Genomic DNA, 72,089 nt, shown 5'->3' with positions numbered 1-72,089 from the left:
CTAAGCCGCCACATGGGACTCCTACAAACGCTCCTAAGTTACCACATGGCACTATCTAATCTCACCGTTGATTTTTACTTAAATTGGTGGACCCATTATTTTGCACCATTAGATTAGATCTACTATTAAAAATAATAATTTCCTCACGTTTATAACATACAGGTACTACAATCGTTCTGCCGTAGGTACGAGTTGATAAGATAAAATGCTAAAGCTATTCTTCCATATATACATGATTGAAAACAAAACAATAAAGCTTTACTAATGTTCACCGAAAGGAAAAAACTATACGCATGTACATAAAAAAGACGAAAAAACATACATCTATAAAAATCGATGGACTTTAAAATATGAGTTTCTACTATATAAATACATAATATATTACTTCAAAAATATAAATATATTTAGTTAAATTAAGATCCATAATAAATATCCGATCAATGTTGTTTAAACCATCTTCTATATCTATCTACTGTATACTAAAAAGTATATTAAACTTTCTGTAAACGCTCTTATACAGCTATGTGGCTCTCATAGAGAAACCCTATAAATCTATTATATACTAAAAATTTGTTAAAGGTCCTATAAACGCTCTTACGTTGTCATGTGGTGCTCTAATAAATTATAGAAATCCTAGAAATTCAGAGGGAAAAAAAGAAAAGCATCCGACCGTCAATTTTCACTTAAAATGGTTGACCCGATCCATTATTTTAAACATTGGATTAGATCTATTAAAAATCCCATGCAGCTAATCTCTATCCCGGAAAAACATAACGTGCATATATATACGATCGAAAATATATAAAGAAAAAAAATAAAAGAAATATGCACAGTACATAGTAGAATCGGAAAGAAATACTAATCGGGAAAATCATTAGTGCCGACAATGATGTGTTGTCAACAGCCTTTAAATTATGATTTTCTGAAAAATAATATTACACAGATCTGCACAGCTAAACTTAATCTCTGATAGAAAAAAATATCAAAGCATTTATTAAATTACATAGTAGAATCGGAAAGAATTACTAACCGGGAAAATCATTAGTGCTGACAGAGATGTGTTGTCAACAGCCTTTAAATTATGATTTTCTAAAAGATAAGTTAAACTTAATCTCTGATAGATAAAATATCAAAGCATTTATTAAATTAAATAAACCATTGATGACTTATGATGGTTATATTGTAGTGCTAAATATATCATGACAAATGACGCCAACATGTAAGAGTTAATGTGATAGTAGTGTTTCAAATAATTTCATATCATATTTTATGGTGTTAAATATCACTTGAAAAATACACAACATTATTTTGAATCATATATGTAAAAATTAAAATAAAAAACTAGCATTGTTTTTAAGTGCATCTGTTTAGGTTTATTTAATTTTGGGAGACATTGAGATTCTCAAAGTATTTGGAATTTTTCAAAACTTTTTTTTTTCTTATTTGAGGGGTGAGAAGCACAAATAATATATATATATATATGAGAAAAAATAAATTAAATTTTAGCAAATGGTTTTGCTATAATAAAACAACAGAATTTAGCTTTGGTTTTTGAGTGAATCTTTTTAGGTATATTTTGGGTGCGATTGGGATTCCAAAAGTATCTGGAAATTTTCAAAACTTTTTGATTGCTATTTGAGGAGTTAGACGCATACATGATTGATGATGTTAAAAAAATATAAATAAGATTCTAAACAGCTTTTTTTTATACGATACATCCCCTTATTTTCTTTGCTAAGTTGTATTGGCAAAACATGAACAATCCAGTAAAATACGCATAAAACTACTTATATTATATTTTTTATAGTTGATATAAATTCAAATGTAGTGGGTATAATTGATGGACGAATGTTATACACCACTGAACCCAACTGTAAATGCATTCTAGCGAATTAGTTAGTGTAAATAAGTTTGTGAAAATAAGTACATTCTTAGAATTAGTAAATGTGTCTTCTATAGCTATAAACAACATATGGTGGAAACAAATCTGGCGCTAAATTATAAATCTTTATCAAAATGTAAATAATTATATGGTCTTTTGCATATTATTTCCATGGTGATACATCTCTTTAACTATTTTTTTTAAAGTAGTGTCGAATGATTAACCCCACTCATTTGAAAAACAACATAATATTGTATGTAGTCCATTAAAATTTGAGATGAACTTATTACTAACTTCATATACAAATCGTCTATTCTCTACCACAAATTGACCAGGACAAAGGGATTTTTATTTAAATTTGAGGGACATTCCTATCACATTAGTAGTATATTAAAATCTACCGTCTATTTTATGAAAAAAATATATATTTTATTGTAGGATAATTTACATTCCTTTACAGTGTATATAGTGATGTATGATTTCTTTTAGCATTTCTTTTACTTAATAAAAATTAAGATGCCATACATCTGTGCGGGCTTCCTTTCCGATTTATATTCTGGAAATATTCTCCTTTTTATATTCTGTCGTTATAACGTTTCAAACACAACCTATGATACATGCCCGTGCGAATGGACTACCTTCCTTGTTATTATATATAAAAGTCCATTAAACTTCCTACAAACACTCTCAAGCCGCCACATGGCACCCTATAAATACTCTCAAGTCGCCACGTGGCACTCTAATAAAATAGATAAATCTAAACATTGATTTTCATTTAAATTGGTGGACCCATTATTTAAAACCGTTAGATCTATCTTAGAAAACCAAAACCTCCCACTGTCCCCGCACGTAGTGATTTTTATGCCGTTTCTCTGTTTTCATATCAAGATGTGCTTCGCTCTCCCATTAAAAAAACTGCACGAATTTTAAAGATGAGAGTCTAAGATTAGAAGGTGCTTAACAGTCTGAAAATCAATTAGAAAGGGTATGTTCGTCCTTGGAGAGAATTAAATAATCTCGCATCTGATATCGGTTCCTTCGGCACCAGCGGCCAATACGCTACTACCGTTACTTGATCATAGCCCAGACCAAGAATGCAAATCAGAATATAACTGGAAGAAAAATTAAAAATGAATAGGATCATCAATGGTCACTTGATGGAGCATTCAACCTGATATATATATCTCCATCCTGCGGTTCCTGCTCTTCATCTTAAATAATGAATTTAAGGCTATTAACTACCCAGGCCAAGATTAAAACTACCATTTCTAAATGAATTTAATCTGATCCTTTCATCTTCTTTATAATACATACAGTTTTCCATGTGAAAGCATATCACAATTAAAATTAAAATTATCTTCATGGGAAAAAACCCACAAATAGACATCATACGCATTAAAATCCATTAAACATTCTATAAATATTTCTAAACCGTTGTGTGGCACTCTTAAATTAGAGAAACATTCAATCACTGGTATCCACTTAAATCAATATTGGACACATTATTTTACGTCGTTATTAGAATTTTTTCCTTTTAAAAAAAACATCCCAAACCTTCTTCCCTTCCACTCCATCCCTATAGGCATTAAAGCACATAAATGCTATGCTAAGTTGCTATTTGTCCCACTTGAATTATAGAAAATCCTAATAAATCCGAGAAAAAATAAAACATTCAACCATCGGTTATGACTTAAACATGAACACATTATTTTAGGTCGTTAGATCAATCTTTTTTTAAGAAAAAAAACATCCCAACCCTCCCTCCATTCCCATCCCCCGTGCGCGGTGTGTTACTTTTCTATTTTTTTTATTTCTTGACAATTAAAATTAAAATTATCTTAGTGGGCAAAGAGAAGACCACAAACGAACCTCCACCTATTAGGTATAGCCACCATACGTCTCATATGATCTGTTTGAACTATCACATTATTTTTGAAGTGAAATCAATAATTTAATAACCATATTGACTATATTTAAATGCTAACAAAAAAGTTACATTCTGCAACCCGCATCCATATTGAGGCCTCCACTAAATATAAGAAAATACTAAAATTTCTCACTAAAAATAAAAAATATCGCACCTTAATTTTTCACAAAACTGGTAGACCCATTACTTATATCCCGTTAGACATCTAACGACTTTCTATCGACTTAATTATTTTTTCTCTCAACATGTATACAGGAGCTATTCATCCATACAATTTGATGTTGATGCTTTTATCAATAAATGGTCTTTTTAGAGATAAATAAATAATCTTAAAATGATCATAGCATCTAAATTATATATGTGCTCTATGAAGTCACGTGGTCAGTTGAACATACCGATCGTACTAAGAGCGTCGATGGAATCTTAATAGTGAAACAACCATGATGTTGCCTTAGGAATATATAGGGCAATTTTAGATAGTAATTAAAAGATCATGTATATTTATTTCTTTTTGGTAAAACTTACTCCGATACATCTTGAATTCCTGACGTCTAGCATAGAACAATAAACATGTTTTTGTTACATGACACTTCAGTTTAGTGCTAATTTTCCAAAAAAAAAAATACTACGACCTCTATTTTAAATTTTCTTACTTAATTAGAGAGATGTAATTTAGAACAGATACCTTTACCCCATGCCAGGTTGCAGGATCAACCCACTTATATTTTCATCCCGAATTGTAGATAACAAAGCATTTCAAGGATACCTCATAGAGTGGAATTCTCCCCCCAAAAAATAAAAGATGAAGATGAAAAGAAATAAAATGAAAATTGAACAAAATTTATCTAATTCTAATTTTTTTTTGCTGGGCTTAAAACCCATCTTAAATAGAAATATTCAAACATTTTGATAGGACTAATAAAATGAATATATCTAAAACTTCAAACAGAATCTAACAAAAAAAATGGACATTCATAGTAAACACATCTATTGTTTCGACACAAAATATTATCATAAATTAAAAACTACACGGTTTAAAGTAGTTTTAGTTCATAATTTATATGTTGCAAGGGTAATTAGAAGAAAAATCATAACCAACATTCAAAGTACATTAAATAAGTTCAATTTTAGTTTAGGATAAAGTAAAGGAATATTTTTGATAGAAAGCCACCCACACCCATGGACATTCGTAATAAAGTTTCATGCACATTAAATAAGATGCCCGCGTATATGCGTGTGCCCTTTCTAGTTGTAAGAATAACCATTTGGATGAAATGTATAAGAAACACAGGACCAGAATAGAGAGATGGACACAAAAGAATTTTTCCAAGAGACTTGACACAAAAGAATATATAAACTCAGCATGGATGCACAGGCATGTGACAGGGCCAGAAAAACCCTGTATGCCTCTCTGCTCTCACATACACTTGCTGGATGCAATGCTCTCATCCTCTCTCAACACAATGCCTGCATCAACCAGAAGCTGCTGTGACCAGGGCCAATATATAGGGTCAGTTTCCAAAACATGGATACACACATTCCTGTGTACAACATGTTGATCAGCTACAGTGCATGGTCAAGCTAGCAAACACTTGTCGGCTTGCATTGCTCCCTGTTACATGCATGCATGCTCTGGCAGTCATCACACACATAAACACATCCTATATATGTATATTCAAGTATAAGATATATAGTACTTCCTCCGTTTCACAATATAAATCATTCTAGCATTTCACACATTTATGTTGATGTTAATGAATCTAAATAGATATATATGTCTAGATTCATTAACATCAATATGAATGTGGGAAATGCTATAATGACTTACATTGTGAAACAAACGGAGGAAGTAGCTAGGTATGTGTTTTGGTGTACTGGTCAGCGAACTTCAAACTTATTGTAGCTTAGCTATACTGAATCGATGATCAGAAACCGAAGAAAAACTACAGTTTGTCATATCTGGACAAAACGCTATGGTACAGAACCCCACACACACACACATATACATGTAATAATGTATCAGTGTAAAGTATGTATATGTATCTCGATCAGAGATTCAGATCGATCAGATAGCTTCTTTCTTTTGATGAATTGAAGCTGCATATAAACACAGATGCAGATATATATGTCTGGTAGCGCATGCACAAGCTGACATTGGCAGAGAGCCGGCCGGTGTCTCTTCTTCACAAATCACAATACGATAGCACCCTTGCGTTCGAAAGGCAGACATGAATAATGCAGGTATCTGTACATGTTTCTTTCTCGATCATATATATCGGATTCGTATACGCGGTCAATGTATGTACAGTACAGTAGTATGTACGGTGTTAGGACCAGCTAGCAGTACTTCATGTCTCAAATTAAATACCGGTATGTTTCTGCTGCATGCGCACACTGTTAATTAGGACTTAGAAATTAATATACTACTATACTCAAATAACACGAATCCTATATATCTATAAAGTTCATCCACACTAAATATTGTTAATGCTAATTCTCTCTTCTCTCATGAAACCACATCACTTCGATTGTTTTTAGCCTTTGGATGATTCATCCCTCCCAAAAAGGCACACTATACAACCCAATCATTTATAACCTATGGATAATTGATAAAGGTAAAAAAATATATAAACACATGAAAGAAACGTATAGTAGGTAAGAAAGAAAAATTTAGAACACATATCTACTATATTATCACATATTTCTTCCGCAGTAACGTGTGGGGTACCCATCTAGTGATAATAAACAGTGTGTCTAAAAGTCACAACGATATCTCTACTATTATAAAAATTAAATTCGGTCTTTTTTTATGTCATCCGTATTTAAGTTGGTTTTTAAATTCGTTCGCTTTTGGAAATACATATCCATGTTAGAGTCGAACTTTAAGTTTGTTTGCTTTGAAAATATAAAAAGAGTCGTATAAGAAATCTGTTTAAAAAAGTCGCATGCTAACTTGAGATAAAAGTCAGACTCCTAATTACAGCTCATGATTTTCTAAAAAAATATCCAAGCGAATTCCCACAGTAAATTTTATCCTAGCTAAATCGTATAACAATAATAAGATTAAAATAATATTCACCCATTGCAACGCACGGGTATTTTTCTAGTCAAATATAAAAGAACGGAGGGAGTAGTATATGAAAAATAAACTAGATCTTTTTATAGCATTTAGGAACCCGGCCCAGAAAGGATAAAATTATTGTTTTTTTTCCCTTCAAGCTGACCCGATCTCTTATTTGTCCTCTCATTCTCTTAATGGCATTTCGGTCAAGAATCAATATGTCAGTTAGGCAAATAAGGACCGCATAAGGCGAATAAAAGATTATCGCCCTAGGAAGGAAAAATCACTGGTGGCTTTGTTATATAGTTTACTCCTAAATATGATTGATGATTAAAAAAGGTTTGCTGGTAGATATCGTAAAAACATGTCACGGCTGAAAGACACTCTAAAAAAGCTGGTAATTTGCTGGAGGACACTTTCGACTCAATTGGAGATAGAAACCATTCAAAAAGGTGAGAACGCCCCTAGGATCAAAAACTTTTAAGCTCATGTTGAAGTGATGATGGAATATGATGTATGCTAGTGATGTACTTAGGTGATGGCAAATTTAGAGTTGTATAATTTCTCAATTTTTACTCTAATGCCATGTTTGAAGCATGTGGTCTTTGATGCATTCTCGTCTTGCTTAAGAATTTATCTCTCCAACTGAGCCAAAAGTATCCACTGGTGGAGAAACCATCTTTGCTCGGTTGGCCAAAATCCACAATAGTCCCGGTTGCAATAAAAACCGGGATTAAAAATTATCTTTAGTCCTGGTTCAAAAGTTTAGAGCTGCTTTTTAATCTAAAGATCTATTTTAACAAAAGATCGTGGCGGAGAGTACGGGGCATCTGCCATCTGCGAGATCGAGGAGGAGGAGGAGACAGGCAGCCTTATCTCTTCACATCTTCCTCCACTGACCTTATCTCTTCATCCTATCTCTTCCTCTTCCTCCTCCTCTCCTCTAACTCCTCTCCTTCCCTCCCCCATCATCCCTTCCTCTTCCTCCTCTCTAACTTCTCTCCTCTAACTCCTCTCCTTCCCTCCCCGTCATCCCACTGATAGATCGGGCGGCCGGCGGCCTCGCGGCGCGACGGGGCGGAGGCCCGGGCGGCGCCTCGCGGCGGAGGGGGGAGGCCCGAGCGGCCTCGCGGTGGCGCGACGCGGCGGGGCGGAGGCCCGGGCGGTGGACCGCGGGGCCTCGCGGCGGCCAGCGCGCCAGTGGCCGGCAGCCTGTGTTATTTTTCTTTTTTTTTTGAAGAATTTGTGATTCGGATCTGTGTATTTGATTTGTGTGTGATGTCCGTGAATATGTGATGTATTTGTGTTGAATTTTGTAGAAGTTGTGATGTAATTTTGTTTTAAGATTTTGTGATCTATTTGAATATGGCCGATTTGGGGATTTGAGGATTTGGAGATAATTTATTTGGGATTTTGGGATGGGGATGGAGTGAAATCAATATATTAAAAACACAATGAAGAAAAAATAATAATAATAAAGCAACCGATCTAGCTAGGCTAGCTCTATCTTTAGTCCCGGTTGGTAACACCAACCAGGACTAAAAAGGCTCTATCTTTAGTCCTGGTTGGTAAGATGGATTTTTTACTCCCGGTTTTTTCACCTCTATCTTTAGTCCCAGATTGGTAGTACCGGTTTAAAAACCGGGACTACAGGGGGGTTATGAACCGGGAGTAAAGCCCCTTTCTCCACCAGTGATCCTCTAGCAAATTACCAGTTTTTCAGGATATCTTTCAGCCGTGATATTTTTTTTTCGATGCCTATCAGCAAATTACACAAATTTTGGATGTCCTGTAGCAAAATTTTCCTTTATATATATAACTATTGACATTATATATATATATATATATATATATATATATATATATGATGTTTATATTCGTATGAGTATGACTAAATATAGCTAAAACTTTTAAAATACTTATAGTTCAGTATTCAGCTGGAGGAGAATGACGAAATTTTTGAAGGAAAAACTTGTAGGTCACACAGCAACGCAAGTCACTGAAAGGGGTAGCCAGTAGAGTCTCCAAAAGTGACAGAAACACTGGACTTTCTTTTACCTTGCCGAATTAAAGCTTTCCGCATGCACCAAGTGAAGTTTTGAACTGTATTGACCGACACTTATCATTAGTTCACTTAATTAATTGCTAATTTCTTAACTGTTACCATTTTTAAGTTAATCTTCCAATTAATTTGAAATATGGGCAGCCTAGATTCTTCATTTATTTTTTTTTCTTAAAATTAAATTTTCTCATACTTTATTTTAGAAATAGTCATTTAATCTAGCCTCGCCACAAAAGTTAGTGGGGTTGTTACTCACCATGCTAACACTGGTGTGACAACATTTGGTTGCCATGCCGAACACGGCGTGTGGGCATGACTTTTTCCTAGTGTAAAAGTGTAATAGTAGTATTGATCCGTCAGGTATGTACTGTATATGACCCGCACGATGATAGCATATTCGGAAACAAGATGTAATTTTACATAGGGAAAAAAATATAATCTTTGGACCACACTTGACATATGTGGCCATCTATTATAAGAGGTTTCCCTTACCATTTGGAGAGGATAATATTATCCTCTCCCATGATAAGCTCAATTGGTTACCGACCAAAACTTTAAAACTCTCTTGAACTTGGTCAAATTACTATACCCTCATCATGAACCATACGATCTAGCGGTAACCGCACGGTAAGAAGGAAACCCTAGACGCGGCAAAAGTGATCGTCCTCCCTATCTCTCTACATGCTGCATGCATGTAAGATAATGCACCGGAAAAAAGCTTGCAAAGTTATTATGGCTAGCTGCATGTCCATGCTCAGTCTCTCTCTCCCTCTGTCTAATTGTAACCCTGTCCATAGAGCTTCATGTGTAGAGGTAAGAAGAGTCTAGGATGGATGATGGAAGAGAGAAAGAAGATGAAACTCTGAAAGGGAAAGATAGCTAGGCAGCATGTATACAGTAGTGAGATCATTTGCATGCTGCAGAGAGATGGATGCATGGAGAAGATGAACTCAACATCACTGTTACTATGTGTGCCCCCCGTACCAAGCTTCTTGCAGCATGCAGCCATGCCGATGCTGCAGGCACCTTTACCTCCTCTCACACGCATCTCGCAAAAAAACACGCGCCCACACACATATCTCGAATTCATTCTTGATTTTTTTTTTCTTGCAAGAGCTGGCTGTGTACGTCTGGATGTTGCAAAGCTAGCTATAGCACATGTCCTCCTGATCGACCTCCGGCCTCTGCCCATGGACACACAGCCAACAAGTCATCTAGCTAGCACATGTAGTGCTTCGAAATCAACGTTTGTGCGCACAACTTGAAATGTGCTAATATTTGGCCCTTTTTCAAAACTCGATCTAGCTAGGTTATTTTGATCGGATATGATCATGAAAATATGTATGTATGATTCATGCATACTTGCACTTTAATTTAATTTTCTTGTTGCACATTTAGTGTTAAATTTCACTCAATCTATATTCCGTATATATCTAAGAAAAACTCGATCATGTGTTACCGATCGAGACAGCACATACATATGTAGACCTAAATATACATATGTCAATAGAGTAATAATATGTTGTTTATGAAAACATCTTGGGCCATACATGGGCCATGATTAATAGGACGATTAATTGGTTAGACACTTATTAGCCCATCAGATAATATATATACTAATATACATGATCATCCTTCATGCGTTGATATCGTTTATACCTAAATCCATCAAATAATTTACCTAGAGCATATGCCTACGTTGAAATATAACTTAATTTGACTGATATATTTTATTAGAATATATTCATAATAAATTAAACACCGTAATAAACCATTATACTATAAACGTACTTTTCAAATAAATCTATAAAATAACTCTTATCGTCATATCTAAATATTTAAAAGAGCATACATGCATATAGTTTGACGTCTGATACATCGATCGAACAGCATGTTAATTCTTGACCGATCAATGAAAGCGAAAATGAGTACTGGATAAACATAGGAAAATGCTATAGAAAAGTATCCCGTTCAGACGAAATAATACGTTTAAGATATATATTGCATGATACCTGATATAGGTATGGACTGAGATACCCCGTTCGGATGGGATATATGATATCTAAGAGATATCACCTGATATTAAGATATCTCCCACTCGAACGGGATACCAATTAGCATTCCCCTACACATATATATGGATAAACTGCCATCTATATACTTAATTTAACCGTACTAATAATTAAATTAAATATAACGTATATGTACAAGAGCAACCTGTTTTTGACTTGTGCATGCGCGTGCGTGCATGATGCATGATGGCTACTTACATGTTAAGCTTGTTGGTAACTAAGATAGCTAGAGTGTATATATATTTGGAGTTAATTAATTAATTTCGCTGTCATTGTCACCATGTCTCAACCGCTGCGTACATTTGGAATAACAAGCTTTTAACCTGATAGCGACGTGGCACGCCTACCTAATAATAGTCCATCCATCCAAGCTAGCCTACCCCTTTACATCAAATATATTTGGCACTAACACATCACACATACAGAGATATAATATATTCCATCCAGGTTGCTATATCTGCCTTGCAATGTTTGATTTATGGTTTTTCCATTTTCTCTATATCACTTTTGAGTGGAGAGATTGATCAATTGAATTTCAGATGGAAGGTGTCAAGTTGAAAGTCCCTGATTTCGAATTTGACGTGTTGTCATTCATATATTTCAAAGAACAAGAAGAAGAAAGATTAGTGGTAGTAGTAGTAGGATTGACACTAGTAAATTCTAATATTTCAAGTGAGACCTGATCATTAAAATGTTGAATTTGAGGTGAAATTACCACCTTTTAAAGTGAAATTTGGATCGAACATGAAGGTCAAGGGCACAGAGAGATGCAGGACGATCAATATAATAAAGGATAGAAAGAGGACGAGGGCAACCATGAATCTTGAAGCAAAAGCCAAACGATGAGGCTGTAGCATGACAATGGTGATCGTGTCTTCGTCCCCAGCGTGTCGTGCTACAAATAAACCTTCATCATTCCGGTCACCCCCAACGCGCGTTTTCGATTCAGATCTAAGCTAGGGTTCATAGGCTTTCCTCCATGAGAGCGACCTGCATGCATGTGTGTCTGCAAACAGTGGCATGCATAGCTAGAGCTTAGAGAACATAGATTTACATATATCGATGTGAACAAGGCAGGCATGCATTTGCACTCAGCTTGCATGATTCTTTCCTGGAGCAAAACAACATGTACTCATGGTACTATATGTGTCACAATGCAAAGCTTTATTATCATTGTTACCACCAGATCAGGGACATATACATGGATGACGCACATATATCTCTCCTAGTCTTCAGTGAAGAAAGGGGAAAAAAGAGAGAGAACAAAAAGCAAAGGCAACAAAGAAGTGAAAGCGAAAGGAAAAAATAAAAAGGATTTACATATGTGGAGCCATTTCGTTCTCTATGCTACTATACCTACGTGAAGATTCGTGCAGAAAGGCAAAAGAAATTAAAAACAACGGTTTTGGTACATGTGAGACAAACGACACTGTACTTAATAGAGATGGATTAACTGATGAACACGACCGGCAAAAAATAGTTTGTTCATGGAGAGGGTGATGGTATATATGTGCAATAATTCCCCTCTATTAGTGTGTATTAATATTATTTGATGGCCTTGGCATTGTAGCAAAAATGGCGATGAAACTCTCCTCCAATGCAGCATTTCAGCCTCAGGAAGCTGGGCTCCTTTGGAACGGTCAGGGGCCTCGTCGACCTGTCAATATCACATAATTAATTTGTTATACAAATGGATATAATTATTAATTGGTGTTATAATTATTTTTTAGAATCATATATGATTGAAGTTACAGTATGTTCTAAGTTTTTATTAGGTTGTTGGATTATGCTTTATTAGCATGCACATGCATGGGTTCCAATTTAGTTTTAAACGGCCAGCTTGTTTAATTAGCAAATGCTTTTGTAATTTAAGGATGGCTTTAGCTAGACTTAATAAACAACCTACTAGTTCATTAAAACCAACCATCCTCACTGTTTATTAGTATTAATTTAATTCATGTCCATATTCCTTTCCTTAAATATCATTAAATAATTTGTTAGGCTGTACCTAATTATTGATATATGAATCTGTACTACCTAAATCTATATATCAACTACGGGTACAATGCATCCCAAAAAAGGCATTCATGCACAGTTTATTCATCATTCCAAGTTTTGTAATGCATCTTCCAAAAGTCCAGCTAGCAACTCATCATCAAGTTTTGTTTCATCCTTCTCCAATCCTTTTACTGCGTACTTTTTTAAAAGAGTTTTTACTACGCTTATCACCCGGCTGTATATATATATATATATATGTTGTCAGTAATAATAATTAATATTTGCATTATATATTCTGTTATACACACAGGAGTGAGGCCTACACTTCTGTACTAAGATTTGGTGAACCAATTGATATCTTAAATAATCACTTCAATGATATCTGGATTAATGATAAGTTGATGTAATAATTTGCCTTTGTGGGTGAAATGGCTTGTCAAACGCTGGCATGAGTTGGGCCTTGTGAACCATCTCCTTCCTCATCATCTTGATCTCGCGCTCCTCTATCACCTATATATGAGCAGTAATTTTGGCATCCAGAAAAAAAATTAATTATATTAATAATTAACCCCTCTTTGTTAAGGATAATCTAAAAGTTTAATTAATAAACAAACAATTAATGTTTGAAGGAATAATAATCTTTCACTGTACCTTTGATAACTTCTCCTCGAATCTGCGAATAATTTCATTGGTATTTATCTTGCTTGCAACCTGCCAAAACACACACATGTATATTCTCAAAATTAATTTTGTTATCTAAGGACATAATGTGTATGTTTGGACACTAAAAATGTGGTATTAATCAATTTGGTTATCTTTATAATTAACCTGATAGTTGAAACCAGCTCGCTTTATTGCTCTCTCCTCAGTGTGAAGCCTGAAGTAGCTCAGTGGTTGCTCGTGTTTTGGTGATGATCTCTGAAGATCAAAATTAATATATATTGTAATTAAGTTGATCAATCGTGGATATTTAATTTGATCATGATATTAAATTATATATTGGAGTAAATGTCAAATAAATTTGTAATGAACCTTGGGCGATGTTTGTGAAGTTGGAGAACGGCGTTTGCTTTCATCCAGAGTTATCGAGTCTTGACCACCCTTTCGCAAGATTTGTGATTCATTTTTCCGTCCTCGGAACTACAAAATTTTACCATTTTTTAGGTAAATTATTTTTTTAATGTTTTGAGACAAAATTTCAAGCATCGTTCAGAGAGGAAATTAAGAATCGTTTAGATATTCTTTTTGTAGTTATATGTATATATCTCACGTGTGAGCATCAAAGGAAATCCGCCTGTACTCTTCGTTTTTAATTAATTAAAGGATTAGTTGCATATAAAATAAAATTAGACGGTAATAGCAACTAGACGATCATGATTGGGCCGATATCTGAGAAGGAAGTGACTAATGTCGACGATGATGATTATGAATTGCTTGAGAAACATCCATGCACGGAAAAGGACAATAACAGAATTAGATATGATGTTGCAACCTTATTTGACCTGCTACCTCTTTTGGTTTTTCATGGAAATATAATCATGTTGATGATAAGTTCCACCTTAAAAATTAAGTAATTATTTTTCTTTTCAACTAATGCATATTAAGAAAAGGACCATAACTAACTCGATATACATATCTTTTCATATATATCATTGACATATATAATACTAATTTGACTATTTTTGATACATGCATGTTCGTTTGCTCTTGAAAAGGACAAGTACCCATGACGTGTGTGTATAACAATTAACTGAAAACTCTGACATTTACAGCATCTCGACAAGTACTCATTTTTATACTGTAACAGGTGAAGAATCTCCCGCTGTATATATATAAATATATTAAAAAACAAAATGGAGGGTCATTGTCTTAAAAATTGTTTATGGTTTTTAAACACGTAGAAACCATAATGTGAGAATTGTTTGTAGAAATATCAATATATCGATCGATCGAAGTGTAGGGCAATATATTGTGCACATGGTAGAAATTAATTTAATTACCTCCGAAGTGCTCTTCTTATGAGGAGGAGAACCTCCATTCCTTACTGGGCTCTTGGGCCCTGTGCTACTAGTCATTGAGCTCTGAAGAAAAAAAAGACTGTATTAACTAGTGAAAACACCAAATGAACAGTCCAAGTTAAAAACAACTTTGCGAATTATAAAAATAATTAAAACCACACTACTATACAAAAGGTTTTTATAGACGACCAAATTTGCTTTTTGCATGCGGGTGGAGCACCCTACTAGACTCATGTGCTTGTAAAAATCGGTATTTTTGCAGACGCCAGCTCGAGAAAGGAAGGAGAAATTTTTTATAATATAAGCTTCTAATAAAGTCAGGTGCGAAAGAGCTAGTAGCAAGGAAGAGTTAAGATTGCTTTGACCACTTGGAAATTTGTACAAAAGGTAAAGAAAATGATGCCTAAGCTAACACAGAAATATATATACATAGGGCTTGTTTAGAAAGCCTTTAACTAACTTGAAAGTAACTGCCATACAAAATAACAACTAGGCATATGTAACTAAAATGAACAGCAGACGCAGGGTCACATACATCCACTTGTGAACAGCAACGCAACACACACCAAAAGATCATATATATGTTTAATTTGCTTGCCTTTTTCATCAACAATTAATCTTGCTGAGAAATCTTAATTAACCATATGAACCTCAAGCATGCACACCATGCATTCATGCACTTGATGATCGAGTCCCTAGAACGGGTTATTAGCTGGCTGAGTTCTTGAACACACATGCATAATTAACCTCCCAGACAACTAGTTCTGATCAGATGAACTATAAGCTCTAATGCTCTATGAAGTAAGCTAGCTGACATGCATGCACAGGATGATTGATAAGCATAATGCATGTTAAATTGCTTCCAATTTTCCTACCTTAGGGGAGGTGGCCTTCCTTGTCTTTTCCATAACTCTCTCTAGCTAGCTACCTGTATTCAGATTCCAACAGTCTTCAGAGAATTCTCTGAATGAATGCAGGTGAGGAATGATAGGATCACACTTAAGCAACCAATAGTTGCACCTATTTATAGAGCCAGCACAATGCCAATGCAATTAAGCACCAGTACTACTACTAGTACTTGCTTGCTACTACCTCTAGCTAATTAATTAACCAGCATCGTCCAAGTGCATGCACACACGCTGTGTGATATGCTGCTATGCAAGGTAGCTTTCAGCCCTAATCTGCCACTTCACCAGCCATCCCCATTAATTCCACATTGCACTTTTGATTACTTGATTAGCATAACCAAGCTAGCTAATCAGCTAGAATTAATCAAGTTAATATCATCACCCATCAGAATGCAGTGTTGTAGTGTACCTACTGTACTGTATAATCAAGGTTCGAAATTCCGAGAAGCACAATGCCAATTCCAAAATTTCAGAAATTTCGGGTCTATCGAAAATATTTCTCCTGAAATCTTAAGAACTTTTCGAATATTTTGTGCATTTAGAAAATAAATTTTATTCAAATTTGTTCAAATTTTATTCAAAACTTTTGAATTATTTCTGATCGAAGTTAATTTCAAAAATCTCGGTTATATCAGTGCCCCCTGGACAGAAATAGGCAAAATGATATAATAGAACCTGGCTAGAATCGAATATGCTACTGGATAGATAGTATACTAGCTAATTCATGCATATGCTGAATAATTCAAGCATGCAAGCGTGTGGGTGTGGGTGTTGATGTTGGTGGTGTTACTACCAACCATCTGATGAGACGTTGCCGTCAGAGGAAACACGCCTAACAAACTCCATATATCGATCGATCGTCTCTCCTTCCCTTCCCAATCTCTCAACTTTCAGAGAGGTGAGACTGAAGCTTCACACTGTCCATCCATGTCGTCGTCAGTCCATCGTCACCTAGCTTAGCTCCAAGAAAATATTCAGTAGGTCGCCTCTGTCTCGATCGATCCATCGGTCTCAGGAGTTTGTTATTAGGTCATCAGGGCACCTCGTCGATCGATCGCCGTCGTCGTCGGCCGGCGACGAGAGGGAAGAAGAAGCTAGAGAGTTGATTAATTTGAAGAAGCTTCATGGTGGCTGCTGGCTATGGCTATGGAGGAGAGCTTGAGAGAGAAGACGATGATCCAATAAGCTTGAGGATGACAGTTTTAACAACCTTAACATTGCCAAGACAACAGACTGATCCTGTTGGCGTGCTTAGCCCATGATTGGAATGGCACATCTTTTTTCAATTCTAGCTTATTTGGATTTATATTCACATATGCTACATGTGTGTTTGTGTGTGCCAATTGATTTATTCACTTAATTAAGTTGTAATGCTATATTTTCTGCAATCTGTATGGAATTCGACAATTTGTGAACGCTATTACTAGCTGGAGTAGTACTTTACTGAATATTTCAACTTCAGAAAAGCTTGTTGCTTCCCCGAAAAAAAAAAAAAAAAAAAAAAAAAAAAAAAACTTGTTGCTGATCAGCCTGTCCTTCTTGTTTTAAAACAAAGGAATGATCGAATTGGTGCTATGTATGTTAGTTTTCAAGGGAAAATTAGGTCTAATTTTAGTCCTTCGAGTTGATGTTTGATTTGCACTCTGTAAATTTACCAACTGAAATTCAGATATATACCAGTATTAATTTTGTAGGCAGATTATATTTCAGCTTAATTGGCTTAAAGTTTCAGTCCGATCCTTTTCAAATTGTACAAGGACTACATATCTAGCTATGTGCGGAATCAATCAAATCTCTGGCAAGTTTAGAATGATTAAATTAACAAAAACCATATGGATGCTCTCTCCCATTTATATTATATAAATTTTATGGCAAAGGCAAAAGATTCTACTAACACATCATATCAATATCATACTCCCTCCATCCCAAAATATTTGACACCGTTGACTTTTTAAAAAATGTTTGACCATTCGTCTTATTCAAAAAATTTAAGTAATTATTAATTCTTTTCCTATCATTTGATTTATTGTTAAATATATTTTTATGTATACATATAGTTTTACACGTTTCACAAAAGTTTTTGAATAAGACGAATGGTCAAACATGTTTAAAAAAGTCAACGGCGTCAAACATTTAGGGAAGGAGGGAGTATTTCTCTGCAGATTTGACGTCACGAATTGAAAGGCTAACGGAACAATCTTGTTCCATATATAACGAACCATCAATATCTACTCTCTTTACTACACGCACGCGTCACACACTCATTTTCATTTCGTTATTTTACTTATGTCTCAAGTTTTGAATATATATCGTTTGCTTGCTTATTTGAAAATGCGACCGATTTGACGTCGAGATGATGCATCAGTGTCTCAAGAGCTTGATGCTTACTTACGTTTTACTTAGCCATGCATGCATGGCTTACTTAAGAAATGCATGCTTTCACACACTAATCGACAAGCTTCAGATAGATTTTATTTTTCTAATAAGACAAAGGTAGATAGCTATAAGTGACCTAAGATTTGCAATATTTTTAGTGCGACATTACCAACGCTGACAGCAATTTTAGTAAATTAATTTTAGTACGCGGAAACATGAAACTAAAGGAATAAGAAAAAATATAGGATTAAAATCCTGTGTCAAGTATTTGAAGTCAACAAGCATATGTATCTCTCTACCGTATGGTTGACCATCAATTTGACCTATCCTGCACTGCACTGAGAGAATTAATCTTCGGTTGACATTGGTTTTTTCTAAAAAAAATTCAAAATTTTGAAATGTGAATTTTACAAATAATCTTAGATAGAGTTTTTAAGTTGTTTTCTTAGTAATCATGAAAATAAGGCTAGGGGATTAAAATGGTGAAAGAAACCCTAAAATTATTCTAACATTTAAAATGAGCTACAACCTTTTATGAAAAACTAGTACCAAACAAGAACTAATTAAGTTGAATTATATGTACTACACGGTTTTGAAAAAGAAAATCTACGTGCATGTATATTTATTTGCCAGCGGTTTTAGATAAGAGATTTATAATGCATTTTTAATCAAGATTATTTTTTTACCAAAAGTAGTAAACCTTTTTCTAAAACAGAAATAGTCAAAGTTTTGAATGACTATATATTATGTACACAAGTCGAATTTGTCAGTAAGTTTTGGTCCTATAATTGTTATTAAAAATAAACTGACAAAACCCAGACAAATTAATCCGTGGGCCGTGGCCTCTCCCATTTTTCAATATTAAATTCTTGACAAGTAAAGATTCTACATCAGAATATAATATTGCACGGCAGATTTGGCAGGAATCGAAAGGTTAACGGAATACTTGAAAATTGTTGCATAACGAATCATCAATCTCATCGCCGGATTAAAGAAAGGATGGCCAGTCTATTATATATGCATGTCACGCTCGTTTTCGTTATTTTCCTTATATCTCAAGGTTTGAATTGGCTTTGCTTGTTTGAAAATGTGACCAATATCGATGTCAAGCTGATGCATCGATGTCCCAAGAGTGTGTTTCACTCATGCATGCACGTAAGGCTTACAGAAGAAATTTATTAAAAAAAAAATTGCTTGCAGAGGCTTACCACAAGCTAATTAATTAATTATCGGTGACATAAGCATTGCGTGCTTTTCGGGTACTGATATTCATTTGGTGTTTTCATTTTACAAATAGTCGTGGGTGTAAGATTCCACCTACTATGATCAAACTAGGAAGGTAGCCCGCTGTCGGAGATATGGGCCCGGGGGTATGCAGAGTGAGGGGGAGTTCTCTTTCCATCCTCACACGTGGCTCTACAGCCTGGCCCTACCCCCACACCTCGCGAGTCGCGGAAGCGGCCGGGGGACCCTGGGGTACCACGTCATGTCCCTCGGGCCTTCGCGCTGCCCTGTCCCGAGGCCCTCGCCCAGCTACCATGTGGCGGGGGGAGCGAGAGGGGAGGGAACACAGGCTGAGCAGCCATCAATGCGCGGCGCCCCAACCGTCCCTCACCGTGTTTAATGCGGTAAGGGCGGACGTGCGGCGCCGCACCACTGACCCACGTCAAATCAGGGTGTGACTAGTCTGTGACCGGCCTGTTGCCGGTCACGTCCGATTGACGGGCAGTCGTGCCCCCACGTCGCCTCTGTCTCCGGCGGAGTGGAGGTAAGTATGTCCTATCACATCGGAGTGTCATTCGGAGTTCTCTCCACGTGAGGAGGACAGCCACAAGTCTTCGTCCATTTAAGAGCGAATGACAGGGCTGTCCCCCGTGTCAGGTGGGGGGCGGCGCTGGGTCCCACTGAAGGGCAGACTGTAGCTTAGCTTCCGGGCAAAGGCATAGATCGCGGTCCGGTCAAGGTAGAGTGGGTCCCCCTTTCGTAGAAGAGTAGGTAGAGGCGGTGCATGTGGTATCCCCTTGAACTATAAAAGGAGGACCTTGCCCACCGAGAAAAGGGACGATACCCAATAGACCTGAACTCTAAAAAGAGAAAGCAGGTGAGCTCTCCGGAGGGGAGAGACCCTTGTAACACTCATCCATAATCCCACACACAGGAGTAGGGTATTACGCTTCATAGCGGCCCGAACCTGTATAATCTTGGCGCTCCCGTGCGATTCAATAGCATTCAGGGTGGATACACGATCTCCTTAAGCGAGCCTCTTCCCTCGGCCGAACTCACGAAAGGGGGATCCCACGATCTCCCGCTAGAGAGGATCACTCCTCGACACCCGCGCATACGCGCGGCATGTTGTTTAATCTTGTTTGAACTTTTATTACAAATGTTTATGTGTAGATGATATTTTTGAAATATTTTTTGACTATTTTAAACGTATGTTCGTTAATAACTGGTTTGGGTGTATTACTTGAAATTGTATATCTTCAAATTTATTAGAAAAAATATGTCACAATAATGAAGTTAGTTCATATCTATTTGTATTATGTGTGATTCTTTTTTTAATTTTTTTGAGTTTCCAATCTTTATATAACATTTTTTAATTTTGTATGCTATAGATGACTTTAAGTAACATTTTAACTTTAGTAATGAAAGATATTTTCTATTAAAAATATAGCCAATGATACTACTTCATCTAACCAAAGATAGACTTATATTACTTATGTTCCCTCCGTCGCATAAATCGAAGGAGTTAAATTTTATCCCAAAACAATAGAAGAATTTATATGTAACCGAGACAAAGTGATTTTTTTAAGTACTACCACGATAATCTCCAAAGTACTGTATCATATTTTGATAAAAATCTATAGTGTAGTGCATGTTAGTTTAGTGTCCGATTAGTTTTCAACACCTATTTTTTCTAATCTCATGAGACACCTTTGTTAATTTAGAGAATACATATGTACATTTAAATTAGCGTTGTATATTCATCAAGTGTTTTTACACCTAAAATCTGATTTGAAGTTATTATCATAACATAAATTATTACATATCGACTCCATATTTGTGATGTATTTAGGCTATAGACAATAGTAGTTTATTTATTTTGAAGGAAGACAACCGGATCACAAATTGGGTAAATAATTTAAAAGATAGAACGCTTAAAAGCATTGGTTGGATATGTTATATTTACATTTGTGTAAACTTGAAGATTTTATCCCTAAATTGTAGAATTGCCGATATTTTTGACTTTATGATAAGTATGTTTTCTGTTCTTCCGACAAACGATATGTAAGCATTATTGTTTTTTCAATCATATGTACGTGCGGAGTACTTTTTCCGATCTAACAGTTATATATTTCTCATGTATCCGTGTATAGGAGAAATGTATTATTTTTAAATAATAAACCTAATCTAATGGAATAAAATAAAACAACTAAATTGTGTTTTTTATTTTTACAAATGTAAATTTAAATTAGCGTTGTATATTCATCAAGTGATATTTGACACCTAAAAAATAATGTGAAATAAAAAATTATCATCGCATTAATTATTATATATATCAGCCTCGTATGGTAAGTTATAACGAATAGAGATCGTTGATGGGATGTTTCATATTTATAATACAAATTTAGTTTAACTATGTATATTTAAGTAAATTTATAGAGTAATATATTTATCTTTAAATAGTATATAATACTATTTAAAAAACCATCGATCTTTTTAATGATACACATTTTTTTATTGTTTTTATTGTAAGGGATTTTGAAAATACTATTTCGAAAGACCACCGTGTGTAGATTTTTTTTCCCGATGGACAGTACGTAAAGTTTCATTTCTTTTTCCATGTCGGATGTACGTACGGACTACTTATGTTTTTTTTCCTTTTCAAGCCTTATAGTTCTCCCGTATACGTATATAGAGTAATAAGGTATTATATTTTAAAATAAAATATATCTAATCTATTATTACCACTATTTTAAAAGTTGAGTATCTATTAATAGATGGAACTGTATATGTCTCACTTATTTCCAAATCCATATATAAATATTCTAAAAATACCACTCCTACCGATTAATAGGATACACCATTAAAATTAAACCATTAATTAAAGTTAAATATGAATGCCCATTTAGTGGATGAAGTCAGTCATAATCGTCAAGACTTTCATACTCTACTGCCTTGAATGATATATAGGTCTCTCATCGAAATAGTTGTGCTCCCTCGAGAACTTGGAGCACAATTTAATGTCTAATTTACTATCACACCCTTACGTAGTATTGCATTGGTATACTGGGATCGCCTTAACTCAGCCTATATATGTCCCTGTTATATTTACGATAGCGTAGCAAACTCTGTTGGTTATGCTTGGTGCCCCTCAGGGAAGGAGAAAGAAAAGATAAATGTGATCAAGATAGTTGCTTTTTTTTTAATTTTTGAGTAAATTTGTGCTATAGAGTAGACACAATATGTTTAAGATTTTAATCATTACTACTCATATTTTCATAGGACAGCTAGAATACTCTCATTCGAAAAGAAGCGAGGTCCATCACCAGATAGTACTTAAAAGAAAATAGCCAAAGAGAGACATTGTTCATATTTTGACAAATACGTATAGTTTAGCACCTGGTTTGGTTTGAACACCTACTATTGACAACAACACATGTTATACCTTTACTAATTTAAAGAATGTATTTATTCTTCCAAACCTATTTATCAATTACGCAGTATATTTATTAAGTGATATTTGACATCCTAAAATATGATATCAAATTATTTAAAAATTATCATTACATTAATTATTATATATTAGCCCAAGATGTGATGTATTTAGAACCGCGGTATAAATTTTATAAGACACAAATATTTTATTTAATTAAAGGAATATAATGGGATCACAAATTGGATATATAATTCAAAAATAATTTTAAAGATAACTGTCTATATCTTATATTTATATTATAGACCTAGTTTATATTTGCGTATATTTGTGGAGTAATACATATTTTATATGGTAAAGTTTTATATTTTAAAGACCATCGATTTTGTTCCATGCACATTTGTTTTTTATTACATATATTTCTTATTGGCTTTATCATTTTCTACGGTAGGTACGTGCATTTTTTTTCTTTTTAATAATAGTTATACGTAAAGCTTTTGTTCTCAATCCGTACTTATGTTTTTTTTTCTTTGACCGTTAAGGTGCATATATACAGATCTACTAAGCACGTTATGTTTTATTTTGACTTTCATCTTTATCGTACGTACGTCGTCGTACGTATGTTTTCTTCCTTCCGGTAAACAGTATATATAGCAGAAAGGTATGATATATAGATCTAATTTATTGGTACAAAATAACGGGCTCACCAATTTAAATGAAAATCAACAGTATAGATCTAATCTAACGGTATAAAATAATGGGTCCACCAATTTAAATGAAAATTGACGGTAAGATTAGATTGTGCCACGTGGCGGCCTATGAGCAATTGTAGGAGCGTCATATGGCGGCTTGAGAGCGTTTGTAGCAAGTTTAATGGACTTTTAGTATATAATAGATAATAGATAGATAGATAGATTGCATAAATATTTATTACAGCGTGCACACACTTGATGGGTGCCAAGGTAAGTAAGAATATCATATATATATATATATATATATGATCGTGGATTAATCTCGAGTTTCCGTTATGCTGTTCTAAGTGTTTTCTAAGGGATGTTCGTTTTAGTTTGCTTGATTTGAAGAATATGTCGTGTCTCCAATAAACATTTAAGATGACTTCCAGGAATTCAAAAGGCGTGTTTTGAGAAAGAGAAAGACTACACAACGGTATACCGTAGAACGGTATACCACTTATCCCCCATGCCGCGGCCCCACGTGATGGCTTCTCCCGAGTATGTTGTGTGCTACTAGGATTATCATCACACACGTTTGCTATGTGTATCAGTGTATAGTCTTGTTCCTGACAGCTAGCTAGTACCCAGCATGCCTAAGTCCTGCCTTTGATACTAGCCTAGCTAGTAAATAAAACCGGAGGTACTACTAGCTTGCTGTGCATGCCAAATCCCTATAATAGCAACTAGTAGTCCCGTACCCTAGCTATGTAGGGTACTTATTGTCACATCCTGATTTTCGTTTTAGGATTTATAAATTATTTAATAAATTATTATTAGAATTTATATTAAATGTTCATTAATTTACAAGTGAAGTTAAATGTGGGAAATAAAATTTCCTAAATATAAAGCATGGATGGATTTAATTTTTATTAAATTCTCCACGGTTAATTATACTCTCTGGAATTTTCTCGGATTTTTCGGAGCTCAATTCCTAATTTTAATCATACAAAGAACATTTAAGTAATTACCCACATATTAAATTAATCATTAAATGGTGTGGTTTTAATTTTTTTTACATACTTTGAGTGTCCAAGTATGTTCAAGATTTTTCTTGGAATTATTTGAGCTTTGGAAGTATTTTTAACAATTGAAAGATCATCTCATTGGTTAATTTATTTGGAAAAGCAATAAAATCTTCCTTCCTAGTCTTGGGCCGAATTCAACCCATTCTCTCCCTTCCTCTCAGCCCTAGGCAGAAAAGTCTGTTTTTCCTCCCTATCACTACAGTACCTTCTTCTACATCTGGCCAGAGTAAAACTATTAGAATAGCTGCGCCCGCGGTCATGGGCGGGTTGAGCAATGTTTTTCGTGATTAGTCTCATACCTCTCACAATAATTATTGATGCTATAATTGGTAATAATTTGCTTAGCTCCTGGTTTAGAGTTAGATCTGTGCAGCCGGGTTTGGTTGTTCAGAATGGTTGGGCCTGAGCATCATGGGTGTGCTGTTCAATGTTGATTAAAATTGATGATTAATTACTCTACTGTTTTACTATTCTTAAATATTTGCTAAATGTTGCTTTTGCAAATGAGCCTATATTATGCCATCCTTTGGTATCCTTGTGCACTTGCATATTTGCTGTGTGGCTTGTTGAGTATGTCATATGCTCATTCTTGCAATAATCAATTAACCTCAGTTGAAGAAAAAGGATCCAGAAGGAGAAGATGTTTGGCTTATATCCCAGTTGAGCTGCCTGTGGGAGTGGAGCTGAAGCCATCGCTAGACCGTTAATCCGCTGCTGTTTTTCTTTTCTTTTGTAAGTATGCAACGTTATTATTACGATGGATTTGTATATTAAATTGTCAGTTTGTGTACCTCGGCTGATTCCTAGACGAGGATTTTATGCACAAATTAGTTCGGAAATTACTAGTGAATTTCCGGGCGTGACAAGTTAGTATCAGAGCCATCTCGACTGTAGGATTAGCCAAATGGTCAAAACTTAAGGACAAATTTTCCGAAAACATGATTTGTGAAAATTTTTCCTTTCTTCCTTCTCCAGAATTCTTTGCAAATTGTTTTGTCGTTCTCTCCTCTTTTCCCTCTTTCAACTTGAGTAGTTGTTAAACTTGATGGAGAAACTCGAAGACGTCGATGTTGTCAACTTCTGCAAGCCAAGTGGATCGAGGAATAAGAAAATGATAGTCGAATCAAAGTGTTCAGCTGTCAAGATAGAGTGAAGTTGGGAACCTATCTTAGCACCTATACCACCAAAGTGACTTTGAAGAATAGTTAGTAGGGTAGAACGCTATTGTTTGCTTTGTGTGTAGGTATGGTTGCATTCCCGTCATTGATGTAGTTCAGTGATGAGCGTGTAACTATACTAGGTTGTTTGCTTAATCAACTTAAACAATATAATGAACTACACACACCAGATCAGTGGTAACCGGGTTAAGGTCTTAACTTTAGTGTAACCCATCTCCTTCTATCTCCTCTAATCTGCAACAGATGGTGAACACTCGCGCCAGTGGAAGTGGAAACAATAACAATGAAGAGAACCCAACCCTTGCTCAAGTGCTGGCTCAACAAACCCAATTGATCAACCTGTTAGTGCAACAAGTGCAGAACCAGTAAGGGAACAACAATGTCAATCCTCCGCCGCCCCAGAACAAGTTAGCTGATTTTCTTCGTGTGAAGCCACCTACCTTCTCTAGCACTACCAACCCAGTAGAAGCAAGTGATTGGCTGCACACTATTGAGAAGAAGTTGGAATTGCTCCAGTGCACTAATCAAGAGAAAGTTGTGTTTGCTTCACATCAGTTGCAAGGACCTGCTTCAGAATGGTGGGATCACTTTCGGATGAACAGAGCAGAAGGACAACCAATCACTTGGGCAGAGTTCACTGAAGCATTCAAGAAGACACACATACCTACAAGTGTTGTTGCTTTGAAGAAGCGTGAGTTCCGGGCACTTAAGCAAAAGGATCGTACCGTGACAGAATATCTTCATGAGTTCAACCGTCTAGCTCGCTATGCTCCAGAAGATGTGCGTACTGACGAGGAAAGGCAGGAGAAGTTTTTGGAAGGCTTAAAGGATGAGCTGTCAATTATGTTGATCTCTCATGACTATGAGGATTTTCAGGAGTTGGTTGACAAAGCAATTCGACTGGAAGATAAGAAGAACAGGATGGACAACCGTAAGAGAGGAAGAATTGTTTTCCAGGAGGCACAGGATAGTAGCCAAAGGCAGCGTATCAAGGCACTCCAAATTGGTGAATCTTCTTCTACAGATCAAGAACAATTACAATAGTTGGACATCAGTGGTGAGATCAACTCAGAGACTAATACAAGAAATGAAGTTAACATGGAGCAAGCAACTCAATTAGTGCCAGTTCAGCAGGATCAGTCTCAAGAAGGTAATAGTAATGGAAGGGAGGAGCGGGTGTGTTTCAATTGTTATGAGCCAGGTCACTTCGTAAGAGGGTGTCCAAAGCCGAAGCGTCAACAGCCACAAGGCCAAATCAAGAACATCGTCCTCACAGGAGCAAATGCAGTGCCGGTTGCGTCTTCAAGGGATACAGCTCAGCCACCAGTTTCAAAGCAGCAGTAGTTTTCTTTAAAGCCTTAGAATAATTATCGGAGTTATGGAATAAGATAGACTGCAGTTTACCTATTTCCTCTTTCTTTCTAGCCGTTCCGAATCTCGGGACGAGATTCTTTGTAAGGGGGGTAGATTTGTCACATCCTGATTTTCGTTTTAGGATTTATAAATTATATAATAAATTATTATTAGAATTTATATTAAATGTTCATTAATTTACAAGTGAAGTTAAATGTGGGAAATAAAATTTCCTAAATATAAAGCATGGATGGATTTCATTTTTATTAAATTCTCCATGGTTAATTATACTCTCTGGAATTTTCTCGGATTTTTCGGAGCTCAATTCCTAATTTTAATCATACAAAGAACATTTCAGTAATTACCCACATATTAAATTAATCATTAAATAGTCTGGTTTTAATTTTTTTTTAGATACTTTGAGTGTCCAAGTATGTTCAAGATTTTTCTTGGAATTATTTGAGCATTGGAAGTATTTTTAACAATTGAAAGATCATCTCATTGGTTAATTTATTTGAAAAAGCAATAAAATCTTCCTTCCTAGTCTTGGGCCGAATTCAGCCCATTCTCTCCCTTCCTCTCAGCCCGCAGAAAAGTCTGTTTTTCCTCCCTATCACTACAGTACCTTCTTCTACCTCTGGCCAGAGTAAAACTATTCGAATAGCCGGGCCCGCGGTCATGGGCGGGTTGAGCAATGTTTTTCGTGATTAGTCTCATACCTCTCACAATAATTATTGATGCTATAATTGGTAATAATTTGCTTAGCTCCTGGTTTAGAGTTAGATCTGTGCAGCCGGGTTTGGTTGTTCAGAATGGTTGGGCCTGAGCATCATGGGTGTGCTGTTCAGTGTTGATTAAAATTGATGATTAATTACTCTACTGTTTTACTATTCTTAAATATTTGCTAAATGTTGCTTTTGCAAATGAGCCTATATTATGCCATCCTTTGGTATCCTTGTGCACTTGCATATTTGTTGTGTGGCTTGTTGAGTATGTCATATACTCATTCTTGCAATAATCAATCAACCTCAGTTGAAGAAAAAGGATCCAGAAGGAGAAGACGTTTGGCTTATACCCCAGTTGAGCTGCCTGTGGGAGTGGAGCTGAAGCCATCGCTAGACCGTTAATCCGCTGGTGTCTTTCTTTTCTTTTGTAAGTATGCAACGTTATTATTATGATGGATTTGTATATTAAATTGTTAGTTTGTGTACCTCGGCTGATTCCTGGACGAGGATTTTATGCACAAATTATTTCGGAAATTACTAGTGAATTTCCGGGCGTGGAACTTATTATGGCAGAGCCTAGTAGCCTAGCTATGTGTCTAAGATTGGTTGCATCTATTTGCATGTGTCCTATACCACGCACGGATTAGACCAGACAAATAATTACCTAAATTATATATGGATACAATGGATTCTAATTAGATATGCCATGTTGGGCTCTTGGTTATACCACATCTTAGAAACTCTAGTATGTGATACATAGATGCTAGATTATCATATCTGATATCTAGGTACTAGGTCAAATACCTAGGTACCAAGTATGAAACCTATAAATACAAGATCTGATGCCAAGTTATCGGATCGGGTACCTATAAGTACCGGATCCGATAACTAGGTATCGTGTCTGATACCTATGAGTACCAGATCGGATACCCGGGTATCGGGTATCTGATCTGATACCTATGAGTATTTGTTCCAATACCTATGCGTAACGGGTCGGATACCCAGGTACCGAGTATGATACTTATGAATATCAAGTCTGATACCTAAGTATCGGGCCTGATACCTATGAGTATCGGATTCGATACCTAGGTCAGGTTTGATACCTATGAGTACCGAATCCGGTATCGCGTATGATACCTATGAGTATCGGATTGGATACCCGGGTATCGGGTATCTGATCTGATACCTATGAGTATCAGTTCTGATACCTGTACGTACCGGGTCGGATACCCAGGTACTGAGTATGATACCTATGAATACCAAGTCTAATACCTAGGTATTGGGTCTGATACCTATAAGTACCGGATTCGATACCTAGGTTGGGTTTGATACCTATGAGTACCGGATCCAATACCTAGATACCGGGTTGATACATCTTAGTAGCGGATCTAATACCAAATATAGGGTGTGATGGCACGAGACTTCAGATGTGATGCCACTAATTCTGATATTTATGGGTTATATACTTCTATTCAACAATCAAATAAAAAGATGGACCATGCATAGCTAGGCCAGAAAGTACAGCCAAACTTGCTCACGTGCCGCTGACATGCTTTGTTTAGGCTCATGCTACTAGCTCTAGTGCTTAATTCTAACTTTGCTAGTTGAAGCAGGTGTCAGACCTATATGGACCTAAAGAGGTGCAGAAGTAGTGCTGTAGTAGAGTATTTCATAGTTTTTTTTGTACCGTAGGAGAAAAGAGACCTCTCGTCAGTCGTCACTAGTCAGCAGCCTTCATGTGAAAGGACAGCACACGACATGCTTTCAGAGAGAAAAAGAATCGTTGAGTGATTGGTAAGTATAAATTATAAACTGTACCGTTGAGACGGTACACCGTCCCATAGTTTTTCTCTTTGAGAAAAAGGTCCAAACTAAATAAGGAGTTCTTATACGGAATATGGGTGTTGAGTGGGGCTAGCTAATTGCAGTTATGCGAAATGTTATTATTCCTGTGATAATATGCTAATGCAACCTTGCAAAACTTTTAGTACTGTATACCAAATTCCAAGCATTCCAAAAAGTGAGAAATAAGAAAAATAATAATTAATCGGATAATTAACTTTGGAACTATTATTGGGACCTCATTGAGCAATCATTCTTCAGCACAAAGTTAGCTATAATGATGATATCCCTTTTCTCATACCTATGAGAGGAATTGCAATGATGGGTCTGGTGAAGAAGATATTATCGCCTCTTTCTTTTATTTTCTTTTAATGGGTACAAAACAATTTGATGGGTACAAAACAATATTGCAGTGGTTTGGATTGAACTCTGTGTGGAAACACAGTAAGTAACTCGATTTTGTTTTCTTAGTAAAAAAACTTTTTTACTTGCAAAATAAATTCCTCTTGGATCTTATTTAAAACTAAGTATTTATACCAATTATACCTTCCCAAGTAGAGAGACATATCATGACAACGTAGACTCAACATTAAACAAACATGACATTATCAAAGTAATTTAGAATTAATACTCCTACATCATAAGAATGGCGGTGGCCGCAAGCTTTCTTCTTCCTCTTAATTATCTTCTCGTGATTTTTTTTCCCTTGACTAAAGTTGATATGATAGTTTTTTTAAAAAAAATTGTTAAGTTTTGGCTCTGCTCCTGCAACTATATATTGATGTGGTAGTGTAGGGAATAATCGATGGTTTTATCAAGAGATTACAAGTTTAATTCTCACAAGTAGTGAAGCACTCCTGGCCTTACATTTCGACCTGAATGAGCAATGGCGTATCATATCAGGACTAGCATTGTGAGGTAGTTCTTATTTGTTAGCCCTTTTTTCTTCATGTTTAGCAAGGCCCACTCCTCATCTTCAAAATACAATACATTGGAGAGTCAAGGCCTACAAACTATTTTACTATTGAAAATCGTGGTTTCATTGATAACCACGATCGATAATTGAGCGTTTATCACTATTGATTAAAATTGATAAAATTAATTATCGTAAGTTTTACCAGAAATTTGTTTTTTTCTAACTTGATCGATTTATCTAGCAATTTCATATATTGAACCACATTGATATATCCGATAACCGCGACAACTGAGTGGTTATATATATTGAAACCCTGCTTGGAGGTAGCTCGAGCAGTAGGGGAAAAGCGAGATGGCAAAGAAAAAAAAATCGAAATGGCCGTGCCAAAGATGCCATAATTCCCAACATTAAAATAACCAAATCCCTCTTTAAGCATACTTAAGATGTTAGTACTGGTATTAAAGCCCTTTGAGATTATTGCATCCTTGACGGTATACAAGTGCAACTTAGTGTGCATGCATATTCTTAGCATGTCAAGGATTAACACTAATGATATGCACCATGCTTGGTGACCTACCAAAAGACATAGCAACTCTGCAACAACTACTAAGACAAGTTGCCTACCAGGACCATTGACATCTGTACTTGAGATACTGAAACTTTTGAAAAAAATGAGAAAAAAAAACAATAGAAAATATGTATATAAATACTTCAAGAGAAACTAAATTGGCACCAAATATATGTATGTGAGAAGTACTCAAGCAACCTTCAAAGAGAAACCGTATAAACCGGGTACTCCCTGATATATATATGTTCACTAGATTAAGAGAGCAAAAATGATACATTTATAGTGGCCTCTACTGGTAATATTCTATTACCAGTGTTATAACTAGTACAATTAAACTTAACACTTCGTTGATTTATGAGTTCTTCTACCAATAAGAAAATTATTCTGCAACTAGTAATTGAGGTGGTAGTATAAATAACATGATTCATTAGATTTGAAAATCTAGATTGGTTCTACTACTAAATAGAGACAATTGTAGAACACCTTGTGAAAAAAAAACATAATGGTGTATAAACAAAGCAGAGCACCAGAGTCACCATTGCTTGTAACCCAAGCAGCCTTCAAAATAAGACAGCCTTACACAGATCACTGTCATTAAGAGAATAATATGACCAACAGTGTACCAAACTTGATGTGCATGTGGAACTTAAGAGGATTTAGCACTACCCCACAGACTTATGCACTAATTATAATCCACTCGACCCAGAAAAAAAATAAAAAGATAAAACCAGAAGACACACAGAAGTTAAATACAGGCAAACAGCTGCACTGTTCCATTGCTCAAAGACTCAAATGCTGCAAAGATACATCTCTGATTGTCTTGAATCAGTGTAATGCATGCTTCTCTACCAAGTATGGTTATTTATTATTAGGTAGTGGAAGAAGCTTATCAGTTTAATGGTCTCTCTTCAGACTATTAGACTGATTGTACTAATCTTTCTCGGCAGTATATATTTTGCTTTCCCTGTTATAGCTCAAAATATATGTTTCTGAATTCTGACTAAGTATTATGTCCAGATGAATGTAAATGTTCTTTTCTTAAAAGTCACAATACAAAACAGAGACTAACATTCTACCAGATTAAGCTTTATAAACAGGGTGAATCAGAAAATAAGCCCAGAGCTTAAAGCTTTACATTTCAATTTGGCATTGGTCCTCGCAGGCAGATACAACAAACAAATCCAGCTGAAAAACATGTCATATTCCTGGTTTACTGCAGTTGGCCAATCGGTTTCATGTTGATATCCAACATTGCAAGTCAGATATGCATCTTGAGCCCTTTGGGAATGGCAAAAGCTAGCTTTGGTTTCATTTGCAAACAAAAAAAAAAGGGAATAATCCATCTGCTTGTCAATTCCCCAACAAAGCAGGATAGCTCCATAGGCTAGATGCCTTCAAACACAAGTACTCAACACTACAGTGCCTGCTGTCCTTGATTACCCAACAGCAAGTGTAGGCATCAAACCGTTAAATAACAATTCCGGTACAGACGACTACTTAGCTTGCAATATAGGGACATTTAGCTTGTAATCAATATGTATGCCTTTTTCCTGAATCACAGAACAAATTAAAAGGAGAAGAGAGATAAATGGACTAATTTCAGAGCCCCATCGGCTGGCGTAACAAGTCAAAGCAAAAGCCAAAATTTAAATTTTCAAACTTAATTTTAAAGTCGATTTAAGATATTTTCAGTGTAATTTCTTTTCAATGTTGGCTTTCAAGTCATTACGGATAAATATATAAAAAGTTTATCTATAAATTAATTTTTATTCTCTAATAAGGGAATATGAGCAACCGATGCAATTCTTAGTGTTTTAAAGACATGAAAGTAGGGCTATGTGTGACATGGCTCCAACACGTAGGGTTATTCTAGAAAATAGAGTGGCTTAATACGGAGTATATCTTCCGGATTTTAGTCTCAAATATGAAGAAAATGCCTCACCCTAAGGCATGGCCTTAATCCACCGGCAGCTCCGACTCCTATAATTTCTGGATCTAGAAAAAACCAGTAAAGAAAACTTGGACTTGGAATTGTACCAAACAAGCGACCTAGATTAAATTAGCTGGGAGCTCCGTTTCAAAATAGTAGTTGGTTTACATAAAAAAAAGTAGTTGGTATTTATACTTGTATTTTTTATTCCCCGAAAAAAAATACTTGTATTTTTCATTGGAATACTTTGGAAACTCAAGCAAAATGCTGCTTACATATATATATATATATATATATATATATATATATATATATATATATATATATATATATATATATATATATATATATATATATATATATATATATATATATATATATATATATATATATATATATATATATATGTATATATGTATATATATATATATGTATATATATATATATATGTATATATATATGTATATGTATATATATATGTATATGTATATATATATATATATGTATGTATATATATATATATATGTATGTATATATATATATATATATATATATATATATATATGTTTTTTGGTAATTAAGCAAGCACACTAACAAAGGAGGACCTAATGAACTTCTTTTTGCAGACAAAATCTTAACAAACTCGACCAATATACGACAAATATTTGGTTCTTTTCTCCTTTTTTAAGAGGTGGGCAGTCACTCCCAGCTTCGACGGTGACAATACAGGGCCAACAACCTGACCAGTGATCACTGAACCAAGCAAATTAGCAGCCGTTGACTAGTAAGTCTCTCAGCGTGTGTTAATTAGTCCACACCAAATTAATTTCAACTTGGTTAATAATTAGTTTTACTACTAATTAATAATCTACTAACACTATAAAAGACGATTTTTGTGAAAGCTCTCTTTTTATTTTACAAATGGACTAAAAAAATACCCACCTATAAAAAATGTACGAGTGTCCGGTCAATACCCGCTTGTAAAAATTATTTTCGTAGACGGTCATTTTAAGAGAGTCGCTTATATGATCAATGACCGCCTAAGAAAAATCATAATTTCACACGCCAATGAACACGACCACAACCCGTGACTAGATAACCCTCACCCTCCACCCCCTCACTCATTGACATCTCTTATCCCCTTAGTTCACTCACTCATTCTCCTCACCTCTTCTCTTGAGAGAGCGGCGATGGTATAGGAGGTTGGCGACGATAGTGGCGGAGGTCGGTCGCAACGGTATAGGTAGGCGATGAGGACGACAGTGGCACCTCTCCCCCTCCGATAGTGTGAGGGGAAGATCTGTCGACGTTATGTGGTCCGTGTTATTTGTTGTAACTTTACTAGCAAGCATGTATGCATGTGCATATGTACTTCTGCAAAACGTCTTACGCTAATTATTAATGTCAGTGACAATATATTTACTAGGAGGACCGTTGGGTCCAAAATGACAAAGAAAAACATATGAATATTGTCGTGAAATTATAATCCACTCTAATTAGAAAATGATTCCATGGAACTTAAAAATATCTAAGAAAAAATTTTATGGTTGGTTACATTTGTCTAGAAATGAATAAGGAAAATTAATCATAACAAAATTGAAATTGACATTAATTCATAACAAACGTTGGCATCATGAAGAATACCAAGCTAAACTTTGGTTCCATTTAATTAGAAAAAAAATATTATGCATGAGTAAAACGTATCCTAATTATCTTAGCATGTTTAGATTCCTCAAAATTGTAGAAAACTAATACTTGTATATGAGAAAACATTTAAATTGGCAGAAAAAAATTCGGCCCACAAAAGGTCCAGGCAGCCCAAAAACTGTCACTGGCCTGTTGCTCGTGTGGCACATCATCTGAAATTCTGAATCCAGACCACGAACAATGAGCCTGCCTGTTAGTAAACGGATATGGCACTTCCGAAAAGTCTAATCTACCTTCCTCAAATATAGGTCGGATCTGGGTTGAATTTCTCAACCGATTTGTATGGACTCCTCTAATTATTAATACCAGTGCAAGATGATCATCTTAGATTTTTAAAGTTGGTTTTGACTGATGTGGCATCGTCATCAAAGAAAATAAAATATAGATATGGGATCCACGTGTAAGCGGCTACCTCTCTCATCTTCTTCCTCCATCTCTCTCCTCTCTTCTCTCTATCCTGCTGGCACTCTGCGCTCCAGCTGGGCTGCCACGAGCATGAGAGCTGCTAGGGCCGTTGAGGACAGGGACTATACACCGGCACACAACGGCTCCTTCAGGGTAGTGGTGTGGCGGAGCTCCTCGGGATGCTAGCATGGACGTAGATCGGGAGTGGTGTGAGGGGTGGCGTCCATAGCCTTCGAGAAGGAGGGTTGCATGATCCACGCCCCGTGGAATGGCTGGTGGCACCGCACCGGCTCTAGTATATGGCACATGTGTAGGTGTAGCTCCCCGATGATGGCAACCTCCCAAGCGCACATGGTGGTTGAGGTGAGGGGGGACGGGGCGACATGCCGTCTCCATATAGGCATGTCGATACATAGTGCTAAAGGCTTAAGATTTTTGCACAAAACTAATTTTATTGAGCAAGTATTAAGTTAAAATCATAAGCATTTGCAAAATAACATAATTTGAAATTTTAGGACAGCAAGCATTTATAATAAACTAATATTGAAAGTTCAAATGAGCACAATCGATGCTCTTTATAAGATAAAAGGGCCAACCTTGCAATCGTCCATTAATCAAATATCCATCAACATATGCATGACTAATCACAACAAAATTACTATGACTAAACCAAGCCCTATATCCCAAGTTCCCAACTGTATAACCTAAGTTTGATGCTAACATGAGTGAGAAACACACCAAGTGTCATCCGCAACCATGGGCATGGCTATTCGTATAGTTTTACTCCAATTAGAAATGTACAATTTTATTCACGTAAAATGAACAAGAACCAAATGCTTCATGCGCACACAGGTGTGACCTACAATTGATTGAAGCTCATAACATGTTTCTTCCCAAACTCAGCCTCAAACACCTAAACCACGCCTAGCTCGTGAGAATTTAGTCATGTGCATGTGTGTGACTAAGGTGGGTTCACAATCATGGGATACCCTTGCCGACCTAGGCACACACACATGAGTACCTCTAAGGCCAGCAACCCACCCGGACCAAAGGGCATAAATGGCCACCTCACTTAATTCTAAGACAAATCGTTCCATGTCTGACGAGTAAAAGTACATATGGTGTTTGAATAGATGCCAACATGTTCAGTTCTTGGAGACCAAGACAAGGCTACTTGCATCGAGCAAAATCACCATCCCAACAACTCCCTATCACCCATCCAAGTCAAGTCACATTCTCAGCTTTAAGCATATGTTTAATTCCCAGATTTATATATGCCTATATATCACAAGTGCAACCTAAAATTAAACTGATGGTTACATCCATCAATTTTAAGTTTTTAACCTCTCTAGATATAAGCATGATTAAGCATTCGATAAAAGTAAACCATCCTAATCATTCCCATCCAGTGGCATCAAAGTTACCAATTAACAAGGTAGGATATGTAGCAAATAGGATATAAATCAACTTAACCCAATGATTGGTATTTGAGATAAAAACCGATAAACACATAGTTTTGCAATCAAATTGATTTAGTAAAACATGGGTTCAATATGCATAGGTGCTTGCCTTGCTTTTGCATAACTCGCACTTGATCTTAGATTTTTTTTCACCACACTCCTCTGAAGTCAAATCATCTACCGATAAAGAATGAAATGTAATAAGAACCAAAATAAACATGCACATGTAACATGCTCTATAAAAATTGAGATAAAAAATAAAACATGCTACTTTTTATTATGAACTTAGGTGGAAGAAACACTAATTTGTCCACATCCGCTGAAATGACATTTATGTCAGAAGAAAACATACCCTAATCCATTTGGTGGAGCTGATTGTCCTAGCAAGTTTTCATGAGGGGAGAGCATCCATTTTTTCTTAAAGAGAATAGTTCGCTAGTTATAGGAGAATTCTGATATCTTAATTTGGAGTTAAAAGGAATTATGTTATGTATCTCCGAAGTTGAAGGAAATTAGAACTTGACTTAAGCTCTTGTATGAAATTCTTTTTTTTGCGGGGTCTTGTATGAAATTCTTGTTTGGCTAAATTATTGTACCACGCAACATAGCACAAGGCTCAGCATCCCACAAATTATATTATAGTGTGGCCCAACTAATCAATCCAGGGAAACAAACAGCTTGCTCTGAAGACAATAACAACTCTATTGATAACGTGCAACGTATACAACATGGAAAAAGTTCTTTGGATGGAACAATTACGTCCATGGGTGAGATAGAGCTAGTGGCTTGTTGCTTAACAATTGGCATGGTTAATTAACCATACTCTCTCCGTCTGAAAAACTAATCTAGTATTGGATGTGATGTTTTCTAATACAATGAATCTAGGCGAGAGTCTCATCCAATACTAGTTAGGCTTTTATGGGACATAGGGAGTACATTACTAGCAGTGAACTAAATAGTGGCGATGTGCGAGTGTGTGAAGATGTCAAAGGATTTGACAGGAAGCCAATTTTTTTTTGAGAATTAAGTAAACTTTATTAACTTTAAAAGCACAGTACATCAACCAGAGATACATTCTCCATGAAAGGAGAAGATTCCAAAGCTGCCTTAGTAGGACAACCAGAATGAGAACATAAGTGGGTAATATTTTGACAAACTATTTGATTTAGAATTTGACTAGTTTTTTCCATGGCTTTTTTGGCAAGGTAGTCAGCCATTTTATTAACATGTCTTGAAATCTATTTGATGTTAAGAGCCTGCTTTCCTGCAAGAGAAATAAATTTAGGAAGCAAAGAATTTAAGCTCCAATGGTGAGGCTGACTATCATAGTCTTGAACCTGCAAAAATTAACTAGTTCCTGATTGTCTGATAAAAGAGTAGCATCAGTAATATTCGGCTTTTGACATATCAAGATGCCTGTGATGATTGCTGCAAGCTCTGCTTGTAAAGGTGAAGAGAGGAAATCAGAAGAAGCTTGAATGAAAATAGCTTTATGTGTTGCAGAGTTGTGAATGGAGATTCCAATTCTAGTATTACCATCTTTCCAGGAAGCATCAATATAGCAACGAATTACTGAAGCAGAAATGAAAGAAGACCAATTGTTAACTTCATGATTCTGAGAGTCATGATCTTCATCTTGAACATCAACATAGGAAACGAAGTTTGAAGACATGATTTGAGCTGCAAAATTAACTTGAATGGGTTCCCGGATTTTCTTTTTAAAATAGAAATCATTTCTAGCTTTCCAAATCATCCAAAGCAGAATAGAGGCCAACATGCATTCCTACAAAGGAGGAGTGTTGAGAACTTTACCACGTGACCAACTAGGAAAAAGAGAGATGTCAATGGCAGATTGGCAGTGAGGAAGAACACAACCACAGTTGCTACTTTGCTCGAACATGAGCACAAGCTTGTAGTAGCAGGTAAGGAAACACAAGGCCAACAGGGCCTGTAGTAGCACTCATTCTCAGCTTAATTATCTCAATACTTATGTACTCCCTCCATTTTTTAATGTATGACACCGTTGACTTTTTGAGATATGTTTGACAATTCTTCTTATTAAAAAGAATATTTAGTTATTATTAATTTTATTGTGACTTGATTTATCATCAAATGTTTTTTAAGCATGATTTAAATATTTTATATTTGCACTAAATGTTTGAATAAGATGAATGGTCAAACATTGATAAAAAAAGTCAACATCGTCATACATTAAAAAAGCGGAGGTACTATCTAGGTAGGGATAGAAGCACTGATCACCGAGATAGAAAGGGGATTAGGGGAAGACAACATGCAGCCTTATCCAATGGCAGAGCTAGAAAGATTTTTAAACTTGGAAAACTTCAATATAATTAGTATTTGCTATAGAAATTTTATCACAATTTGCTCATCAACATTAAAATTTAATGGAGATTTCGCCGACGAGCCCAAGCAGCTGCCCTGGCTAGCTGAGGCTTGTTTGTGTTTTGAAGGGGCCAAAACTAATGAAATAAATTAAATAAAAAAACTACTGAAATAACTTCAAAAAATATAACAATTCATGGTAAGTAATCCATAATTTGAATAAATTATATACCATATATGCTTATGTTGAGTTGTTTCACCATTGAGACAAGCAACACAAATGTGTATATCCCCATGAAATCGATTTATCCTCATTCTGTATATTGAAATAAATTTTGTCTCATATAACACTACTTGAAATCGATCTAATAAAAACAAGAAGAAAATGGATATGTTTTTGTCGACGTTTGATGTCGCGATTCCGGTATTTGCATAGTATGGGGATCGTTACTAGGATATATGCGAGACTTAGGTAAAAGAGACGGAGACGAGGCTTTTTATATAGGTCGGGCCCCTGAATTGTCAGGTAATAACCCTATATCCTGTTGGCCGAAGCCGGTATTGCTCTTATTCACCATAATCACACCAGTACAATATTTGGGGTAGCCTATCTAACTGTTGTCGACTTGGCGGTCTGTAGTACTGACTCGTAGTCGACAACAGGGTAGCCTTCCTCCTTGAATCCGCATCCGGCGAGATCAGAGACATCGCTATATCTCTCCTGACTGTAGCCATAGGCACTGTAGGGGACTAGCCATGCCTATCTCTGAAGTCGATATCTGGCGTCTTGTCTTGGCGTATGTTGGCTTGTATGTTGATCTTGTGTCTTGATCTATTGTTCCGTGTCCCCTCTCCTCCTAGGGGGCCTTGTATTTATACCCATAGGTGTCCTCTTGTCCAAGTAGAACTAGGGAAACCAATATGGATACAATCCGAGTAGTCCTTATCGTTTCCATGTAGAACTCTATTCATCCTTCCTTATGCGGAACTCCTCCTATATCCTAAGGTTGTTTCTGTATAAGACATGGTATGTGGTGGGTCATGCCGAGATTTAGTCAACTACTATTAGGTATGTGGTATCCATAACCCTGACAGTTTTCTAGATTATATTGTGCTTGCATGTTATTTTGGGAAAACAATGTGTTATTTTTTTTAGTGTTGGCTAGAGTGTAATCGCTATTATGGAAGGGAACATCTTTTAAAATACAGGTCCCCTTTAATTTGACACTAATCAAATTAATTAGGTACAACATAGGCATCTTAATTGATTTTATTTGTAGAAACATAAGAATGGATATGAGTTTGCCAAATCCTTCTATAGGTTGTCAAATAGGTTGGGTCCTTCTGTGTCCACCGGGTCACGCATGTGAAGCTCACAACCCAGAACAACACTGCACGTTTGGCTGAGGGTCATGCTGGCATGATCCGTCTAGCCATGCCGTGCTTGGGATGCTACCCGGCCCGACATGCCAATATGATAAGTGCTTGTAGCGAGCCAGCACGACATGATTTAGGAATAGCACACAGCTTGGGCCATGTGGCACGATGGCAACCGATGACAGGTGAACAATCGCCAGTCGAGCAACTAACATTTGAGCAAGAGCCAGGAGGAAAGGAGAGCGGAAAAATTGAGGAAGCCATGGGCTCAAGGTAGCGATGGAGGATGCTCGACGATGTAGGCTTGCACGGTGGCGTCGTGTTGTGGCTAACCCCATTCATGAGCACAACTACTAAGCGTATCGGTCATTGTGGGCTCACGGCTCGGGGCGAAGGAAGTAGTAAGTGAAGGGCCACGGCGGTGCTTGACGAGAGGAAAAGGAATGAATTGTCGGTGACCAGAGTACCTCGCTAGAGCTTCGTCAAAGTTTGTGTAGCAGGATACAACGAACTCTATTCACATTTTTTTTCTTACTATATATCAAGTTTGGGCTAATCAGCCTCCACAGAGCCCACGTAACCTAACTGTGCCAAGGCAATATGGCATGACCGGACATCTCACTGGGCTATGCTTGGGCTACAGATACAGCACGTGGGGCCGACACGGCACGGCCTGTTCGGTGAGCCATGTCTAATCGGGCAATACCCAAACATACCTACTCCAGCCATCCTAAAATATAACAACTTCTAGCCTTTAAGTTTTATCCTAAAATAATATTTTCTTCTCAACCAACCACAACCCTTTATCATTCAATTTTCTCATCTATCTCCACTTCTCAACCAACCACAACTTTGAGCCTCATGTTTTTGCTTATGCTTATGCTTATGCTTATCAGCCAAATTTTAAATTTACGCCCTTAAATTTGGAGTTGATTTTGAGTTTTTTTTCATCGAAGCTTATTTTTCAGCCTTTGATTTTAGATTGCTAAGAACATGCATATAAAAGTTTTATTCACAAATTATTTTTCGTTTGCAATTATGCCATTTCGCTTATTCCCCAAATAAGCGAAACGATGGGTCTGCTTCTCTCATTTAATTATACCTACTTTCTTAATACCTATATCCAGCCTTAAAAATCCCTAAATTCCACCATCTCAGCCCTATAAAAAAAGTAAAATAAAAATTCACCGTGTGAAAGGATCCATAGCCCCATGAGCTCTATTTGGAAAATGTTAGCAGAAGTGGTAGATATTGGGCCTATTTAGATCCTCCAAAAGGGCAAAAGTTTTACCCTTTTTGACCACTTTTTGGTAAAATGGATCTAAACACTAATAACAAAAAGTAGGTAAGTTGGCATTTATCATTTGGGAATCTATAGTAGCAAATTTGGCAAAAAAAAAACATCGATCCCGTGCATGATAGAGGCAGCAGCAATTAATGACAAAACTTTAGCATACATCTAAACACCAACTTGTAAAATTGCAATGCCAAATCTTTTCTAAAAAAAATTTGCCGCAGCAAAATGATCTAAACAGGCCATTATTTTCATTTATCATACTTCCAAATTCCAATTAGGGTGGGGTGGTAGGCGAAATTACTAACTTACCCTCGCCATTTCGACGCCTCCTCCGTGGTGTCGTCGTGCGCGAGCTATGCTGAGTTTGCCCTTGCCCACCGCTTCCGCCTCCGCCGATCCCCATCCCTCCCGCGAGCAGGAGCAGGAGCAGGAGCAGGGCTAGCCGTCGTTCCTCCTGCTGCTTCCGCCGCATCCATCCTGGTGAGCACATCCCCCCGCCCCCACCGCCGATCCCCATCCATCGCTCGTCCTGCCGCTTCCGCCGCATTCGTTACGCATTTTTTTCTCTCTCTCTCGAATTTTCGTTAACCCTAGCTTCTGTTCTAGAAATTTGCCCCATGACCTTAATACTAGTTACAGTTTGATGGTTCCCGAGAAGGGGTCCCATGTTAGATCCGCCAGTGCTAGTCCATGGTGGTGCTTGTATGCAGGGATAATAATTGGATGCTGATTTTGGTTTTTTCCACCCCCCGGTCCGCAGATACCAGATGTGCCGCCACCAGCCAAGGGCTCGGCTCTCTCCCGATGAGCAGCTTGCAGCTGAAGAAAGCTTCGCATTATACTGCAAGCCGGTCGAGTTGTATAATATCATTCAGCGCCGATCCATTAAAAATGTAAATGCTTCTTCCTGAAATTATAAGGCCCATCTTTTTAATGCAGTTTGCATCAGCATATGCGCATGCAAACCTTTAACATGGAAGTGCTCTGGGATACCAATTATGAACTCGCTGAATTTTTGCAGCCTGCTTTTCTTCAAAGATGCCTTCTTTACAAGATTCACGCAAGACGGAAGAAGAGGTATGCTTTGACTCGCAACCAAAGATTGTGCTTATTGCCTTATTCAATGTCTCAGTAAGCATGGCCAAAATGGGTTCGACATAATGTATAACAAGAAGCTGTAAACATTATTATGTAATCTTCTTAGTGCTTACCATGTATAACACCTAATTAGATAAATGAGTGCATTTTCTATTGCCATGCTAGGTTAGCATAATGGGTATATACTAGTTGACACAAATCCATGCAAAGTACCAGAAACAACGACACAAGACCATCATATCTGGGCCAATAACCTACTCCCTCTGGTTTAAAAAATTCTTGTCGTTTTAGGCTTGGAACCAGAGGATGCTAATTGTTGATGTGTTTGGTTCTATCTGCTGACCATCTTGGCTTGTTTGCCCCTGCATGCATGCATCCCATCAAAACACAAAATCCAGTGCTGGATTCAAATCACTGGGCTACATCAAATTATTGATTAACTTTAGCACAGGACCGTATTTAATATGGGTAAAACAGGGAATAGACACCCTAATAAATCACTCCTTGGTATGTGAGATCATATCCAAATGTCAAGAATTTTGCAACCGATGGGAGTAATTAATAACCATTTTTTATGGAAAGTAGATATGAGAATTTATATTATAAGCATATACGATAGGCAAAATAAATGGATGAGTAAAAGACAAGAAAATTTGGGTGTTGTGGCTGCCAATCTGCTCAGCCCATACACACTCTGCACGAAAGATTCCAACATCCAGCTGTTCACCTCTCCTATCCTCAAAACGATAAAAGTAATAAGCAACACAATGCCTGCCGGGTGCTGAGACAATATATTGGATAAATTCCATCAATAAAAGTTTTTATAGAATTGGATAAATTCCATTGATAAAACTGTCTATAAATTTCCTAAAAAAAACTATCGGATAAGAATTGCAGACACATTCACTCTTGGTCTCTCTTTCCTTTTCTTCAACAAAGAGCCGCTGGCTGTTGAGTAGGACCCATTCTGTACCTTTCGTTCTATTTTCCCTTTCTTCTCCTTGGAAGTCTTTCTTCACCCCAACAAAAAGAGCAAGGAATAGACCATACGCACAAGAAAAGCAAGAGGTTGTGGCAGAGCGCAGTGATGAGAGAGAAGCTGAAGAAAGATGCTTGGTGGTGAGAGTAGAGGAGAGCCACCATAAATGGCAACCCAGGTCACGATTGGGAGCAGCAAAGTTGATCCAGGTCGCGACTCTAGCCTTGATCTGGACAGCAACCCTTGGCAACCATGACCAGCAAATCAGGACTATGTATTGTGGTTGAGGGTCGTGGCATCGACCCGCAAATCTGGTTGCCTTGGAATAGCTGCCCTTGAATGCTCGAGTGTCCATCTTCATTATAGCTTAGGCTAATATTTTAATCCTTCAGTAACTACTGCTAATAATCTCCAATGCGAAGATAGATAAAACTGACTTCAAAGTTCAATGGCCAAAATAATTGTTTTAGTTTTTTTTTTGAAAATCTTGCTATATCGTATTCATGTCAGATGTAAACCAGGAAGTTCTGTAGTGGTGAGAGTATAATATGCACCTACGTTTAGGCCCTTTGAACTGAGCCATGAGAACACTGGGACTGCTGGAAAATTTACTGCTGGCCTGCTGGGATACCCGTAGCTAAGACAAGCAATTACCATAAATTTACACAAAAGCACGACACATGTATTGAAGATTAAAACTGAACGTCACAAATTCACAAATTTCAACCAAATAGCTCAGACACAAGCTGGAGAAATAATCCAAAAAACAATATATTTTTAATTCGGGATTCAACTACAGTTGGGATCTTGAACTAGATGGTTGCACAAGAAGTTATGTTGGCTCAATTCAGGGGCAACCTTTGTTGTAAACTAATAATGCATTGGAATTGTTGCATCATGAAAGTACTGACCAGTTTCTGCTTATGAATATAGGAGCCTGATAACCATATCACTTTCTGGAGGCACAAATAAAGAACTGCGGGCACAAAATATCTTTCCTCTTTATGTTCTGTTAGCTAGACCTACTAATAATGTTTCACTTGAAGGGGTAAGTCTACCATCATTTAATTTCTTGTAACATGAGATTTTAAGCTTGTGTTTACCAAATGATCATGATGTGCAGCATTCTCCGATATATCGATTCAGTCGTGCTTGTTTGTTGACTTCTTTTCATGAATTTGGAAATAAAGACTACACTGAAGCAACATTCGTCATTCCTGATGTGAAGAACTTAGCAACCTCCCGAGCTTGCAGCCTTAATATTATCCTTATCAGCTGTGGTACAGGGTGCACTCTTTGCAACCATTTGCTCTTTACATTTCTTTGCTGCCATAAAATTTTATTTATTTATTTCTTTTGGAAGGACGAGCTGAGCAAACTTTTGATGACAATAACTGTTCTGGGAACCATGTGGAAGGCTCTACTCTCCAAAGTAAGTTTATGGCTGACAACTTGGTGGCAGGCACAAAAAAATTGCTAGAATAAGAATGAACTTGTGGGTAGCCAGATTAATTGAATGGACACATTAAGGGCATGTTTAGTTGCCTACAGTACTCCCATGCAGTGATTTACCCAGTTGTTAAAAAGTGTCGTAAAGTTTGATAGGGGAAACAAACAGACCCTAGCCACACAACACGGGTGTACCACACTGTTTGGAACTAGCAAATGGTTGGCTAGAATATATTGCTTCTTTATGTTGGAAGATTTTGTTTTTTTACTCAGGTTCAACCAGTGACTGGAATGAGCACAAAGGCATGTGCACACCCTCTTCCTTAGTGTTAAATGCTCATATATCTACACTTTCTATGGATATGGAGCAAACTGTCACAACATTCTGAATCCAGCTCATGCCTGCCTCAAATTATTTATCAACCAACCCAATTTGAAACAGCCTACACTTTGAAGTGGTAAACAACTATATGCGACATGAGAAGCCTTGTTCATGTGGACTTGTGGGGATCTTATGGCCTAGCTTATTTTTACTAAAAACCCAGAACTAACAAACTCTCCTACTAAATGCATTGCTGCTTTTTTGAATGAAAATTGAATGTGTATTGCGGTCAAATAAACAAACTATCGTGAAACATTATGTTACTAGTTTTGCCTTTTCGGACAGGGTTAGACACATTAATAGGCTGTCTATCGTGATTAATTTAGATTTCATGCTTTCACCCTTTGAAAGGATCCTCGCAGTTACAGCTACTGCTTATAGCAAACATATATATAGTTTTAAATATGTACCTTTAAAATTCAGTGTAGAGGCAAAAGATGACGCTCAAAAATCAAACATGCAAATATAGTTTTGTACAATTATTCTCTTGTTAAATGGACTAACTATGAACCATGTGATGCATTTTGACAGAGCTTGAAGGGAAGTGTTTCTGGGGTAAAATACCAATCGATCTTCTTGCTTCATCTTTGGGAAATTGTGTGAGCTTAAGTTTGGGACATACCGTGGAAATGTCTTCCACGGTTGAGATGACCCCAAGCTTCTTAGAGGTATGGCCGACTTTTCCTAGTATTAAGCTCAGCTGTTCTTAAAGTATGTACCATAACTTATCCATAGTATTTAAGAAAAGTATACATGAACCACCACCATTTGCATCATATGAAACTTGCTTTTGGGAAAATAGAACACCTTAATCTGTATATTTTTGCACATCATATTCCAAAAGTACAGTTGGTAAAATCCCAAATCAAACAATTAAGTTAGCATGAAATAACCAGTGCAATTTGGGTTCTATACTTCAGCTATTTACAGAAATTGTTCTGCACATCATATTCCTTTTGTTATGCATGCAGCCAAAATTTCTGGAGGATGACAGTTGCTTGACATTTTGCTCTCAGAAGGTTGATGCTACTGTAAGGCCCTTCATGTCTCTTCCTGTATTGTTTATTAATAAAATCATTTCCATCAAAAAAATTATATGGGTCAGACAATAGCGAGTTTATACACCACCGCTTTTCTGATATTGTTGAGTTTTACTATTGCAGGGTTCATTTCAACTGCAAGTTAGCATATCTGCTCAAGAGGCTGGTGCAAAAGACATGTCCGAGTCTCCTTATAGTGTTTATTCATATAATGATGTGCCACCTTCGTCATTGACACATATTATAAGGTAGCAATCATGAGTTGATAGTTCAATCCTGCAGTTTATTGTGTTTGGGACTTTGGGTGCCTCAATCTTCCTGTGTGCTTTATTTGTTTCCATCTTCTAGTTTACATGAGAGAAATTCTATGTTTTGTCATTGATAAGTGATCGCTTCAACAAATTGGCATCAACGAATGTGAGTTCTACAAAATTCCATCGTGCAAGTGGTTCTTCTTTCCTTTTTGCTATCACCATCAGCTGACCTTTGTTTACCCCATGCGAAAAGTCTATTTTTACCCCTAGAATATATGAAATGCTTCTTAGGATGATAGTGCACTTCTAAGGGTAAAATAGACTTTTTCCATAGGGATTAACGGAGGTCAACTGACTGTGATGGCAAAAGAAAAGGCAAAAAAACGCTTTTGAGATGGCATTTCATAGAACTGATCACTTGACACGACCTTGCATACATGATTCTCCACATAATGTTTATGTTGCAATGAGGCTTCTATTTTCTCTTTAAAATTCAGTGATATGCTGGTCACCTTGAATGTCTCGGTATGTTTGACCAACATATGCATCTGGACAGAAAGCTGGGCTTTTACTATAGCCGAGGGGAATATAATGGGATTTTTCCAAAATAATATTGCACATATACTTGTCTAGCGCTGGGAACCTGGCCTTTTGGCTATTGAATATTGGAGCCTGTTGAAGTCAGCCTAGCCAAGCCTGTCCAGGGAGTTTGGATTACTTTAGTGAAGAAAATGTGTTTGCATTTGATTAATATTTTCTGTTCTGTTTTCACAGGTTGAGATCTGGCAATGTGCTTTTTAACTACAAATACTACAATAATACTATGCAAAAAACCGAAGGTAACCCCCCCCCCTCCCGGCGCGTTTTTCTCTCTCTCTCTCTCTCTCTCTCGTGTAGTTGAATTTCCTTTCATTCTATGTTGTTGCTTTTTGCACCCATCTGTTGCTATTTGTTTTTAGCTTTGCAATTAGTAATGTCTAATTTGTCTGATGTACAAACGACCAAAGTTCTGGAATGCTCACCAGGAAATTATTGATTTCACAATTTGTCTCAGCATATGCCTAGTGCAATGTACAGGAGCCAGTTTTGCCAAAAACAAGCTCTAAGAGCTGAAAATATGCTTACCTTATTAAGTTATTATAATGGTTTTGATGCTGTAACATGCTTTGAGACAATAAATAATGTGTTACACGTACAGAAGACAAAACAAAAAAAAAAAAGCCTTTGTATAAGTTCGAACAATAGAATAGTGTATTGATGAATACGGAATTCAATGGGTTTTCTTTTGGGGCAGAAGTCATGGACGTTTTTTAATAGAAACATTATGAAACATGTGAAATATTTCCCAGGATGTAAGGGGAGAGCAAAGAATGTTTGGCCCTGTTGGGAATCAGAATTTTTCCCGATTCCTGTGGGATTGGACTGTTTCCTTTGGAATTCTTTTATTCTAGACGAGCCAAAATATATGACAGTTGGTGTGATATACATGTATGTGTTCTAAACAAGCCACAAAACAATTGATGAACCTGTCAATCATTATCTCCATTAGTCTCATGTTTTGACAGGGTAGGGAGTCAAAAGTGAGCTAGGGTTGTATAGGCTGTGTTCTTTCCTCATGATTGGGAACACAACCCTCCAGCACGGAAAACGGAGCAGACCATTAGCGTGTGGTTAATTATGTATTAGCTAATTTTTTTAAAAAAGATGGATCAATATGATTTTTTTTAAACAACTTTCGTATAGAAACTTTTTGCAAAAAATACACCGTTTAGCAGTTTGAAAAGCGTGCGCGCGGAAAACGAGAGAGAGGGGTTGGGAACCCTGGGGAACGAACAGAGCCATAGATGGTCTCATGCTATTGCGGCCCACTACGTTGAATAGCAGCCCGCTATTGTGTCCGCTAAGTCAAATAGCGGCCGTTAAGTTCCAGTCTGCTATGTCCAGTCCGCTACTCGTAGTGGTAGCAGTAGGGGGCCGCTATGAATGCTTATTACCTTGGTTAGCCCATCATTTTGACTGCTAGCTGTGGCAAAGCTGAGTTAGATACCTTGCAAACATTCTGTTCGGTTTTGAATTAATGTGTGGCATTTGTTATTGGAGATAATACTCTTAATGGGTTCTTGATTCTTTGCTCTTTGTGTTGACTTTTCTGATATTTGTTCTTTGATGACTTCTTTCCAGTCACTGAAGATTTTTCTTGCCCATTTTGCTTGGTACCATGTGGCAGCTTTAAGGTAAAAGTCTTGGCACAAATTTTCTTCTGTCTGAGTTGATTCAGATGTCACTAACTACTGCTAACAGTTGGTCCCAAGGTTCATCTCACCTGATATATTTATGGTACTCCCAACATCAAGCACTTCTGGAGTTTTTTACGGGGATTAAGGATAGGTGAAATTAAATAAGGGATTGTTGTAATTGGTTGAGATGAGGAAGTAGGTGGAGAAATTAAATGAGAGATGGTTGTGATTGGTTGAGATTATGAAGTAGGTGAAGTAGCTATATTTTGAGACAAAATTTGAACGCTAGAAGTAGCTATATTTTGGGACTGAGGGAGTAACACCTAGTATTATTTTGTTATTTCATTTGTCATCATTGCATCGTTGCTTATTCCAAACCCAGTGAGTAAATTATGTCCATGTGCTTTTTTATCCTCTTTCTGCAGACTTGCATTTCACTTATTATCAAGTCATATCTAATGTCGTGATTTTTGTTATACTAGGGTCTAGGATGTCACCTAAACGCATCGCATGACCTTTTCCATTATGAGTTTTGGGTTGGTAAACTTCTGGAATCTCCATTGCAAGATCTTATTGCTCCTTCGCATAGGTCATTTAACCTTTCTTTTTATGTTTGCACAGATATCTGAAGAGTGCCAGGCTGTTAATGTTAGTCTGAAGACTGATTCTTGGAGAACAGAGGTAAATTAGTGGTATGAAACATCAAAACATTCCATTTTAATTGTCTAGATAATTCATAATACCAGTTATTTTCAGCTTTTGGCTGAGGGAGTTGATCCAAGACATCAAACATTTTCGTACCGGTATGCTTTCTTTATATATTTTGACAATGCTTCATTCTCTGTTTGATTTTCCTCACTGTTTTCCATCAGCTCAAGATTTAAGAAGCGTAAAAGGGTGGAAATCTCAAGTGATAAAATTAGGCATGTACATCCACATATTGTGGATTCAGGATCACCTGAAGATGCCCAGGCAGGATCTGAAGACGATTACGTGCAGAGGGAAAATGGTACTTTCTCACTTTATGGTTTCATACTGCCACACATTACATATGAATGGTGAAATAGTAAAGGCCCCGGTTTTTCCCTGTCTATAAGTGGACATCTGTTTGCTCTCTCCCTTCATTTACTCCTATAGTTTATTAAACAGATTGACAGGCTGCACATCCTTTTAACATATATGTGCTATCTTCTTTTTTAGCTTCATCGGAAATTATCATATTCTGCAGATAAGCCTTTCTGAGTACTTGATGCACTGCATGCTAGGATTAGTCAAGTTCAAAATAGCTCTTGGGATGGACGGCTGAGTTCTTGCCACGTCTATTAGTCTGGTTGTTTCTTGATTTTTGCTTATCATTCCATATGGCACAAAATTGGACCCTACTTTATTCTAGAAACTGGCTGGTACCGGGGAGGATTTTGGCTACTTTTTGGCACTCTTGGGATTTTCCACAATTTTTTTGTGACTGAGAAAACTTTCATTGTTTCTGATTTTTATTATTCTGCCATGTTCCAGATCCAGCTCCCGATCTTCTTTTTCAACTTTGTTGATTGTCTTAAATTTCAGGTAGTTCTGTAGCACACGCTTCTGTTGATCCTGCTAATTCATTACACGGTAGCAATCTTTCAGCACCAACAGTGTTACAGTTTGGGAAGACAAGAAAGCTGTCTGTTGAACGAGCTGATCCCAGAAAGTAATCCTTTCTTTTGATGCTCTTGATACTGTGTTAGTCATACTAACATAAATGTTTCTTGAGGTTTCTATTAGAACTAACTTATTTTTTTTTTATTTTATTTGCTTATATTATTTCGCAGTCGGCAGCTCCTACAAAAACGCCAGTTCTTTCATTCTCACAGGGCTCAAGTGAGTGAATCGATACCTTTCATCTCTCTTCATCTATCTTCTGTCTGCATATATTTGTAGCAGAATCAGTGTTGTTATATTGGTTGACTTCACTGTATGATCTTTACTTGCCTTTACACTTGCATACATATACCTATTGGCAATTCCTGCACACACCTGAGATTTTACTGTATGCTCATTTTATTGTTTCTATACTTTTTTGAGGCACTTCCTGCACGCACTTGAGATTTTGTAACTACATTCACACTTTATTTAGGTGCCTGGTGCTGCTGAAGTTAGATATTTTCATATTTTATATGGACTACAAATGCATAACTGTTGCGCCTTTAATCTTAGTATTTGATTTCTATACTTTTGTAGAAGAGGTCTAAATTATAAAGTGTCTGAGTACTTGAGGTTTGTCTCCTTAAAAGAATGCTGGGAAGTAATGCGCTATTGCTCTGTTTCCTTTACTTCTAGATTCCCTCTTGAATTAAAATTTGATTATCTGGAAAGATATTGCAGAAAAACAAATAGATGAGTAACAGTTGGAGTTAATAAAGGGTTATATAGATGGTGAAATTTTCTATACGTCAATCAAAAGTTTCCTGCTATCACTCTGGATGGTCACGAGAGAAACATCAGAAAATGTCCTCCCTACTCGTCTGCATTTCTCATCTAAAAAACTAATCGATTTCTTACTACTACCTCCATTCCCAATTGATCATCATATTATAAGACCAAGACCAAGGAAAGCTAATAATTCTCTCATACTACATTTAATTCGGTAACAAACTTGCATGCACTATCCCCAATACTTCCTAGCCACTAACAAATCAAAACATTGCATGTTGGTTGTAAAGGATTGTATGCATGGACGCATGCACCAATGTCCATCTACTCCCATGCACAGAATAACGAACAGACTTAGTGAATGAATACTAATATGATGATCATTTGGGAATAACCTTAAAAAAGTTATATGATGATCAGTTGGGAAATTGGAGGGAGTAGTAAGTTACGTAACCAAGAATAACCAGGGTTTTTGGACTAGTTACTGGGTCAACAAAATAGAAATAGAGAAAAAGGATGAACTGTAGGAAAGGATCAGAACTGACTAAGTGCCAAATCAAGCTTGCCGATGACTAAGGCATCAGGGACCTGGCTGCCAGAAAAAGAATCCATGGTCTGGGAAATGTTTTCCCTTTGAAATATAGCATTGCCAACTTGTATCACCCTCCCATGGCTAACTGCCACTGTTGTACTCAGTGGGATCTTTCCCTCCCTCCCAGTCATGTCACTTGGCATAGGGCTGGCATGACCATCTTCCCCAAGTCTGGCTGAACACCTGATTCACATTTCACTCCATTTTGGTGAGGTTTCACCCGAGACTTCCCATGTTTGAGGATCAAGTCAACACAGATATCACACGTTGCCGTTGACACAGCAATCACTGGTTTGAACCACTGCTATCCCAAGGGGTGAGCATGGCAGCATCTTAGCCCAAGTAACCCCAGCAACGTTATGCTGTAGAAAAGCTCAATCCTGTGGATATGGCAGTAACATGGATGCTCATCATGAGTCCATGCGGGTAGCTCAGCCTTGGTTATAGCCACCATGTGGATCTAGTGCATGAGGCAAATTTTAGTTGTGGGGGCCCCCATGGCGACAGGAAAACAATGAATTAAGGATAATGGAGGAATAAGAAACAGGGGTGCTTTGGTCCAAAATTATTCACAATGGCATATTTCACATTCACTGGCATATATATATTATCAAACTTTGCAGTAACAGATTTCAAAACCAGCCACTTTGGAAACGCATGCATATCTAGCTAATCTTATGTGGAGAATCTATGGTTGGATGGCCAAACTTGAGCCCCTCTTCCCCTTTTGTCATTTTTTTTTTAATTATGAAGACATGATCTTTTTTGCATCCGTTTGAAGTCTGGCTCAAATAAAATTGAAATCTAGCTTGACTACATAGTTACACTGTTGTAGCCAATGGCATTGGAGCAAGTTTTCTCAGATCGTGATAGTGAAGATGAAGTTGATGATGACATTGCTGATTTTGAAGATAGAAGAGTAAGTTTACTATGCTTGCTCTGTTCTCATACATAAATGTGTCCAAATTCTTGATACCTTAACTTCCCTGAGTAAATGCAGATGCTTGATGATTTTGTTGATGTTACAAAAGACGAGAAACTTATTATGCATATGTGGAATTCATTTGTTCGGAAACAAAGGTCAGGCCTTCCCCGCTATATCCATTATCTATTATTGTGGTATACAGCTTGGTGAACAGACATTTATATTCATTTGCATACCATGTCTGAAACTATCATGAAGGATTTCTTCCATGAAGATGTTGCATGTTTTTTTTTTTTAAGAATTGCATGGGTTAAGAGCCATGAATTACAACTTGTAATGTGCCAGGTGTTATGGCTCTGATTGTTATTTTCTTAGGACGGAAAAACTAATACTAGTAATGCCTTCTTCCTCCTTGCTGCTAACCTTTACTAAGATGCCATGATTGTCAGCACCTCTGTTTCTCGCACCTTTGCCGATGCCACCAACACTACTCCCAGTCGCATTTGGGCATCCTAAGCGCACATATATCACCATGCTGTTGTTGCCTGTGGCGTACGTAATCAACCATACATTGTCATGGGCTAGCACCCCTCATCTACATTGAATCCCACCTCTATCTCTACCAACTATATGCCCAAAGGATTGTTTTTACTTTTTTTTTCTTCTTTTTTCCATACCAAGAGTTAAGCAGTGACATCAGAACTGCAAGGGCACTTGATTCCTTTTACATATGTGCAGTCATTTTATTCATTATCTACTGCATATTTCAACCGTCTTACTGAAAAGTGGAAAATTGCAGGGTACTAGCGGATGGCCATATTCCCTGGGCATGCGAAGCATTCTCGCAGTTTCATGGACAAGAACTTGTACAAAATCCAGCTCTACTATGGTAAGTGGCTGATTATAAGAATATAGTATTGATCAATGCCTTGCCTTGCGTGTGTAGCTTGTTGCCTACAGATGCAGACACCTCTCTTTAGCTGTTTGTTTCATTTGCAACTTTTTATCGCTGGATGAACAGGTGTTGGAGGTTTTTTATGGTCAAACTCTGGAACCACAGTCTACTGGATGCGCGAGCCATGAATGCCTGCAACACAATTCTTGAAGGCTACCTGAACGGAAGCTCGGATCCAAAGAAAAATTGACGCATACAAATCATTGGCCAACCTGTAGAGTAAAATGCACTTGTACTGGTTCTGGCCATTCCAATAGTTTGTTTTGTTTTTGGAAAAAAAGATGTCTGAAGAATTGAAAGCTAACATGTGTTTTGGAGGGAAGAAAATTGAAGGCTGGGGCGGTCATTGTTTCATTTAGAACTCTTCTCGATTCTATTTATTGTAATTGATGTTACTCATAACTGTAGAGCAGTATCAAGACCAAACTGTAATGATATGGTTAGCAATATTTACATAAAAGTTTATTTTGTTTGTTGTTTAGCACCGTGGGCAGACAATTTAATTCCTATGCAGGCCCTTTTTCATCGTCATGGTCATCTTGAACGTATCTTTTTCTGTGAATGATCTTGCCTGTGTAATCCCAATATGTTTGGATTCCTTCATAGGCCAGCATTTTAATTTAGGGTAAATTGGTTCGAATTTGATGACAATAATTTTAATCAGTTACTGCCACTCTGCCATACTCTTGATGCATCAATTACAAAGCTGAAAAATCCTAAGGCAGTCATATTTATTTGGGAGGCTCCCAAGTGAAATTGGTCAATCAATCCTTAAACAGAGTTACTATTAATTAATTAATCCTTTAAATTTGATCTGCTTCCAGCAGCTACAAGCTAAGCATAAGGCAGTGACATCAAAAGAAGCTACACAAAACACAACATGAGGCCGTGTAGGCTCCAAGACGCTATCTACAGGTAAAACATCACAGCCAAAACCAAACTACTGAGAACACCTACTATGTATCCCACACTAAGGTGGGAAAATTACCTAGGATGCTGGGCAAGTAATCCATGAGCTATATAGCTTGTGCAGCCAAAAGGGCTGGGTTAAATTGCCCACTTATTCTTCTGGCATTCAGGCTATCAGGTGCTTCAAGATAGGTAGCCACCCCCAGGCATGCTCCCTGCACCCGGCATGCTTCCTGGACCCTGCGGCGCCATCTTCCCTTGCATCATCTGCTGCACCGTCCTACCGTGCCCCTGCATGTATTGCTGCCCCATCCCTGCGCCGACCATCTGCGGTTGCTGCTGCCCCATCCCCGTGCCGACCATCTGTGGTTGCTGCTGCCCCATCCCTGTGCCGACCATCTGCGGTTGCTGCTGCTGCTGAAGCTGTTGGGGCTGCTGCTGCTGCTGTTGCATCTGCTGCATCTGCTGCTGCTGCTGCATTTGCTGAATCTGCTGCTGCTGCTGTTGTTGCTGCATTTGCTGCATCTGCTGCTGCTGAAGCGGATGGCCTTGGGATTGCTGCTGCTGAAGCGGAAGGCCTTGTGTCTGCAGTTGCATGTGTTGTTGTAGTTGCTGCTGTTGTAACTGTTGTTGCAGCTGGTGTTGCTGTTGCAGCTGGTTCTGTGGTTGCAGCTGGTGCTGCTGGTGGAGCTGATTCTGCTGTTGTAGTTGGTTCTGCTGCTGTTGTAACTGTTGTTGCTGCATTGGTGGCTGCTGGGTTGGTACCTGCGGTTTAAACACCACCATATCCTGGGGGGAAAGGAATTACTTCAGCTACAGCGGAAAAATGGTAAACAGCAAGGCAGATAGAGATAGCCGCAACTGCAATCAACGTACCCCAGGGAACAGCATGCCAATGAGGCGCCCAGCTTTGTCTGACACTGACAACAACAAAGTTTGCGAAGGCAGTTGAATCACTGCGCACTGAAACAGAAGTCCACTCGAAACATTAACAGAAATTTAAGAAGTGATGATTGATTAAACGGAAGGATTAATAGTTCATGTATCCCTCAACCATCAAACATTGCCTTGATCTGCTGGGAACCTGAGGCCACCCAAGACTATATAAAATGACTGATATGCCCTCAAGCATAACAGCAGCCTACTTCTGTCTTCAATTATATTACATAATTTAGCAAACGGAATTCGGTTGTCCCATACTCTAGGTTGGCTGGAGACCCTAGGTACCTAGTCGCTGACTTGAGTGAGATGAGACAACATGCGGTGACACATAGGCACAGGGATTACAATGAGCCAATTAACAAAGCTTGGGGACTAATTTGACTAGTTGAAGGACCCATATGAGTGGCATGCAATAGATGTGGGACCAAATAATTGTGGCATGAAATAATAATAAACATTAAACAGGTTAAATTATGCACTGACCAGCTTCTTTTCCTGCAGTTGCCCAAGGAAGCCGTGCTGATTTAATGTCCGAAATACTAGAAAGTCTGCTTTTCCAACATATTGTCTGCAGAATAAACAAATAAACAAAAACAAAAGAGAGAATGATTCAAATTATGAGAATGTAGAATGGATCATTTTTAACATGGAAATGGAGTGGCTGAGACAAACTTATTGTTCATATGCTCCTGAGCTATAAGGCGCACAATCTGCATTGTTTCAGGCCAGTCTGCTGCAAGTCTGGACAAAGAAGGTACATGTTCAGTGCAAGGGAACGACATTATAGAAGGTACATGTTCAGTGCAAGGGAACAAGACATTTCTATATTAGGCAAAATATCCTATTAGGAATTTTGCAAGATCGGTTTGGAGGTTCCATTCACTTAACAAGATTAAGGCACTGTACTACTCCCTCAGTCCTATATTATAAGGGATTTTGGGTGGATGTGACATATCCTTAGTACTACGAACCTGGACATAGGATATGTCACATACACCCAAAATCCCTTATAATATGAGACGGAGGGAGTATAAAGCAAATCCACAGCATTCATTGATTATATCTAAAAACTTCCAACATTATAACTTGAGTTGCTTCCATTTTGGTCTTGTACCGTAGACCTTTTGTACAGTACAGTTTATTTTTTAAAAACAAGCAATGGCTTAACTAGTTGTTGCATGGAACAGAAACTTGTGAATACCAAGCAGCTACCAATCAGCCATTGCTCCAGTTCTTCTACAAAACAATACTAAAATAGGGCATACCGACATTGGGTGATTTGTTGGTTCGAATACAACCATTAATAGACACAAAACAGAACTACAAAAAAAAAAAAAAGAATGCAAGAACATTGCAACAATTCGAAAACTTACGTTTCAGATGCTGTTCCACTCCTGTAACCCTGTGAGACATGCTAAAAGTCAGAAATTTAACTAAAGTATATGCTTTGTGCAGATAAATGTGTTGAAACAAAAAAAAATGTAGGACAAGTAGTTACAACAAAAGGATAGCCACTATATTCCAGCTATAAAGGTGCACACTGAAACTATGAAATACATAATTTCATTTCAGTGACAACAGAAGATTTGAACAATCATGATCGTACAAATAATATATACAATTCAGGGATTCTTGTGATCTTTTTTTCTTTCTGAGACAGTCAGCTTCAAATGGGCATAATAATGAGCAAAGGTCATCTGTGTGGGCAGAGTTAGGGGGGTGATAATAGTCGGAGTCACAGACAATTCATCCAACAAACAGAAACTTACTTCAAGTTTACAGATAAATACAGGTTGTCCTTGCCTTTGCCCAGATAAAGTTCCCTGAAATAAAAATAGAAACATTACATATTATGCATCCACAACAAACAAATCATATATTGACTGATGATACCAGTATCATCAACATAGGCAACTTGAGACACGATAAATAGAACATAAAATTTACATTACTAATATATAAACAACCAAAAATGACACGGAAAAATAAGCAGTTGACTTCAAACTAATTTAGATATAATCATGTGCTCGTATGTTAGCTCTTTTAGGGAAGTATTCTTCATACATGAAATGAATGTGGTATGGATACAGCCATACAGGTTCTTATGCACTTAATTGAGGTGTCCTTGCACACGGAGAGACAATACCATCGAAGCAGCTGCACCACAACTCCACAAGGACAGGGGAGAATAGATTAAAGACTAATGTTAGTTTCTTACTAACTAGACCCTTCAACACCTTTGCTAATGCCAACAGATCAAGGCGATTTATGTGTCACCTTGATGCCGCAAATGACCTGCCCCTAGAGACACGTGGCATGTGTCTATAGGGTATTGCAGAATAGTCGCACCCCTTCCACCACCAGCATGGTTCATGGTACGAAGGGGGCCTCTGCTGAGGTTGATTTCTAGACTAACACAGTTGAGGATGGTAAAATAGGCTTTACTCGGATGAAAAAATAATCAGCATCTTCAATGGTGGGTCCACTACTTTCTTCTTTGGTTAATAGGACATGACTCAGCACTTGAAGTCAAAAACACTGCCACAAAGGACAACACCAGGCTGAATTCCCAGAGGTCAACCTTCAAATTGTTGTCTTTTTATCTCAGGAAGGCTTTCTCAAGGAAAAAGCAGGTTGGGAACTGTTAAAAGGCCAAAAAATAAAGAGACTAACTCTGACCATTCACAGCCCTATCTCATCTGGTTGATTAGCAGAAGGGTTTAAATAGTTCCTTTTTTATTTTTGAGGCAAACGATTTCAATAGTTGGGAGGGTGCATATATTATTGCAGCTCATGGTCAGAATTAGAAAAACATTAAATTACATGTGTGTCATACGGAATATTTCCTTTTATATTTAGCAAACAACTACTAAGCTACTAGAGGGTTGGAGGGTAGAGCCAATTGCTACATGGATGCTAGACAAAGACAGAATCTTTTACCTCCCAAATTTTGACGTACTTCGGCGGTGGCTGCTGCTGCTGCTGCTGTTGCTGTTGCTGTTGCTGCTGCTGCGCATTAGGATGCTGCACTATAGGCATGTTCATGGCAGAACTGTTGGTCACACCAAGAGAATTTACACCTGCCTGTTGAGCCATCCCTGGTGTTGGCATCATTGCAGGTGCAGAAGAGACAGTTGTTGTCCCAAGGCTACTTATCATATTTTGGTTTGTATTGATTCCACCTTGTCCCAATTGCGTACTACCCATTGAACCTCCCTGTGTCACAGGAGGCCCTGATATACCGATATTGCTTTGGATGCCACCCAAAGAAGATGACACAGCAATATTTGAATTGCCTGTTATGGGTGTGTTTGATCCAAAAGCAGTGTTTTGTACGACTTGTTGACTACCAATTGACTGTCCTGTTCCAGACATAGGGATGCCAGGCATTCCACCTGATATAATGGTTGCCACTGACCGATGCTGTGATAGATTGTTGAGGATGCTGACATTTGCTGGACCACCAGGTCGAATTGACTGTTGGATAGGGTTTATTAAAGGCTTATGTTCTTGCACACTATCATTTGCAAGATTAGTTTCCTGTGAAATAAGGGACGGTGAGGGACTTTGTACTGATGATAATCCTTGTGAAACACCATTTGCAACAGGTGTTACATGCGAGAAAGCAGGTGCAGAAACCATGGGCGGTAAAGTTGTTGGCTCCTGAAAGTGATGATTGTTTTCACAATGAGAAAACATACAGCAAAATGGTAAGTCACAGAGTATGTTGTTCAAAGCTTTACCGTTTTAATATTTGCAACAACACCATTTGGTTGGCGGGTAAGCATAGGTCCATTAACTGAAAAATACTTATAACAGTTAGTCATGTTCAGTATGGAAGATAGTAATGATACGGATATAACCAGAAGCCAAAAACAAATTTCTATATAAGGCAATTCCAGATTTATCACAACTGGATCATGCAAATAAAACCAGCAATTGGCTAGACTTGAAATATGTTCCACTTTAATTAGGTAGATGGGCAATCTGGCATATATTAGTACATAGCAATGTACAATACAAACAATAAGAATTTGGCATTTCATAACATTAAACTGTAAAATTTTATTTATGAAACAAACAATGAAGGGGCTTCATCAACACTCACAAAAACAACAAATTATGTATATCCACGAATACCTTTAAAACCACATTGCTGTGTATAAAAACAGGAATTGCGATATATTTGTATCCTCAGTGTTAATTTTGATTAAGATGCTGAAAAACAAAACTTGTTATCCATATAGAATTCATCAATCCGAAGACACCATGCCATTGAAAGCATTATCACTCAGAGTCCAAACAATTAGTTGTGACCCCATGCCAATGATAACCATGAAGACACAATCATTATAGAATAATCTATGTTTTCTTGGCACTACAATTGAAAAACCACCCAGATGGGAAGGGGACAAATAGAACACAATGGTACAAGCTTTTAGGAGGCAGGTTTTCACGTTTGTGTATTCAGTACATCCATTTTTCTTCATCTCCAGCTCAAGGCATCTGTACTTGACAAATTGGAGATAAACTATAGGAAATTATATTGTAGTCCCATGTAATGTCAGATGCACAAGCACATCGTGTTCATAATAGAGGAGAGCTCACAATACATTTTATTCCTCTAAGGCTTTGAAAACTCAATGATATGCTTTTTTCGGGCCAAAAATGGATGGCATAAGGGCATTGCCAGAATCCTTCCTGCTATTAAAATAGTCAGGCGTACCAATATATGCAACGATAATTGTTAACCTATGTTGCTTCAGCCCATGGAGTAATTATGGCAATGGTTTATTTCACTTTAGCCTAACATTTTTTTCCTTAACAAAGCTGTGTCAAGCATTTGTTAAAGCAGACTCACGCTAGACTATGTGTAAGCACCTACATATTCACAAACATCGTAACAACGTCACAACCTTTCGTCCAAAAGAGGAACAGAACTAAAGGCTAAATACCATGGCAAGACTAAGCCAAATGTTAGCATTTGTTCAACCTGAGGGGTTGCCATTTGAAGTTGGTACTGGCACAGATGTTGCAGCTGTATCCATTTTTGTAATGGGGTGATTTGTGACCAAGTTGCCAGGTAAAGGGCGACTTAGAGCAGTTCGAGCCTCCAAAAAATTGTCAGACAACAAAACAAGAAAATGTGGATTTTTTGCATGATCCACTGATGGGTCAGCCGCTCGAGGATTCCTCTTTGCCTGCAACAAAACATGGACAACATCAGCACCTGGTGCAAATTATTCATCAGTACAAACTGTCGAAGGTCTTGCAGAAGATAAAATTTATATCATGTAAGTTAAAAAATGCTTGTATTAAACTAATGATAGATAAGGATGCCAATTCATAGATTTATAGTCTGTAAACCATACAAAGACTAGCTAGCAAGTTCAGGCAGGATACTAACTAATTAAAAAAATGAAATAAATGGATATTTTTCTTATCCACAAATAAGATACAATGACAGTACAATCCAAACTGAGTTCATTTTTATTTGAGTAAATTTCACTTAACCTTTAGGTGTTGTGGTCTAAGTTGCACAAAACCACATGGGTTTTGGCACGTGACACTTAACCACCAGGTATTATAGCTATAAAGTTTCACACAACCACACTATTGATCATTTATAAAATCACATCACAAATTTATGAGTTTTTTATCCATCATATAAATGTTACATGAATGTAACTAAAACTTTTAAAACTTTGATATAGGAGTATGTAAAATTGGTTAACGGTGTGGTCTTGTTAAACCTTAGGGCCATAATACATGGGGTTATGTGTCATGTGCCAAAATCCCTGTGGTTTTGTGCAACTTGGACCATAATAGGTGGTGTTTGATAAAATTTACTCTTTTTATTTCAATGGTAATGAAAATATGAAGTTTAGTACTGTGTACAAGTACAAGAACATATGTAATAGTGGAGCGGCCAGTTCTGCAAGTTCATGCTTATAATTTATTTTAAAAGATATATTCTTAAGTGAGTTTTTCAACCCTCTGTAAATCAAGATGCAACTATCATACCATCAATGAACAAGTAAAATACCAGGAGAAGATTATTAAAGATGGCTTGTGGCTTACAGAATTTAGCAAAACAAAATAACGAAATTACCGCATTGTATATTGCTTTCAGAGTTGGAAGCTGTTTAGGAGATACCACCGACAATGAAACGGAGCACTACATCAATATAAGTAAAATTAATTAGAACCAACAATGACTGCTGACCACTTCATTGAAACACAGGTAATCAGCAATATGCTAGATATCAGTATTTGTGTAGGACCTGAGCAAATGATTTTGCAACAGTCTCAGCATCAGCAAGACAAGATTCTTTTGCTCCATCATTGTTCTCCTTGTGATCGCTACTTTGAACAAGGGGGCGGTAGACAGGCGTAGGCAGTGGATAAGGATTACTTGCTGCAACAAGTATGCAATGTTTTTGTACTTCATGGCTTTGATGATTCTGACTGTTACTAGAACTGCCTTGGAGTATCTAGTTGCACACAGGAAATAAAATCATAAAGGCAATAAATACTTTAATTCATAGAGAACTCAAGAAATAAAATGATATCAAATTCAAAGACCCAAGTATTTTTCAACTAGTTATAGGCTCATGCTGTCATGCATTGCAATGGTTTTTTTTATTAAGTTTAGTGGGAGGATTTGGGCCCAGTGAGCTGTTCGGTGTTTATACAATGGTTGGCTTTATTAGTAAACAGTTTTTTTTAGGGTGGACAGTTTTTATGGAGGAAAGAGGCTTTTATGTGGAGGTGGAGGAGGACGATTCCCTCTTTATAATAGTAGGGATGAAGACTGAAATTTTGATTTTTGAAGACTCAGTACCATAGGAAAATTAACATACTAATATAGGTACATTCATAGAATTTAAACTTCTGATCATACTAGTTTCACTCTGCTTATTCTGGGTACTGGCCCAGACATCCAGTTTCCTAATAGGGTTGATCTAATGAAAATCTTCCTTACAAAAATTAACCTAATGAAATGGTGATTACAGTTATACACTCTATTTACTAAGGTAAGGCTATCTGTAGCTGATATCCAGATCAAGACATTTTTTATGAGACAATAGCTGATAAGTGGATGTGCAAACCACCTTAGAATTTTCTCACATGAATCATATGTTGTGCAGAAGGGCATTAAAGGACAGATTCTAGAGAATACTGGAAATAACAATACCAAGACAACAAGCTATAATTCTTGGAAAATAAAGTAATCCAAAAGGTTGGGTAGAACATGTATTGTTAAGTATCATGGTTCTACATAATGTCCAGGCTCAACTAATAGTTTACAGGGCTTACTATGAGAAACAAAATTGTAGATCAACTAATTTAGACAAAACTGGACCCAAATTCAGGTGCAGTGAGAGATGAAAAGAGGTATTTCCCTTCATCTAGGAAATCAAAATATCTCTGTTAATAAGATACCAAACTCTGCCTTTGCTTCAGCATAGCTGGTCCTAACGCTGAGTAAAGGAAGAATGTTGCGATAACATTGGTAAGCCATCATAAAAATCCCAGTCGTTCCTGTGGAGATGAATTATGGTTTTGGATAGAGTTGCATGGAAATTGGCGGTCCACATGCCCAGAATCATGACCTAATTCACGTCTTCTTTAACTATATTGTTATTACTAGTACTATACTTCCCTTAGTTTTTTTGTGGCTGCACATCAGTTTCATCTCTAGCCTACCCCAACTTGCCTGGAACTAAAGGTTGCTACTGTTGATGTTAACATGAAAGATGTGCCATTTGGCAAAAAAGAAACATCATTTCATATGCCAAATGAAGCATGATTGCACAAGCCAAACAAAATGCTAAAACCTTGCACGGGAACTCAAAAGTAGGCAACCATATGCAGTACTGAAATTTTGGAAGTAGTAAGCCACAGTTTCTAATTTATGCATTTTGAACCAAAAAAAAAAAGTACAGGAAACACCAGAGGAAGTCATTATGTGCAAAAAGTGAAAAGAACTGAACGATGCCAATATGTCAATACCATCAATGCTTCAGCAAGACCTTCAGAAATAGCAGCTTCACTAAAGCCTCCACCACTAAATGATATTCCAGATAACCATGAAAGAAACACATTCATATCTTTTGTCCATCCACTCCGTTGCACACAAAAAGCTGCAAGGAATCAAAAGCGAATTATCATAGCTTACATGTTTTGTTGATATAGAACTAAATACAAATAATTGCAATGGATCATAATAAAAAGCTTAGGGCATGGAGGATATCAAACTTTACCGCTATAAGGACCATGGGTATGGAAGACGACTAATGCAAGTTCAGGGGGTGTCCCTGCGAGCTTCTGCATAACACGATAATAATTTACACTTTTGAGTTTTGACACAAGTCAAGGAAACATGGATCAAGTAGTAAGTCCGACGATAAATACTGAGAGCAAATTACCTGTCCTGCCATTTCATGTGCACAAAAACTCCTGCATAAATTGAAATGCTTCATGAATAGTAGTACTAAAAATGCAAAGGTTACTAAGTGCTACAGAAATTGACAAAAATTTCTAGCAAGAGATGAGCTTAAAAGTTTCATGATAGTAAGTATATGAGAGTGAAGCTGTGGTGGATCACCACATAACATCAAAGGCTCCATTTGGATTTTGCGTTGAGGTGGACTATGATAATCCTGTTCCGTACAGTAGCTTATAGAAATTTTGATGTTTGGCTAACTGCTGCTCTTTTAATCAAGTTGCAAATAGAGATATTATTTCAGTTCTAAAAACAGAACACTTGTCAGAGAAATAACAGTTTAAATTGACTAACAGAATTCGTCTAACATTAATTTGATTTCTCAAACAGACTACGAAGTTTTTCTTAACTGTTTCCACAGAAGCTAAATAATAAGCACAGGAGGATAGCAACTGCAAACAAACCCTAATAATTCAGAGCAAACTGATTATTGACCAACAATACAAACAGCTCCCACTTTCATTATTTTTTTTATTTGAAAGGCTTGAACACAAGAAATTTGACTCATGTGATGAATATTCCAATTACACCCATGCGAAACCAGAACATCAACTAATTAACAAGAGTGAAAACAAGGACTTCAGAAAAGCCATAACCATAACCAAACAGACATCCCATCATTACATTACTGGTTGTACAGAAGAGTAGTAAAATCACCAGCCAAAAACTGAAATTGGTTTTCATGGGAATCATTCATCATTCATGAAAAAAAAAACACTAAAATATGCTAGACTGAAGAAAAATACTTCTGAATGAGCAAGGAGGAACTAGAAAAGGCATAAAACCCAAAGTAGAAGATGAATTATGCTACATTCTGTCATAGATCTGCACATATGCAGTGATACAAAGTCTCCTCGAATCAGGAGCAAAAAAAGATGTATCTCGTGCCACAACACCATATAGCCAACAACCAACCAGTTCATCAAGAAACCACGAATTTCCACACATCGATGATGCGCTTGCATTCTTACTCTTTGAATAAGCATTGTGAAACAGAATTGAAGCTAACTAGTACCATTTAATGTTTGCAATTAAGAAGGTGAGAGCAAACAACAAATCTCCAAATCTCCTACTAATGCTTGGAGTGAACGATATATCCGACTAATATAACTAAAAAACTGTGTATATCAAACACATACACGGATAGCTGCTAACTTCCACTATCAAGAACTAACTAGCTACCGCTTCGCGTTCCATGTACTCCCTTCGTCTCAAAATAAACAGCTAAACAATCAACAAAGGGTCCAATTCTTCCACATCAAGAAATCCAAGATGCACTAATCCGCGACGGCCGTACAGTCAACTAGTAACAAGAAAGCAGGGTGGCGCGGCGGGGGGAGGAAAGCACGGGCGCAGCATTACCGCACGATCTTCTCGACGTAGTCCGCCACGGTGACGGGCCAGTACGGCCCCAGCGCCGCCGTCCCCTCCACGGCCACCACCAGCTGCCTCTCGGCCGCCGCCGCCGCCATCCCCCCGACGGCCGCCCCCGCCGCCGCCGCACCCGGCGCCACCCTGCCGACTCCCCGAATCACCGCCTCTCGAGCTCCCCTCCCTCCCGCGAAATCAATCTCCCCCGCACCAACGACTTCTCCCTCCCTCCCTTCCTTGCCGGAATTTCTCTTCTTCTTCTTCTTGTTAGGTTTCGTGAGGTTAGAGAGAGATGACGGCGAAGGGGTGGGGTACTGGGGTCTAATTTATATGGGCCCCAAGGCCCATAAGAAGAAAGGTGGGCTTTTGTGTGGATGACAGGTGGGGCCATAGGGGAATATGGGGAAATTTTGGTGTAAAAAAGAGTTGTATTGTTCTTTTATGGTGTTTAGTAAATGTAATAATAATGGTACTCTATAGTTGGGAAGAATTGTGAGCATTTATTACTTTCTTAGTATACATCAGGTTAGTTTTGAGTGTAGCCTTTCGGCTAAACTAAGGGTATTTTTAGGAGGTACTCCCTCCGTCCCATAATATAAGGGATTTTGAGTTTTTATTTGCACTGTTTGACCACTCGTCTTATTAAAAAAATTTGGAATTATTATTTATTTTTTGTGTGACTTACTTTATTATTCAAAGTATTTTAAGCACAACTTTTCGTTTTTTATATTTGCACAATTTTTTTAAATAAGATGAGTGGTCAAACAATGCAAATAAAAACTCAAAATCCCTTATATTATGGAATGGAGGGAGTAACTAAGAATCGGGTGCCCGATTTTCAAGAGAAAAATCGGGTGCCCCCCTCCTGCACCTCCTGCGTGTGCTGCTCTCTACATATTCGTTGCATGCATCATGCATGTCAACTACTTCATCCGTCTCAGAATATAGCAACCACGGAGGGAGTATTTCCTTGCCTCATCTCTGCGTGTGTTGCACCCTACATATTTGTTGCATGCAGCATGTATGTCAACTACTTCCTTGCCTCATATCAGCTACATGCAATATTCCATAATTCCCTATCTCTCATCTCTCCATACAAATCTTGCTTTTCTTAACACACTTTAAATGTTTTTTCTCTTAAATTATTAATCCAATCTATAATATGATTGCACCGTTGTATTTCTTGTAATTCAAATCTTTACAAACAAGATCTCACATATAAAAAAAATTAATGATGTTTCACCACTTATAAAAAATTGTTTCAATTCGCTAAAAAAATGTTCCAGATAAATGCAACATTCAAAATATAATGACTGCAATATCATCAACCTCTGCACGAAACATCAAGTCCCAACCAGTGAACTCATATAAAGACTCGTACGAAATAAACGATATACTTATATGGATATTGTTAAAACACATTTATATTTGTTGACGGTCGTTAGTGATCAGTTTCGTCCGTCAACACTACTTAAATAAAAGAGAACTAGTTATGCTTGCAATGCATATTTATGTCAAAATAATAAATATTCCACTGGCACTAGGATTACTAACCTCTTGCAGAGAATGAACACTAAGTGGAGAAGAATCGACATCAAAACAAGTGATCATTCAATCAGACAATGTCGAGAATCAGACCTATCAATGAATAGGTCAAGAATGCAAAAATGACATGACCAATTGGGCCAAAATTCACAAGTCTGAAGTGAGCAACAGAAGACGAGGCCGCTAGCCGAAAATGGGTCGGCCCCTGGTTCGGCCGAACCCATCCTGGCGCCGTTGGATGCAGGGTTGCGGCTAGACGGTATGGATTAGCTCCCAATGACGGTTGGAGGGTATTTCCGACCATTCCAACCGTCACAACCGTCATTGGGAGGCTATACAAGGAGCTCACTCTCTCCATTTCAAGACACACCACAAGCAAGAAATTCATTTCATCTATCAAGTTTAATATAGTTTCTAGAGTATAGTGGAATAGAAATAGAATAGAATCTTCAGTCCTCGGAGTCTTCGGAAGAATTTGGGTATGGCTCTAGTAGCTTTTCCTTCTTTTATAAGACTTGTACTTTATTTAGAATATTCTTCTTTATATTACTTTGGTATTGTATTACTTTCCGAGTATATGAATACCAGATTTATTACATACCCAAGTTATATTCATTATGATGCTAGCTTATCTGGGAGATGCAATAGTGTGGGTATTTACGATGACTCTATCATGACGATGATATTATAGTAGTATTTGGTAATTTAAGCGTGGTGTTTAGATTACTAGATATCATTATATGGGGTTATATGTTGCGGAAGCGAAGCGGGCCGCTGATGGTGACAGCTCAGTACGGGTATTCCTCCGCGCGTGTATATAATCCTAAGTTAATTTTCTGAGGAGGGTACTCCTCCGTATTTAGCCCCAGTTGGATGGTCATGATGGATTGTTGTAAGGAACTCGGTAATCAGGGGTGGCTTCTTGAAGTACAGGAGGGCATCTGTCACGCCCAGAAATTTAACCCAAATTCCCAGACTATTTTGCGTATTAAATCCCTGTCCAGGACCAGCCAGGGTACACAAAACGACAAGTAATATACAGTTCCAAACGTAAATAAAGCGTAAAATACTTACGGAAGAGGCACTTAGTCCTCACACCTAAACAGAACGACAGCAGCGGAAAAAGGCGATCCTAGCGGGGCTTCAGCTCCACTCCACAGGCAAAACTCAACTGGGGTCTGAGCCTTGGTCCTCTAACTCCATCTTCAGCTCAGAAGCACTACACTTCTGAAAAAGGGGGAATAATAGCAAGACTGAGTACAACCACCGTACTCAGCAAGCCACACCAACGATGCAGACGTGCAAGGGGATACAAGGAGGGGTTTGTGGCTATTTGCATAAAGGCAGTTGTAAAATATTTTATTAAGCAAAACAGTAAAACTGTTGAGTAATTAAAGTAACAATAAATCTCCACTGATCAACGCTACACCACGTTGAACAGGCCCAACCAACCCACCTGAACTACAGTGTATTGGGTCGATTTATTAAGATGGGACTAATCACGGTGAATCTGGTCGACCGCCCATAACCGCGGGCATGGCTATTCGAATAGTTTTACTCTGATCAGAGGTGTACAACTATACCCACAAGACAGCCCCACAACACGTTTCCGTGTGCCGACATGCCACCACGACATACCGGAAAGAGGCCATGACAGGACCCTTCGCATAACCCCCTCTAGCCAAGCACACCACACCTCAGGTTTCACCCCCGTCCCCAGCGGGCAACGGGCAGTCCCCTCTCGTGCCTAGGTGAATCCGGAAGCGACAGAAACCGTCGCAGGGCCCGCCCCGCTCCATCACGCCCACCCTTGCCTGGATGCGTCGGCTAGAGGAAAGCTACACTACAAGTCCAGCCGTTGCCCACGCTGGCTTGTGGTAAGTACGATAAGTTCTTCCAGGGCATCCCGCGAACCGGTCCTTAATTGCCATGGGTGCGACTAGCAAAACCATGCACCCACAGCCCATCATTCAGTCGCATTTTAGTTGGATAATTACGACCATGAAGCATGGCCAGATGTCTCGAGCACGCAGCTCATTCTGATACTAAAAAGGTCTAATACTGTAATTATCCCATCAACTGAGCTAGTGCTAATTAAGCATGGCTAAGCATATAGTTCTAGCTAGGTCACATAAGTAATATGAGCTAGTCGATTTATTACCCAAGGTTGACAAAGAACAGATATCAAGTAAACATGGCACAAGCAAGCAGATAGGTAATACCCGGATCCCATGTAATTAGCAAAACATGCATATTTATTTGTAAACGGTAAACCATTTATAAATTGGGATCAACATGTTCAAGGGGAATGTGTGACTTGCCTTGCTTCTTCACTTGGATCTTCTGAACTCTTATCCTTGCGAACGCGATCTTCCGAAACGACGGGAACTACACGCTGGCACGCAAAACGAGGAAAAACTCTAATAAAAACTAAGGAAACAGTACATAAAAAGTAAACAAACATGTAGAGCTCAATTTTAGATGAATTTTGCAAGTTGAATGGCTCAATTCGGAGTTCGAATGAATTAGATATGAATTTTAGAAGTTTTGAGCCATTTAAATGAATTTCTAAAATTAAACTCGATTTATTGCGCAATTATTATTTATTTTTACAAAGGAAATGGACTTCGCTGACGTCAGCAAAGGGGCGGCCGGCGCCGACACGTGGGCCCCACACGTCAGCGAGTCAAAGGGGGAGGGCGCACGGTGGACATGGTCCACACGTGGCCTCGGGTGCGCGTCCACCACGTGGATGGCCCAGATCGGCCAGGGCCGATCGGACGACTGGGGACGGCCGAGCGGCGCGGCCTGGCCAGCGCGCACACAAGGCTGGCGGCGGCGGCGGCAGGGACCAAAGCGACGGCGGCACACGGGCTGGGCGGCCACCGGCGGCGGCGGCACGGCGCGCGCAAGCACGGGAGGCGGCCAGCCAAGGGAAGAAAGAGGGAAGAGGGGAGGAGTGCTCACCGAGGGCGGCGACGAGGGGCGGGGAAAGGCGGGGGAGCTCGGCGTCGGCGCTCCTCGGGACGAAGGCGGAACGGCGGCCCGGCGGCGTTCCGCGAACGGGAACCGGCGGACGGCGGCCGGAAGGACCTGGGGAGGATGGGGGAGAGGTTAGGAGGGGGAGAGGGCTCCCAGCGGCATGAATCGCTGGTCGGAGGTGAGAACGGGCGGCGGATGCGCACCGGCGCAAGGGGAACCATGTTCCGGTGGGATCCCGGCCGTGAAAAGCGGCGGCCGAGGTGCTCCTCGGCGCTGCGAAGCGAGCGGCGGCGACAGCGTGACTTGGGGTGGCTAGGAGCGGCGCCAAGCGGCGGCTGGAGTCGGCGGCGGCGGTGGCAGGAGGTGGTGCGCGTGGTGACGGTGCTTCGGAGGCGGGGAGGGGAAATGGAGCGGACGCCGGGGTGCGGCACGACGCGGAGAAGCCGCTGGTGGCGGTCGCGCGGAACGACGGTGGTGGGAGCGGCTGTGGCAACCGGCTGGAGGGTCGTTGGCGAGCGGCGGCGGGAGGTGCGACGGTGGCGGGGTGGTTTTCGTGCACGGGAGGGCTCGGGAGAGAGGGGAAAAGGGAGAGGGAGGTGCGGGGAATGTTTTTATAGGGGAGGGGAGGCCGGATCGAGCCCGGGAGAGGCGGAGTCGGGGCGGCAACCGCCGGGGAAGTGGGGCGCCGACGTGGGGTGGTGGCGGCTCGGCCGGCGCCGGTTTTTGTGGGACGAGCGGGGAAAATGGTGGAGGACGTGGAGTGGATCGTGCCCACGTCGTGGGATGCGAGCTCGGGTGTGGGAGGGTGCCGGATTTTGCGGCGACGTGGACGGCAATGGCGGTTGGGGTTGGCCGGCGAGAGGTAGGAGAAGGAGCTGACGGGTGGGTCCGCCGGTCCCACCTGTCGGCGAAGGGAGAGAAGGAGGGACGCAAAACAGACTTTTGCGAGCGGGCCAAGGGGGAAGGGAGCCGGCCCGAGAGAGGGAGGAGGCGCGCGGGCCGCGGGAGAGGAAGGAGGGGGAGGAATTTGGGCCGAGCCCGAAAGGGAGGAAGGGGAAGGAAGGAGAATTAAATTTGTTTCCTTTTTACTTAATTGGTTAAATGATCTGTGTGACTTTAAAATTATTTATTGAGCTCCGAAAATTTGCGGAAAAATCCGGAGAGTATTTTAGGGCACAAAGAATATTGCAAAATATTCCCGGCCAAAGATTTTTAAAGGAAATTTTAATTTCCTCCATAATTCCACTTGATTAAATTGGTTTAACTTTTATTTAATTTCTAGAGAATGCATTATTAAATGATTTATTTTAATCCCGAACGAAAATCGGGGCGTTACAGCATCGGAAAGAGGGTATTAGCTAAGTAATATTATAACTAGGATGTATGTATAATATGTATACTAGAAGTATAGGAATAGATCTTTCTATATTCTTTCTACTTAGATAATTATGAGTAAGAGTATAAATGCTTCTGCTTAGTGTCACTCTACCCCATGAATTATATTAATCCCTCTTAGACTATGGTTATTACAAGTAATATATAAATTATTAGTACGGTTCTCTCTATTATAATCTTCCCACGGGATTAAACAAATATGATACCCTTGGAATACTCTCGGGTGAAATGTTACAATGGTATATCCATGTGCTTGCGGATGAACACTATAACCATAATATACCAGAAG

At 38.1% G+C, this 72,089-nt stretch overlaps 4 protein-coding genes across 4 annotated transcripts; 2 read left to right on the top strand and 2 right to left on the bottom strand.

Moving 5' to 3' along the window:
• Nucleotides 1-12,149: 12,149 nt before the first annotated feature.
• Nucleotides 12,150-16,041, bottom strand: LOC4346676 (microtubule-destabilizing protein 60). Its single transcript, XM_015755429.3, has 7 exons — nt 15,896-16,041; nt 15,003-15,083; nt 14,035-14,142; nt 13,831-13,920; nt 13,654-13,713; nt 13,418-13,512; nt 12,150-12,661 (listed from the first exon to the last, which is right to left on the bottom strand). The coding sequence occupies exons 1-7, from the start codon at nt 15,926-15,928 to the stop codon at nt 12,550-12,552; spliced, it is 579 nt and encodes a 192-aa protein (XP_015610915.1). The 5' UTR covers nt 15,929-16,041; the 3' UTR covers nt 12,150-12,549.
• Nucleotides 16,042-26,141: 10,100 nt separating this feature from the next.
• LOC136351684 (uncharacterized) lies at nt 26,142-27,242 on the top strand. Its single transcript, XM_066303946.1, has 3 exons — nt 26,142-26,263; nt 26,348-26,858; nt 26,943-27,242. The coding sequence occupies exons 1-3, from the start codon at nt 26,142-26,144 to the stop codon at nt 27,240-27,242; spliced, it is 933 nt and encodes a 310-aa protein (XP_066160043.1).
• Nucleotides 27,243-42,181: 14,939 nt separating this feature from the next.
• Nucleotides 42,182-54,628, top strand: LOC4346674 (polycomb group protein EMF2B-like). Its single transcript, XM_015756915.3, has 21 exons — nt 42,182-42,301; nt 42,582-42,714; nt 42,843-42,898; nt 44,832-44,946; nt 45,022-45,178; nt 45,262-45,330; nt 46,261-46,397; nt 46,701-46,760; nt 46,893-47,017; nt 47,798-47,862; nt 49,205-49,257; nt 49,743-49,796; nt 49,882-49,941; nt 50,017-50,063; nt 50,133-50,269; nt 50,827-50,953; nt 51,075-51,123; nt 53,103-53,186; nt 53,268-53,347; nt 53,992-54,081; nt 54,214-54,628. The coding sequence occupies exons 2-21, from the start codon at nt 42,589-42,591 to the stop codon at nt 54,335-54,337; spliced, it is 1,815 nt and encodes a 604-aa protein (XP_015612401.1). The 5' UTR covers nt 42,182-42,301; nt 42,582-42,588; the 3' UTR covers nt 54,338-54,628.
• Nucleotides 54,629-54,845: 217 nt separating this feature from the next.
• LOC4346673 (mediator of RNA polymerase II transcription subunit 25) lies at nt 54,846-66,175 on the bottom strand. Its single transcript, XM_015756532.3, has 15 exons — nt 65,870-66,175; nt 64,431-64,461; nt 64,266-64,329; nt 64,015-64,145; nt 62,283-62,492; nt 62,111-62,176; nt 60,992-61,199; nt 59,742-59,797; nt 58,939-59,661; nt 57,768-57,821; nt 57,372-57,400; nt 56,671-56,739; nt 56,482-56,566; nt 55,933-56,019; nt 54,846-55,845 (listed from the first exon to the last, which is right to left on the bottom strand). The coding sequence occupies exons 1-15, from the start codon at nt 65,977-65,979 to the stop codon at nt 55,240-55,242; spliced, it is 2,529 nt and encodes an 842-aa protein (XP_015612018.1). The 5' UTR covers nt 65,980-66,175; the 3' UTR covers nt 54,846-55,239.
• Between the last annotated feature and the right edge of the window lie 5,914 nt (nt 66,176-72,089).

The sequence above is a fragment of the Oryza sativa genome, chromosome 9 (assembly GCF_034140825.1).
Source record: "Oryza sativa Japonica Group chromosome 9, ASM3414082v1".
Taxonomy (NCBI): Eukaryota; Viridiplantae; Streptophyta; class Magnoliopsida; order Poales; family Poaceae; genus Oryza; species Oryza sativa.
This window is presented reverse-complemented; position numbering and strand designations above follow the sequence as displayed.

Bases quoted from the DNA above. Each gene is read 5' to 3' on its own strand.
- LOC4346676 (XM_015755429.3), bottom strand. From the start codon at position 15,928: ATGGAAAAGACAAGGAAGGCCACCTCCCCTAAG. The intron at 13,714-13,830 runs GTTAATTATAAA...GTGTTTTGGCAG, and splicing joins GAGCTGGTTTCAACTATCAG to GTTGCAAGCAAGATAAATAC. The intron at 12,662-13,417 runs GCAAATTATTAC...TGATATTGACAG, and splicing joins AAGCCATTTCACCCACAAAG to GTCGACGAGGCCCCTGACCG.
- LOC136351684 (XM_066303946.1), top strand. From the start codon at position 26,142: ATGGTGAACACTCGCGCCAGTGGAAGTGGAAACAATAACAATGAAGAG. The intron at 26,264-26,347 runs GTAAGGGAACAA...TACCTTCTCTAG, and splicing joins GTGCAACAAGTGCAGAACCA to CACTACCAACCCAGTAGAAG. The intron at 26,859-26,942 runs GCACAGGATAGT...CAATTACAATAG, and splicing joins GAAGAATTGTTTTCCAGGAG to TTGGACATCAGTGGTGAGAT.
- LOC4346674 (XM_015756915.3), top strand. From the start codon at position 42,589: ATGTGCCGCCACCAGCCAAGGGCTCGGCTCTCTCCCGATGAGCAGCTT. The intron at 45,179-45,261 runs GTACAGGGTGCA...TTCTTTTGGAAG, and splicing joins TATTATCCTTATCAGCTGTG to GACGAGCTGAGCAAACTTTT. The intron at 45,331-46,260 runs GTAAGTTTATGG...GCATTTTGACAG, and splicing joins GGAAGGCTCTACTCTCCAAA to AGCTTGAAGGGAAGTGTTTC.
- LOC4346673 (XM_015756532.3), bottom strand. From the start codon at position 65,979: ATGGCGGCGGCGGCGGCCGAGAGGCAGCTGGTGGTGGCCGTGGAGGGG. The intron at 59,662-59,741 runs GTAAAGCTTTGA...CATCACTTTCAG, and splicing joins TTGTTGCAAATATTAAAACG to GAGCCAACAACTTTACCGCC. The intron at 55,846-55,932 runs GTACGTTGATTG...CTTTCCCCCCAG, and splicing joins TTGGCATGCTGTTCCCTGGG to GATATGGTGGTGTTTAAACC.